The sequence below is a fragment of the Hibiscus syriacus genome, unplaced genomic scaffold (genome assembly GCF_006381635.1).
Source record: "Hibiscus syriacus cultivar Baekdansim isolate YM2019G1 unplaced genomic scaffold, ASM638163v2 tig00005377_pilon, whole genome shotgun sequence".
Classification (NCBI taxonomy): domain Eukaryota; kingdom Viridiplantae; phylum Streptophyta; class Magnoliopsida; order Malvales; family Malvaceae; genus Hibiscus; species Hibiscus syriacus.
Window position 1 is genome coordinate 2,901,931 of NW_024062054.1, and position 72,089 is coordinate 2,974,019.

General features: G+C 33.4%; 1 protein-coding gene and 1 non-coding gene across 2 annotated transcripts; both read right to left on the minus strand.

Moving 5' to 3' along the window:
• Nucleotides 1–16,962: 16,962 nt before the first annotated feature.
• Nucleotides 16,963–35,634, minus strand: LOC120199175. The gene is made up of 4 exons (XM_039200353.1): nt 35,442–35,634; nt 18,240–18,559; nt 17,584–18,107; nt 16,963–17,266 (listed from the first exon to the last, which is right to left on the minus strand). The coding sequence occupies exons 1-4, from the start codon at nt 35,632–35,634 to the stop codon at nt 16,963–16,965; spliced, it is 1,341 nt and encodes a 446-aa protein (XP_039056284.1).
• A 9,553-nt stretch (nt 35,635–45,187) lies between these two features.
• On the minus strand, nt 45,188–45,293 carry LOC120199199. Its single transcript, XR_005523433.1, has one exon. It is a non-coding gene; the product is annotated as a small nucleolar RNA R71 (small nucleolar RNA).
• Between the last annotated feature and the right edge of the window lie 26,796 nt (nt 45,294–72,089).

A 72,089-nucleotide genomic window follows, 5' to 3' on the forward strand; every position in this document is an offset into this window, starting at 1 on the left:
AATTGAAGATAAAGAATAAATACCCTCTTCCGAGGATCGAGGATCTATTTGATTAGCTTAAAGGTGCTTCAGTATTTTTGAAAATTGATTTTCAATCTGGGTATCATCAATAAAGTGATGGCATTCGGACTGACTAATGCTCCTGTAACATTTATGGATTTAATGAATTGGGTGTTTCAGCTATATTTGGATCAAGTTGTGGTCATATTTATTGATGATATTTTGGTTTATTCTAAGACTAAAGAGGAACACAATGCACATCTCCGCAATGTACTTCAAACAATATGGGATAAAAAGTTGTATACTAAGTTGTCGAAATGTGAATTTTGGTTGATGGAAGTTTCTTTTCTTGGCTATGTGATTTTGACAGAGGAAATCAGGGTGGATCCAAAGAAAGTACGAGCAATAGTGGAGCTTCAAAAATTGTTTATGAAGTTTGAAGTTTCTTAGGATTAGCTGGCTATTATCGGAGAATTATGAAAAAATTCTCAATGATTGCTTCTCAACTTACTAAGCTTCTTTAAAAATATGTGCCATTTATTTGGACTGAAAAGTGTCAAACAATATTTGATATGCTTAAGAAGTTTCTGACAGAAACACCAGTTTTAGTGCAACCAAAATCAGGTTAAATCTATGTGATTTACAGTGATGCGTCTCATAATGGTTTAGGTTGTGTATTAATAAACGAAAACAAAGTGGTAGCCTATGCTTCAAGGCAATTAGAGACACACGAGAGGAATTATCCAACTCATGATTTAGAGTTAGCAGTTGTGGTATTTGCTTTAAAAATTTGGTGTAACTGCCTATATGGTGAGCGGTGGTATATTTTTATAGATCATAAAAGTTTGAAATCTTTTAACTCATAAAGAATTGAACATGTGACAAAGGAGATGAATTGATCTTCTAAAAGACTATGATGTGATTATTGATAATCATCATGGAAAGCCTAATGTAGTAGATGATACACTTAGTCGAAAAAGATTTTTTTTCTTTGAGAGTTTGAATGCTTGATTATCTATTAAGAATGATGGTCCTATTATTGCTTTATTAAGGTTGAGGCCTACATTGTTAGATCATATCAAAGATCTTCAAAGTAAATATGAAAAATGTTTAACAAAGATTGAACAAATAAAGAAAGGTAAAGCTAAAGACTTTGAAGTTAAATTAATCAGATGTTTATATTATCAGGTGTCATCTTGTTTGCTGCAACCTATTTCTATTCCTTAGTGGAAATGAGAATGAGTTACTATGGATATCGTGATAGGTTTACCTTTGACACCCAGTAAGAAATACTAGATTTGGGTAATTGTGGATAGATTGACTAGGACAACACACTTTATTATAGTTCAAACATATTACTCAATGGATAAGTATGCTAAGTTATATATTAGGGAGATTGTACAATTACATGGAGTACCTGTCTCGATAGTTTCTGACAGAGACCTGAGATTTACTTCAATGTTTTGAAAGTCTTTGAATACATGTTTCAGAACTCGACTGAATTTTAGAAGTCTGAGCAAACTATTTAAATACTTGAAGATATGTTAAGGGCGTGTGTTATTGATTTTAAAAGATCATGGGAAAAGTATATGCCTTTAGTAGAGTTCACTTATAACAATATTTATCAGTCGAGTATCAAGATGGCTCTTTTTGAAACATTATATGGAAGAAAATGTCAGACACCATTGAATTGGTATGAGTTAAAATATCGAGTTATAATTGGTCCAGATTTGATCAATGAATAGAGGAAAAAGTAAAGACCATTCAAGACAGTCTTAAGATAGTTGTTGATAGACAAAAATCGTATTCAGATTTGAAGAGAAAAGAAATTAAGTATCAAGTCGGTGATAAAGTATTTCTCAAAGTATCATCGTGGAAAAAGGTTATGAGATTAGGGCGTAAAGGAAAGTTGAGTCCAAGATTCATTGGCCTGTATGAGATTATTAAAAGAGTTGGTTTGGTAGCTTATAAGTTAGCATTTCCTCGAAAGATGGAAAAAATCCATAATGTGTTTCATGTATCAATGTTTCGAAAGTATCGATCGGATCCTTTGCATGTAATTACACTAGATGAAATTGAAATTCAGCATGACTTATCATATGATGAAGAACCAGTTAACATTTTAGCATATGGAGTCAAAGAACTGAGGAATAATAAAATCCAACAGGTGAAATTTCTTTGGTAGAATCATAAAGTTGAGGAAGTGACTTGGGAACAAGATGAAGATATGAAAAAACAGTTTCCTGATCTTTTCAGTTCAAGTATGTAAATATGTATGGAAAATTCAATGATGGGTTTTTTAAGGGGGTAAGATTTGTAATACCCCAAATTTTGGTTTATGACTAAAATGTAAGTTTTGAAGTTTAGTAGCCAAAGTATAAACTTTGTAAAAGTTTAGGGACTAAAAATGTAATTGATAAAAGTTATATATTTTGGCCCGTAAATTAATATTTTATCTCGAAATTAGAATTTTCATGGGAATCAGAATTTTGATACGGGATTTGTATTAAAAACTATAAAGTAGTAAAGTCTAGTATAGAATCGAATAATCGAATCGAACTAGATTTTCATGAAAATATAAAGGATGCTAGATAAATGTTGGAAATATTATTTCCCTATTTAATATCAGTGAGATTTAACATGGATCAGTGGAATTGAAGTAAATTTTCATACATGGATAAAATTTGAGAAATTTGGTGACTAAAATGCAATTTTCAAAAATTGCATGGCTAAAGTAGAAGCCAACTTCAAGTTTGTTTATCTTTGACTATTGAATATTTTAATGGAATATATTGCAAAGGCATATGGTAATTATCAAGATTCATTAATAGTAATTTTGAGATTTCTCATCAATTGAATTTTAAATTCAATTAAATTATATTAAAGCCATGTGTTAAAGATGATAATTATAGAATAATCAAGAGAGTTTCTCATCTTCTCCATTTAGGTTGAAACTCCATAGCTAGTAAGGGTACGAATTTTGTTTTTATTTTTAAGCTTATATGATTGATTTTTGGATTAAACTATTAGATAAAGAATTAATCCTCTTGAAATTCTCTATCATTTGGTATACAAATTACATGGAAATCATGTTTGGATGATGATATTGGTGATTAGAGTTTAAGAAGGACATGTTTGATTTTGAAGATTTGATAGAAGATTTTTATGTCATTGATGTTGTAGATTAATTCTAAGGTTAGATGAATGATTAAATTTGAATATAAGTTTACCATAGTTGCATATATAGGTTCGACCATAGGGGAAATATATGGGAAAAATATTAAAAGTTTTCTTATGGTCTAGAATCGATATTAGATGACTTCTATGTGCTTTGTAGATTGAATTGGATCAATTTGGAACCTTGTGTTAGTAAAACGACCATTTGGCAAGTTCTAGAAATTAATTATGGAATGTTGGATTTTAATTTAGAATAATGATTTGGGACCAAAGTGTAATTTTAATGAAATTCCATGATGGAATTCGAAAGCTCATGGATCTAGGGACTTAATTATAAGTTTATTAAATGTGAAAGTATCATTTGGGTATGATACTAGAATGATGGAAATTTATTACTTGGATGCTAAATTGCAAACTTAAGTATTTGTTTGGGATCAATTTGCAATATTAGTAAAGTTAGCGATTTAATTTGAATGATAGTAGGAATCGAGGATGAAACTGCAAGTTTTAAAATGTTGAAGTATTTGATTGAATATATGATATATGTGCTAGAAATTTTAGTATTTGATTTGAAGTAAGTAAATTGGTGAAGGACTATTGTGAATTAAATGGAAAAGTTGATGTGAATTCTAACAATTATTAATAATTAGTGGCTTAAATGCAAAGTTTGTAAAAGTTGAAGGGTTGATGGTGAAAATGAATATTTATGGAATTAAATGACTATTTTGGGAGGCTTGAAGTTATAATGGCAATAAGATTTAGTTTTATCTTGATTTAGTATCGATTTTATTTTATAGAATTGTATATTATTTAGATTATGTTAGTATAACACTAACTTATTGTTTGAATATTTTATATTACTATATGACATTGTCATACCACGATAAACCTAGTGATCTGAGTGACACGAAAGGAAAGGAAAAAGCACGTGTGTAAAGGAGTATCATATAAAACATTCGATAGTGAGACAAAGATGAGTACAATTTTATTTATTTAATTATTCTGATCGAGGAAGACCTGCGATAAGTTAACATCATATTAAGTTTTAAAGTATGATTTTTTATTTTAGTTGTGGATTATTTCTATAATGGTTATATACAGGATTTATGAATGGTTTAGGGTATGAACTACCCAAGTTATGATTTTTACGATGATGAATTAAAAATGATTCTGATTTGGAAATGTTGATTATTAAATGAATATGATATGATCTGAAAGCTCATTGTATGTTGCATTGAGAGTCGTAGGTACACTTGACATACCATTAAGTTGAGTAAACTAAAGTATGATTCTGATATGGTACGTTCGTGTACATTATGTATGGCACCGTTGGAGCAAATGATAAGAGTGCATCTTATGATGATGATGATTGGCATCGTTGGTGCCCAGTGCGCACATTATGTTCAAATTACGTACCATACATTCTCTTAAATATACATTGGGCTTTGAAAATGAAACATGAAAGTTATGAAATGTGTCTAAATGGAAATAAATTTGAAATCATTATTATATCTGATAATGTTTATCATCATTTTGATAAAATCATGAGATAATGATGATTTTGAGGTTTTTGATCAAGAAAATTTCTTGAATAAAGAAGTTTGAAAAATTAAAGATTTTATTTGAGTTACTTCTAAATGATTTAATGTATTTATTATATTTTTAACTGTTTTTCTCAACTTGAGTTATTACAGCCTCACTAAGTTTTACTTAGTGTGTCATGATTTTCATCCATAGGTTTTGATAGAGAAAGGACGTCAAGTGAGGAGCTTCCGAGCATGTTTTTGAAGATCACATATATTATTAGAATCAATAAGACATCTTCGATGCTCTTTTGACTTTTAGTGGCATGTATATATATCTATTAGTTTGCTTTATCGGTTTTTATTTTAAAATGGCCTATAATAGTAAACTAGGACCATTTTATTTTGGTTAGCTTTAATTATATCTGAATTTATGCATGAATAGCATATAAATATCATGTTTTAAAAAGGGTTTTCAAATTAAGTAGTGTTTAAGTAGTTTTATATAGTTTATGAGACAACATTGAACTACCTAATTATTGTCTAAAATTTGAAGGATTTATGCTTAAAGAAATTCTGAAATGTTAATGTAACGTCTTTAACTCGTATTCCTAGACATATACATATTATGGGTGTTACAGGATTTGATTAAAATTGCGTTGAATTGATGTTGGGAGCATGAATTCATGCTTGAATCAAACTATAAATTATGGAACTTTTACCCTATTAGGTTCGACCTTATTGAAGAAAATAAGAGAAAATTTTGGAATTTTTTTAAGTATTAGAATGTTTATACAAGATTTGGAAAGTGTTTTAGAGCAATGTGGAAGTTTGTGAAAGTATAGGGATCGATTTGTATATTTTGGGGAAAATTGAGAATTAAAGTAAAATTGTTTAATAATTGATGTACTATGTTGGAATTGAATGTTAGAATGTTAATTTTGATGTTAGAAGGTTAATTTGGATCTTTTTTGAAGTTGTTAAGTTTTAGGGACCAAAAGGTGAAATGCATAAAAGTTGATCTTGAAATGGAAATTGGCATGGTATTGATATATTAGCTTGAATACATTGTTAGAATGCTTGAAATGAGTGATTAGTATTGGATTTAAAATGAAATGGAAAAAGGACAATTTTGAATAAATTAAAAATTTTGGGATGAATTCTAAAAGGAATTTTATAATCAGTGATTAAGATGTGAAGTTTGCAAATGGTATGTGAATTAGTGGTAAATATGAATAGTAAAGAAATTTAAGATGATATTTTGAAGTATTTAAGTTGACATTGATCGTATGAGATAAAATTATTATCAATGTAGTGTCAAAAGAAATTTTAGGAATTTTATTCCTATTATACACCTATGTTAGCATGATACTAAAAGGTGATCTGAATTGTACATGTTCCAAAAATGTTGTTTGTATGGATCGAGATCAAAGCAAGGATAAAGCTAAAAGAAAGTACTTGAGTGAGTCTTATATCGAAAATTGAAGTTTGCTAGAGAGGCATTTTCATGTGAGTGCATTCTTACATATTTTATATTTATATATGATGTGAGTAAGACTTGCGATAAGTTAATCTCTGATGTTTTAATATGAAAATAATTTGATTCGTATTATGAAATATTTTCATAATAATTTTTGACATGGTTTATGAATAATTTTGGGTATGAATTACCCAATATATTTTTATATGATATTTTACCAAAAGATTTATGGATGATTCTGGGTATGAAGTGTCCAATGCATTTTTATATGATATTTTAATATGTTAGTATACATGGATAATCTTGATAAGTGAATGGTATATGATTATAACATCAAAGTCCATTGCATGTGCATTGAGAGTCATTGATACAATTGACATGCCATGAGGTGAAGTGTTTATCGATCGATCTTGCATTAGTGAATTGGTGCACTCATGTATTAGTGCATTTGTGCACTCCCGTATTAGTAGCACTATGTACTCATGTATTTAGTACATTTGTATACTCTTGGCACTATTTGTGCAATTATGGGGTTCATGATGTTTTAACATTAAGAACTACCATCCCGGTTATTAGTATAGTGATATTGTGTTCTACAATACCTATTCTCCTATTTTGCACTTTCGAGTGCATATTGCGTACACTCGTTTGACTCACGTACCTTGCATTCTCATCTGATGTACATTGGGCTATAAATATGTGAAACTAAAAAGTGCAGGTTGATTGGTTTAATTGAAAGCCAATCTATCGTGATTATTCGATCTGATTAAATCTGGTACGTATGTGAATTGTATTTTACAAGAAAAGAAAAGACTTTAATAAGTCTATTTTACATCTTCTTTATATTATTACATGATACTACTATATTATGTTTTATATGAAAAAGATATATTTATCGATATTTTATTTTATTATTAGTAATGCTTTACTAAGTGAATATTTAGCTAGTGATTGTTTCACACGTAGGTAAAAGAAAGCGAAAGGAGTTGGGCTTTGCATCAATCATCAAGGAATATTTGCAGCTATCAATAATGAGATCATACTGAAATTTACATTTTCTAGATGGCATGTATACGAATAAAAAATTGTATGTAAATTATTAACATGGTTTTTAGTCTTGATGTTGGACAAAGTTATATTTTTATTTGTATAAGATGAAATTTGATTTAGGCAGTTTTTAGATAGTTTTGCTCTTTATACGATACAATATTGAATTAACTAGTTGTTTCTTTAAATCGGATTTGAAATGGATGTTAAAATATTATATTTTTATTTTACACAATTAAGAAAATTAAGTAAAAAAGGGATTAAATTGGATAATTTGTAAATGAATAAAATTTGATCGTTTTCAACTACAAAATATTTCAATGGTTGATGTGACATCTCTAACTCGTTTTTGAGTACATATACGGGATAGGGGTGTTAAAATAACTTCATTAAGAAGGCAATGTTTTGGTCTGTAAGCTTGCGAAATCTAAGGCCACCGTGAATTCTTGCTTGCATAAGGATATCCCATTTCACAAGCGGGATTCCTTGAGACGAGGGCGAGTTACCCCAAATAATCCACGTTATAAGCCATTTAGTGTCATTGCATATCATGGAAGGAAGACGACATGTTTGCATGGAGTAAGTTGGTATTACCAAAAAAACTGAATTAGTAAGGTAAATACAACCACCAAAAGAGGGTACGAGCCAAGAGAGTAGCCAAGAGTGTTAGCTGTTTGGAAGCTAAGGTGATTGCAAATATCAATAGCAACATCGTCACTAGTGTTGGACAAAAATAATATTTTCGACTTTAGTTTATTAACTCGATGACCAGAATAAGAATCCAAGTCGGACAAAAGGGAGTTTATGCTATGATTAGCGCTACAACATTCAACTCAAGTATAAGTATCTTATTCAAGTAGTAAAAGTGGATACAACTAGTGCATCAAATGTCAAACCCATAAAGAGAAATGAATTACAAGTTAGAATTGTTAATCTAAATATGAAAAAGATAAGATTTAAGTGACATAGTGACTATATTATGAACAAAATTAACAAAATCAAAATAGATGTATAAGGGAATGTAATAACAATCTGAGAAGCAATCAGAACATGGACAAAAGATGTTGTAAATTGGTAGCTATCAACAAGAAATTTTTGTGACAAAACAATTTTGTGTCATGTGATAATCAACACATTAAATGTTCTAAAAAATTAAATAACGAACCAAATAGACTTAATCATCATTAATTCCATTGATTAAGTTGTTGACAAAGCATTAACTATCGTATGCATAAATCTCTTAATGCTAACATTTTCTCATAATTATCGATTTACATAATAAGTATCAAGCAAACCTAGAAATTCCTATCTCTAAAAATCACCAAGATTGAACACACATAATAGTTATTTTTATCTCTAAAAACAACATTTAAAAGATCCAAGACCATAAATGTATTGTAGAAGCATGATCATATGAAACCATTTCATCGAACAATTAAAGTTCAAATCCAAATAAAAACTTAAAAATACCCATTCAACATAAGCAAATAGTACTTTTCATCTCTCAAGTAGAGAAACTAAAAACAAGGTTGAGCTCCAATTGGTCACCGCTGCTACGATGAGAATGTTCCACGACTACTGCTACACTCCCTAGCGGTGAACTTAGGTTGCCATGGCATCTTTGAAGAAATTAATTGTGGAGAAAAATTGGAGAATAAGAGAATGTTAAAGGTGTGAATTCATCCCCTTTTATAGGCAAAAAAAAAAAACAAGACTTTGTCCAATGAGAGAATTTCAAATTTTCTTTAATTTTCCAGCCAAAATACAACTGCCATTTCATTTGTCCTCATTCTAAAATCTTTTGTAACCGCTTGATGACTTTCGTTGCATTATTTGCTCAAGGATTCAATACAACAGCTCTACACTACATCTCCTAAAATATAAAGCAATGTTACAACATTGGTGTAGCAATTTGCAAAATAAAATATTAAAATCAGCCCAAATACCAACAATTCACTCTCATAACTCAAATAACGAAAAGCATGTTAAAATGCACATAATATGATCATAACGATGCAAAAGTTCAAGCATAACTCAGGTAAAAAGGTCCTAAATAATAATTCTTTTGGAGAGTTTTTTTGTCACACCACCAAACCTAAGTTTGTTCTTGTCCTGAAGCAACTACATGGATGAAATGTAACTACTCTAAATAATAATGTTGCAGAATAATACCATCAAACCAAATCAGATTTCAATTCCCTTTCTCAACTCTTAGAATTTTCATTGTTGTAACAGTAACAATAGCATTCAATGACCTCAAATTAGAGAATGTAATGTCAATTCATTAAAATTAGAATCCACAGAGTAGTAATGACTAAATGTAACCCTCTAGACCCGACCTAGGAATTACAACTAAATCAGAGTAGTCACGCTGACCCCATAAATAAATTACAATTAAAAATTTGTTTAATAAACCATTTTAAAATATTTACCAGATGTGAGATCAGAATAAACTCATGCCACAATTTAAAGGGGTTTAAAGCAATAAAAATTAACCTCATATAGTATAAAATCAAGATTAGTCCTCCGATAGCCAAACAAGCTATTCTTCTGGATAATATGAAACAACAACAGAGTAAGCTAGAAAGCTCAATGTGTCCTCTAAATGCAAATAATAATTCACATATTTCAGACATGATATAAGAACAACAAAATAATCAAGTAACAACAAATCTAGATGTTTATTATCAACAAATTTACTTCTCGTCATAAACTAACAGAATGAAAAATATTACCTGTTAAAGGAAACATGAGATCTCCAAAGTGGATCTAGAGTAGAAAATGGAAATAACAATGAGAATGTTACCCTCCAAAGAGAAACCTGATTTAACCTCCAAGGAGGAACTAAACAGGAATCAGAAACATAATGGGGATATTACCCTTCATAGAGGATCCCAAACAAAAATTGAACGGGCATATAATCCCATACGAAACAGATTGAGAATAAATCTCATACAAAATTGATCGAGGAATAAATCCCATATAGAGAAGATCGAGGAATAAATCTCATACATAACAGATCGGAACTATGCCCATGAAGAATCAAGACGGGGAATAATTCCTATGCAGAACCAGGACAAGGTTATGCCTCTATAGATGTTCCCATACATATATCTGAAATGATTCAACATGCAAATTAATGGTGATGTCACAGTATTCAGAAGTTAGATATGTCATGTATATATATATAATAAGTTTATGAACATGTTTACAGATAGAAATATAAAACATAACACATTAAATATATCGATCATGTCAAGGGGGAACACCTATAGCAACTAATTGATATTGTCTAAGTCTTATGCTTCCAATGGTCAGTAATACTAGGTCTTGCAAAACAAAAACCTAATGATAATATTTTAAAATAAAGAACTGAAGTAATACTTAATTAATTAGAATCAACAAATAACTCAATTAATAATAACACTCACGCGTATCTTGAATCAAACACCTGAAGTCGAGCTGAGATGAACATAAGGGACTCAATCTTACTAGAGAGTAGTTCAAGGACATATGACCACCTTCAGAATATAATATCATATAGAAAGATTATAAATACCAGCATTTACTCATCATAACTATATTGTAAAGTACTAAAATATGCAAAAACAGGGCTTTCGGGTAAGAATTTGGAAAAACATACTACGAGAATGGACTCAGGACGTATAAAAACATCAAGATAAAGGTATTTATAAAAATTCAATGGTCAAGTCAAAGTCAATGGCCAAAAGGTCGGGTCGAAAAATGGGCTGGGTAATCGGTCCAGCTAGTTCAGACAAAAGGTAACCAGTTCAACCAGTTTTGAACTGCCATAACACCCCTACAAGAGCAAGGCGGCGCGTGAGAGACGATGTCCGATGGCCATTTTTGCACTAAAAATTCCAAAAAATTATTTTGAATCACAGAGAAGTATTTACCAGGGTCGGCTTGCGACATAGCTTGGCAGAGACACGATTCCTAAAAAATTTGAAAACACTCTTGCTTCACCTCAGTTAATAATGATGAAAATGGGAAGATGGTCACATTGTTCAAATGAAATGAAAAGAGAACCCCAATGGTGTCAACGATATCATCAACGGAGGCCGTAACAAATGTGAATTAAGAAAAAATCAAATTTAGAGAGAGAAAAGAGAGAAAAACCAACAGATTAGAGCAAATGCAATTTTTTAACTAGGGCAAGGTTTGGGCACCCCAAATATCCTTTATTCAGAATTCTACGTTTGGTACACTATCTACTAAAGAGTGTGACAATTACTGATATGATCCCTTTTGTGATTCTTGAGTCATATACAAAGTTGCCCAATCGTAATTCTAGTAGGAAACTATTTTAGCTAGGTTTAACTCTAAAATTGCAATTCAACAATGTAAGAAATAGATGTAATTATAAATAAAAATTGATAATGAAAATAAAGGAATTGAAAGGAGTTATGGATGTTAATTGAAGGTTGTGGAAGCGAAGGTATTGTGGTTAAAAGAAATAATGGTAAGGAAGTGAAAGTAATATAGGGTGGCGTGGACTTAGTAGGTTTGCAAGATGATGGATTGTGACTCGCTAGCTATATGGAGCTAGGAACCAGTAATATAAACCAATGGGTTGAAGTGGAAGAGGGTGGAATGTGACTCACTAGCTATTGATAATATAGGAACCAACATTATAAACAAATGGAAATTGATGAAGGCTACAAGACTTCTTGAAACTAATAAAGTTCTACAAAAGAACTAAAAAAAAGCTAACTCTCCAAAAGTATATTATGATCAAAGTTTTTTCCAAAATGATTTCAAATGTGCCTATTTATAGTACTTCTAGGCTTAAATACAAATAGTTTACAAAAGAGACTAAATACTCATAATAATGGTGTTAAATGCTTTTAAATTGCTTATATCTCTTCTTCTTCCTTGGTGGAAAAAAGATAGAGTTCTTGGATGAATGTAGTCAATTTTAGGACTGAATTTGGCCTCAAGATCATCAAAGGGGTGGAGATTATGGTGCTTTCTTGTTTTTCTTGAATATGAAATAAAGTGGAATGAATTTAGTCCTTGAATGCTCATAAACCTCCATGTTGACCATTCTTCCCATTCTATGCTTAATTTTTATAATAAGTGAAATAATTTAAGTTTTTGTTTCTTTCTCCTTGAAGGTTACAAACATTCCCTTAAATTGGATGATAATGGCCTTGAATTACTTGAATATGTGAGTAAATATGGCCTTCATTGCCTTGTCTCTTGGTTGAAGATGAAAAGAATCCTCCTCAGTTCAAGCTTCATCCACACGACATGCACCTAGACACAAAGATGGGATTATTCAAACTTTAAATAAAACAATATGCATGAAACAATTAAGAATTAGTTCGATTAATACACTAGTTTAATGAATGAACTAGTTTGATTAATGAACTAACTTTATTCAATGATCATGCTTACTTGAATAAAGTAGCTTATTAAATGATCTAAATGCATGAATGAACTACTTCCCTAAATGAAGTAAAAGCTTAAATGCAATGCATGCTTGAATGAATAATATGCTTATTAAATGTTATAAAGGTTATACATTATTAATTACTCATGCAAATTCGTGCACAAGTAAAATAAAATGGTTTTCCCTTATTATTGGCCTTCATCCACATGCCCTAAGCTAAATGAAAACAAATTTTCCATGGTTGTTTGAAATTTCTTGGCCCTTACACGTGTAATAGGACCACCAAGAAACTCCTCTGGGTCCTTGCTATTAGTGGTCATATCAATTATAGTTCAAAGATTTCTAAGGCCTCTAAGTATTAGAAACATATACCTATAATGTAAAAAAGGTTTCAATAGATCTTAATTCTAATAACTTTCTAAGACATTCCTATGGCATTTCACAATTAATTATTCATCATCGAGCATCATCAAAATTTCATTTATAAACTTCATTAATCTAACAATATCATTCATGCAATTATATATGAAAATTCTTAAATGCATTAAAGACTATAAATAACACTACAGACAATATACAACAAATACAACATGACACAATATAAACAACACAAATGGATAACACCCCCAAAACATAAGAGGTGTATTGTCCTCCATGCATGCAAAAGAAACACTAAAAATATAAATGAAACTAAATGGGAGAGGGAAAAACAATACTCCCTTAATAGTTTTTCCTTGGGGTCACAAAAGTGGGATGAGTCTTCTTAGCATTGACTTTTTCTTTTACTCTCAACTTTATTTTCTTACTGGCTGGTGATGTGGTAACAGTGGCCACAACAATAAAAGGGGAGGGAGTTGAAGATGTTGTAACATCAACTTTTTCCTAGGGCTTGGGTATTGGTTTGTGCACCATTGTTTCACCCAACGTTCCTTCAGCGTCACCTACTGGTGCAATAATGTCCTCTTCAATTACTCATTTGTTTGTAACTCTCTCAGCAATCTCATTATAATTATGGTAGTAGCAAGATGTCATTCCTTTTTAGTTGTAGTATAGTGAGAACCCTTATCATAATTCAAATCATGAAATTAACAAGATTTTTTGTCATGCTTGATCCTCTTTATTCAAACTTTTCTCTTCATCTTTCTTGCTAGTTTTCTCTTCATTCATATCCACAATTTTAATGTCCTCGTATTCTTTAGCATCATTCTCTTTTCATTAACGATGTCCTCGGTATTGTCATCCTCTTTAGTAATAGTCTTTTCATCAACATCATCTTCATCATTTTCTGATGCTTCCTCAGTGCTGGTTGAACAGTTCTCAGTGTCACTAATTAGTGATTGGGCTAAGTCCTCCAAACTTGACTCGAGAATGTAGGAAACAAAGCAACTAACCTTGTTTTTGAACATACTTCCAAAATGAGACTTTAGCTCGATGAATTTGGGATTGATTCTGCAAGGTATGAGTTAGCATTGAAATAATGTCTTCCTATTTTTCTGCAAGCAATTTCATGGTACCTTGTAGCTCTTGTAAGATAAGACCACTCATTGGTACAGAAGTAGTGGTTGTAGTAAGAGTAGAATTTGTGGTAGTCTCTATTCCTTCATCATCTTGGTCCTTAGACAACTCTTTTGGAAGGATCATTGTCTTGATCGTACGATGTGTAGTGGTGCCCATATCTTTTAATACATGCCCAGAATCAGCCACAACCACTTGTGCTTCCTTGCACAATCTGGTGATTAGTGATTGAAAAAATAGATAACTCATGGTCTTTTGGGCACATGTAAACAAATCCTCATAAATAATTTTTTTTAGTATCAATATGTCTACCAAATAGAATGTAACGCAACTAAAAAATATGATCTTTTATAATGGTAGAATAATGCATGATGAATATTAAATGAGTGAAAAGGAATGTGAATCATACCTTATTGGGAAGATGATCTCACATATTTGGATCATATAGGAGCATGTGGTCGATTTGTTTCAGCCACATCTGAGAAGGCACAAGTCATCAATGATTAACTCTAAGTCAACATAAATGAGACCAACAAAGTACTTTATGTTTTGGCATTCAGCTTCAGTAAAACCTAGTAGCTTGTGTAGAAAAATAAAGAAGAAACAGTGGACTTTGAGATGACATAACGTTTTGCTTTTATTCAATGCTTTGAATGGAACAAACATATGCCTTATATAGGCTTGACAACACAACAAACTAACTGAAAAAAAGGAACCACTACTGCACGTAAATAACAATAAAATCAGAAAAATAAGGAACCAAAACAGTCAATACTAAAAATATGATACTTTGAATCATTCTTCAACACTCCCCCTTGATTCAAAGTTACAAACGGCGAGTTGTTGTCTGAAGTAAGCATGTTTATCTTTAGGAAGAGACTTCGTTAATATATCTGGCATTTACTCATTTGTATTGCAATATTTCAGAATAATTGATCCATCAGACACAATATCATGAATAAAGTGTACCCAAATATCTATATGCTTTGTTCTTCCATGAAAGGATGGATTCTTGGACATGGAGATCGCTGCTTGATCATCACAGTAGATTGCATTCGCTTCCTTATGCTTTATAATGATATTGGCTAGGATCCTTCTTAACCATAGAACTTGACAAGCTGATGAAGTTACAGCTGTATATTTAACTTTCGATGAAGACAGGGATGTTGTAGCTTGTTTTTTAGAACTCCAACAAACAGAACCTGATCCAAAGCCAAAGACATAACCTGACGAGCTTCTTCTATCCTCCAAACATCCAGCCCAATCACTATCTATATAACCACTCAAATTGAACTTTGAAATATTGGCATACCATTGCCTAAAATTAAGAGTTCCAGTAATATGCCGTAAGACTCTTTTTATAGCGCCAAAATGATGCCTTGATGGATAGTGCATGAACCTTGAAAAAACTCCAACAGCAAAATAAATGTTTGTCCGCGTATTAGTCAAGTAAATCAAGCCTCCAACTAGAATTCTAAAGCTCTTTGCATCTGTTGCTTCAATACCATCATTATTCTTCAACGTTTCATTCAAATTCATAGGTGTTGCTTCAATTTTGCACGCAGTCATCTTTAATTTTTTTAAGTAAATCAGCAACATATTTCTTTTGCGACACAAAGATTCCATCTTCAACCTGCTTCACCTCAAGTCCAAGAAAAAATTGAAATGCTCCAAGATCCGTCATTTCAAATTCCTTTTTCATACAAGCTTTGAATTCATTTATAAGGCTTGAGGAACCCATATAAATCATGTCATCAACGTAAAGGCAAATAATGAGAAAATAATGGGTATGTTGTTGTTTAAAATAAAGATTGGGATGATACTTGCTTCTTTCAAAACCATTTTTGAGAAATTATGCATCGATTTTGTTGTACCATGCGCGTAGAGCTTGCTTCGGCCCATAATGAGCTTTTCGTAGCTTGTACACTTTTTCTTCTTTGCATTCGATTGTGAATCCGTCAGGTTGAGCAACATAGACCTCATCTTGTAAATCACCATTTAGAAAAGTCGACTTAACATCGAACTGATACACTGTCTTTTTTAAATGTGTAGCCAACGCCAAAACAATCCTGATGATTTCAAACCGTGCAACCGGAGAGAAAGTATCATCAAAATGTACACCGGGTTATTGTGAATATCCTTTAGCCACTAGACATGCTTTGTGCATTTGAATGTTTCCATCTACGTCGAACATGGTTCTAAAGACCCATTTAACACCAACGACTCTTCTGTCTTTAGGAAGATCTACAAGCTCCTATGTCTCATTATGTTGTATTGATGCAATTTTTTCTTTCATTGCAATTCGCCATTCCTCTTTGTCTGTTTCTTCTTTGAAAGTTGTAGGATCAGCAACAAACAAGGCTTGCGTAGATGCATAAATCTCATCTAAAGTATTGAATTTCTTTGAAGGAGTCTCATCATCGGAGGAAATACTACCATTTGAAGATGCACTTGACGAAGTTGGAGGAGATGACGGATTTGGAGAAGGGGTTTTTAACACTTTAATCTGTGGAGCTGCTTCTTTACTTTTAATTTCAAACTTGACATAACCTACATTTTCTTCCCAAGACCAGCTTGCATCCTCATTGAAAATCATATTTCTACTGATTATTATTTTTCCATCATAATGACTATACAACATGTAAGCTTTGGACTCAGAACAATAACCAATAAAAATGCATTTTGTTGATTTTTCATCAAGTTTGTTGGGTTTATGTGAGTCAACTAAAGTATAAGCAACACAACAAAAAACCTTTAAGTGGCTTACCCAATGTCTTTTTCCGTACCAAGCCTCATATGGTGTTTTATTGAGAACAACCCTTTTTTGGTGACAAATCCAACAAGTAGACTGCAGTTGACACAGCTTCTGCCCATAATTGATTCGGAAGTCCTTTAGCTTTCAACATGTTTCTTGCCATTTCCACAACCGTCCGATTTTTTCGTTCAGCAACACCGTTCTTCTCTGGAGTGTATGGAGTAGTCAGCTCTGTTCTTAGACCATGTTCTTCACAAAAACTATTAAATTCATGTGATACAAATTCACCGCCTCTATCTGTAAGCAGAGCCTTGATGCATCTTCCAGTTTGCTTCTCCACAAGTACCTTGAAACTTTTGAATTTTTCAAATATTTCTCACTTGAATTGTAAGAAGTAAACCCAACTCATTCGGCTACAATCATCTGTAAATAATAAAAAATATCTACTCCCACCAAATGATTGAGTTTTCATGGGACCAACCACATCAGCATGTACAAGTTCAACGCACTTCATTGCCCTTCTAGACTTCCCCACAAGAAATGGCTTTTTACATTGTTTTCCATATATACACCCTTCACATATATCTAAAGACTCAATTTTATAGGGAATCCATCAACCATTTTCTTTTGACATAATAATTTCAAACCTTTGACATTTAAATGTCCATACCTCAAATGCCATAATCTCAACTCACTGGTTTCTTTGACAGCAAGTGCATAGTTTTGAACGTCAGAAATAACAAGTGGGAATAACTTGTTTGGTGTTATGCAAACGTAAACTATAGTTTGGTCTGATTTTTTATATTTGATCACACATGAGGCATTATCGAACATGATAGAATATCCAGTAGCCATGAGTTTCCCTACACTCAACAGATTTTGTGACAGACTTGGAATGTAATAAACATCATAGAGAAGTTTCACATTACTAGAATTGCCTTTGACTGCCACATTGCCCTTCTCTTCCACTTGAATTTGCTTATTGTCTCCAAGTGTTACTTTTTTTTTGAAGGTTTCATCAATCTCGTTGAACAATGACTTCACACCAGTCATATGATTCGAGCACCCACTGTCTAGAAACCAAATGTTGCTATGGCTTGCTGCAATTTCTTGATACTCCATCAACAATTTGATCTCATCTTCTTGCTCTACATAACTTGCTTGTTCCTGTTTTGATCTTCTCCAGGAATTTGCCTTCACATGCCCAAGTTTTTTACAGTAAAAGCATTGGATAAACCTTTGGTTATCTCATTGTTTTATTTTACTTTGGTATCCATCGCTTTGGCCTCGTCCTTTGCCGCAACCTCCTCGTTCACGAGATCCAACTTGACCTCGCCATTTTTGTTCATTTTTCTGGGGAAATGCCTCCCCTCTCACATAAAAAGCCTTGTCCTCGGTCTTCTTTTCCGTTCTGTTCAGCCTATCCTCATGGGACTGCAATGATCCCATCAACTCATGAAATGTGAATGTTTCCAGGTTTTTGGATTCTTCTATGGCAGCCACTACATGATCAAACTTAGGAGTGAGACTCCTTAAAATTTTTGCAACAATTGTTTGATCATTAATATCCTCCCCATAAGACCGCATTTTGTTGACAATTTCAACAACTCTGGATAAAAATCCTGCACCGGCTCTCCACCTTTCATCTGCAAGGTGTCAAAATCCCGACAAAGTGATTGAAGTTTTATCTTCATTACCTCAGAGGAGCCTTAAAATGTTGTTTGCAAGATTCCCACAGCTTCTTTCGCTGTATTTGCTATAGCAATTTAAAAAAAAAATAGTATCATGAACGGCTTGCTGGATTAAAAAAAATAATGCCTTTGAGTCATTCTTCTTATTTTCTATCAATTTCGCCTCTTCATCTGGTTCGGTATAGCCATTTTCAACTAAGTCCCAAAGATCTTGAGACTTGAACAAGGTCTTCATCTTGATGCTCCAAAACTCATAGCTTTCTCCGTTGAAGACTGGAATCGATAGTTGAGATATATTCACGACATTTCCGTTAGTCGCCATTTGTTACAAATCCCAGCTACAAACGAACTTGGCTCTAGATGCAAAAAATGTAGAAAAATAAAAAAGAAACAATGGACTTTTAGATGAAGGAACTTTCTACTTTTATTCAATGCTTAGAATGGAACAAACATAGGCCTTATATAGGATTGACAACACAACAAACTAACAGAAAAAATGAACCACTACTGTAGGTAAATAACAATAAAATCAGAAAAATAAGGAACCACAACAGTCAATACTAAAAATATGATGACTTTGAATCATTCTTCAATAGCTTGTTAATTGCCTTTGTCCACTACTCGACCATTTTCTCCCTCATGTAGACCAAAAGTTACTACTTGCTCGTAAGGTTTCTATAAAACTCCCATACGAACTCCGATACAATATTATCGGGGTAAGAGTAAAACATCTCTCACTTGATTTTGACGATGGTGTCATACACATAAGAAAATACATGGAGGTCTTCCACATAGGAAAAATCAAATATATACTCCAAGCAAAACTCATGGATGAAAAACTCATTTTGATACCTTTGTTCATGTTCTGTCGTGAGAAATCAAAATGGTGTTGTGCTCAGAATAGTTGGAGAATGAACGAGCGATGTTCTCGGTAATAAGATTGGAATACGATGAATAAAATTTATAGGGATTGCCGGTACACCTAATGGGGTAGCAAAAAAATAATTCGACAATCTCACAAATGATCCATGTACGAAAAATCAAATTTGGGAAGAAATGATGTGTGATTTACCTTGGTTCTTAGAATAACGGCAAACCAACAGTGTAGTCATGATCAATTCAAGTCTTAAGGCTCCACGAAACTATCTTGGCTTCTACCCAGTTCATCTTATTGAGAGCAATTTATTTTCTTTCCTCAAAACTATTTTGGAGAAATTTCGTCAAAATGGTATAGCAGCTGCTAGACCATCTTTTTCCTTTTGTACAATAATCACCCTAACCCTTAGGGTTTTTTCTAAATTATTATTATTATTTTTTATATATTATAAGAATTATAATCATAATTATATTCTTTTAATATTTATTTAGTATATTCGAGATAACTAAAATTACACACACATATATATATATATATATATTAACTTTAATTGTATACTTTATTCATGTACAATAAAATTGTAAAAATATCAATTATTTATTATTTGGTCACTTCAACCTTGGGTTATGACCTTGTAGGTTCTTGTAACATTAGTTGTAATTATTAGAAGCATTCTAATAATACAAACAATGAGTGACATCTAGCAATGTATCATTGTCACATAAGTTACAAGAAGTCATGATTCGACATAACCTCTTTGTGACTAACTATTTTATGCATTATATTTTTTTGTCCATTATATCTAGATTAGGCACAAATCTTGAAACAATCACACTTATATAACCCATATAATATTTCTTGATGTCTAGAGTATACTATAATAAATGAACAAGTTGTGAATGAAAAACTTGTGATATCTCGTATCAACTTGTTCAAGCATTTCTAGTATCACTGAATCAAATGGCATGTGATATAGATCTTATTATCTATGAAGGACAAATCCTATCTTGATTACTCTCATCCCACTACATATATCATGATATGTTCAACTTCAGTCTTTATAATGCAGCCGATTACGAAGTACGTTTAACTGTGTCAAAACATACGATAATATATTTTAATATAGTAATGATCTCAAGTCTAAGGATCATACATGTAGTCATCACCATGAAAAATGTTGTGATCGTAACATAATAATCCAAGACATATGCTCATAACATGTCAATCCAATATGTTATTCTCTAACAACACACTCATGTATCGATTTTGACATCCCTATGTCAATGACAACTCATTGTCATTAATCAATTACATGTTAGCCTTGAACATATTATTATTGTCCATGCTTATAATAATACTCGGCCAAATATGTAACACCCCAAAATTTTGGTTAGTGACCAAAACAAAAAATTTGAAAGTTTAGTGACAAAGTATAAATTTTTGAAAAGTTTGGGGACCAAAGAGGTAATTTTATCAAAAATAATTTTATCCCATAAATGAATAGTTCACTCCCAAAAATGAGTTTTTGTGGGAATAAAATTTTTGATCCAAAATTTGTGTTAAAAGCTATAAAGTGTTAAAGTCCGGTAAAAATTTGATAAATTGGATCGAATAGAAATTTTGAGAAAATTTGAAGGATGATAAATTAAGCTTATAAATATTATTTCCACATTTTAAAATGATGGAAAATTATATAGATCACTGGATTTGAGAATTTATTTCCATGTTCATTTTGGATCGTTGGATGAAAAATGGCAATATTGAAATTTTTGGAAAAGTGCATGGGTAAAGTTTTAAAGGGAAGAATAATTTGTTAATCTTTGACTTGGAAGATGATAATTATTATGTATCAAGGTATGGATATAATTATCAAGTTTCATTAAGGTCAACATTGTCATTTCACATTAAATGAATTTTTAATTCAATTAAGTTAAGTTAATGTCAAATGTACATGAAAGTAACTAGAAATATCATGACAATTATTCTTCAAAATCAACCATGGACATGAGCTTCACAAGGTATGGAGAAAAACTTATTTTTCATTTTCAAGCAATTTCTTTAGGATTTTGGATTAAAACGTGAAATATACAAATTTTCTATTAGAAATGCTCTATCATTTTGTACCAATTATGCATGCTAATCTTTCTTTAAATGCCTAGTTCCTAAATTTGGGGGTTGGAGGTGAAGTTAGGGTTTTATGAATTGATGATAGATTTTGATGTTGTAGAGTTGTTTCCAAGCTTGTATGTTGATTGTAACACTTGAAATCAAGCTCTAATAGGTTCGACCAAATCCTAGGGTTTTCAGGAAGAAGCGATTTTGATAAATTATGTTAGGGTTTTGATTGTAGAAGCTTTGAAATGTTGTTTATAGGTTGAATTCATGCTTGAATCAAGTTGAAAACATATGAATCCCTAACCCTAGATTTTTTACCTAAAGAATACAAATAAGGAAAAAAATTCATAGGGTTAGAAATGATATTTGGAAGGTTCTACAAGCTTTAGAATGTTGTTTGTACCAATTTATAATTTTGTGAAAGTTAGGGGACCTATTTGGTAATTATTGAAAAGTAGGGTCAATATTTAATTATTCAATAATTGTTTTACTATGCTGGAAATTGATGTTAGAATGTGAAATTGAGCCATTTTGGAAAGTTGGTAAAAGTTGAGGATCGAATCACAAATATGAAAAAGTTGGGAACTTACGTTAAAATGTTATGTAAAATTTGGATAAATTTGGATAAAAAGGAACTTAATGGTCAATTAGAAGTTCTAATATCAACATTTATATTGTGACATGGAATTTGTATCGAATGAGCATCGGAAGATTTTTATGAATTTATTTTCTAATGTATACCTATGTTAGTAAGATTCTAACATGTGGGTTGAATTGTACATGTTTTGTAAATGGTGTTCATTTAGATTATGATTGAAATCAAGATGAAACAATACTAAAGGAAAGGAAAAGCTTAAGGATTAAATACAAATTTCTAAGGAAGGTTGCATGCTAAGAACAGTTGGTAAGTGTCTATTTAATTTGTACTTATGTTATTGAACAAACATTGGCTTGCGATGAGCTAGTAACAATGTTACTATGGTAAGAAGTGACTCCTAAATATTATGTGATTTGTGATGCATGAATATATGCTCATAGAATTATGGAATAAGATAAGGATACAAATTACTGAAATCTGCTAATTTGTAAACAATAAGTTTAAAAATCACAATAATTTTTTAAAAAATGATTATAGGATGATTTTTATAGCATTGGAATCATATATCAGTCTAGTTTTGTTTAAAACAAATTCCTAATGATTTCTAGGAGTTTACGAAAAGATATGAATTTTAATCGATGATAGGTCAGAAAGCAGGGCGGTAGATTATGCTTAAAACAACTTTTGTGAGTCAACTTTGAAAATTCAATATAAATCGTACAAATTGAACTAGGAGAAGTTCCTTATATTATATTCATATTCAAGTATACTTTCCATTGGTGTAACAGAATAATTTTTAAATGTGTATATTACTAAAGAATAATATTTCTTTGAAGATACTGCAAACTGCAATAATAAGAAATTTTGATAAATTTTAGGATCGAATCAAATTGAAAGCAAAGGATTAAGTTAAAGCTTAGTGAGGCTTATATTTTTACTTGTATATATAAAGTGTCAAAGTGAGTGCAATGCATGCATGAAATAATAATACATGGATGTTTTATACATCATTAGGAAGACTTGCAATGAGTCTACCTTGTTTATATTGACATGATATTTATGTCATTTATCATATACTTGACATGTTTTAAATATGTCAAAAGTTGAATATAAAATGCATTGATCACTAAGTTTATATATGATGTATTTCCATGGATGTTATTTTGGGTATGAATTGTCCAAATGCTAAATTATATTGATATACATTGTCATGGATGGAATAAAAATAGATTATATGCCCATGTAAGTCAATGAGGGACAATGGTATAGTTGGCACCATAGAGTTCAGCAGCATGATGCATATCCGGTTTAACACTAGAGTGTACATAAGACACAATTAGTGTAGGTGGTGGGCACTACCTTATGTGTCATTCGATTTAGCAATAGAGTGTATATAAAAGACACTTAGTTTGTATGGTAGCAAACTGCAATAATAAGAAATTTTGATAAATTTTAGGATCGAATCAAATTGAAAGCAAAGGATTAAGTTAAAGCTTAGTGAGGCTTATATTTTTACTTGTATATATAAAGTGTCAAAGTGAGTGCAATGCATGCATGAAATAATAATACATGGATGTTTTATACATCATTAGGAAGACTTGCAATGAGTCTACCTTGTTTATTGACATGATATTTATCATTTATCATATACTTTAAATATCAAAAGTTGAATAAAATGCATTGATCACTAAGTTTATATATGATGTATTTCCATGGATGTTATTTTGGGTATGAATTGTCCAAATGCTAAATTATATTGATATACATTGTCATGGATGGAATAAAAATAGATTATATGCCCATGTAAGTCAATGAGGGACAATGGTATAGTTGGCATACCATAGAGTTCAGCAGCATGATGCATATCCGGTTTAACACTAGAGTGTACATAAGACACACTTAGTGTAGGTGGTGGGCACTACCTTATGTGTCATTCGATTTAGCAATAGAGTGTATAAAAGACACTTAGTTTGTATGGTAGGCACAACCTTATGTGTCATATTCGATTTAGCACATTGGAGCATATTTGACTCGTGTACCCAGGTTCCTCATAAGTTAATATTTGGGCTATATGGTTTATTGGTTAATAAATAATAAACAGGTGAATAAGCTTCTCAACTTTTGGAATGAATGACATGTATATTGGTAAGAAATTTTATATGTGGTTCATATCATGTTATTATTAGTAGCATGATTGAAATTAGAGGTAAAGTGATCATAATGCATTGCATATTGTTACTCACTTACATTTTTTAGCAGCATTGCCTTGAATATTTATATGATTACCTCACTAAGTGTATACCTAGCATGTGATGATTTTCTCGCGTAGGTAAAAGATAGCGAGAGGAGTAAGGAGCTGAGCTTTGCATCAATCATCAAGGAATATTTACAGGTATTAGTAATGACATCATATGGTGTTCTAAATTTTCTAACTGACATGTATACGATTAAGAAATGTCTGCAAATTATTAATATAGTTAGTATTAAATATAATCAATAGAATGAATAAATATTATAATATTAAAGTATGTTTTAAATATTAATTAATTGGATTTTAAATTGGACAATTTTTAGACAGATTTATTTATTATATGAAATAGAGTAGAAATGTTTGTTACTGCCTGAAACCGAATTTAAATTAGAAGTCGAAATATTATATTTTGATTTTCTATGATTAATGATTTTATAATAAATTTTAAATTCGGAAATTTTAAAAAGAAACCAAATTTTACCCATTTTGTGTTTGTTACAAAAGATCTTTTAATATAATAATCATATTATTATATGAACTTTATTATGTTTCAATATATTAAGACACATAAATATATCTAAATAATAATAATGATGTCTTTATTCAATAAACAAGGTAAAGAAATTATATCAATACAATAATCTCATGATTGGTCTTTGGGCATGCCATGAAGAAAGATGAAGGCTTTCATCTAGCTTTCTAGTGGAGAAGAAAGAATGAAAAAAAGAAGATATGATAAACATTTGGGAAAAGGAGAAAATAAAAGGAGGTCAGCCTTATGTCAAGATATGCCATGCCTATCAGCAATATCCTTCCAAAATTAGTTGTGATTTTCTTAAATTGGGATACTACCCTTTAGGTCCCTCACCTATCATCCTAAGTTTAAAAATCCTCTGTTATCCATAAAGTTAATTTCTTTCCCGATTGAACCTTTATTTGAACTAATGGGCCTCCATGATATAATTAATCTATTAAATATTCTCGGGTCAATGCTCAAATATTGACTCCGAAATTTGGGTCGTTATAGTTTGAGATTTGGCATTTTAATATTGTATTTTTATGAGAATTTTATTTTTTTATTTTAATATGAACTTTAATGAATATTGATGACATTTTTACGTTTATTTACTTTATTTATCATACCCTTATAATACCCATATCCTATAATTTTAGAAATCGTAATTTCTCAACCTCGTACGCATCACCATACCTATCCATGTACTCATCCTTGTATCTTTCCCCCATACCTTTCCATGTATTTTTTCCATGTACTAGTATTAGGGCAACATAGAGTAGTCAAGAGAAGATGGAGCACTGTTAGAAGTGTTTGATGGGGAAATAGTTATAATGGGGGGATATGGGGAGATTGAAGTGGAGAAACATGGGAAGGGATGAGGTATGAAGGCGGCGTCAAAGGGATTGGAAGAGTTTAAGGTGTTGAGGCTGAACTCAAACTGTGGACTAACGACGATAGCGTTATGAATGAATATGGATCGTACATAAGAAGTTGCTATGACATGGTGGCCATAAGGTTAGGGCGAGACGACGATGATCATAGCATCAAGCTTTAAAGAGGCTTTGTCATCAGATTTTAGAATGAGAAAAAGGGGGTTGTTGATATGGTTAAAGATATTACCACCGGCTGTTAATGATGTTGAAAAGAATATAAGGCTTGATTCATGAGGGTGATGTGAAAGGCCCTGGCGTTATTTTCTTTTCACTTTTGTTCAAAAGTTTTTTTATTTCAAATTATGTTCATCGGTTTTTTTACCTATGCTCAACTATCGTTGAATCGATTTTTTACGTAAATATATTATTTTTAAAAATCAATATTAAAATATGACTTATTCCAAATTATTTATTAAAATATTACTTTTTGATTGAAATCTCAAAAAGACACAAATTACTGAGCACACTTTTATGTACGTGGCATCCAAACCCAAGAAAAGCGCGACTTATTGGATGCACTTCTAATTATTTGACATGATCTGGGGAAGACGCGATTGATAAAATAGACCTTCTCTAGTTTTAAGCAACACGAGATCAAGTTGACATTTTCAATGACGAAACTAATGAAAAAGAAAAAGTCTAAAAGAAGGAAAAATAATTGTAAAATGTGTAGTATATGTAAAATACATGTGTTAATATGAGCAAGATTCGGATCGAAAACTATGTATGTATATGAGTTTTGTTTTTAATCATTCAATAAATATTTAAAATATTCTATCTTAACACTGGAAAAACAAATACTTAACTAATGTAAGATTCGCACTACCAAATCTCCCATTAATTATATATTAGTTTTTCATGTGTTTAAATATAACCTTTAAATAATCACTGTAACACCCTTAAACATGATTAGTACAATCTAGAGGATTTGAAATATCAAATTAGACCATTAAGTTGATCGAAATTTAAAATCATTATTTCACACATAAAATATCAAGTCATTTCTACAAAACAAATTAAACTGAGTTGGAATCATAGACATACAAATTTAAACAAATTATACAAAACAAATCCTCCATTTAACTTTTCTAAAATGCATATAAAGCTAAACAAATAACAGAATCTATATACTGAAAATATAGTAACGTTCTATAAATACATATACCCAATAAAGATAAACCATAATATTGTAATCTAATTGATGTGTTGTAATTCCTCACTAATAGTCCAAACACAAATTCACTCAACTAACACATGCATGAAAAATAATTTCAAACGTTAAGTTTTACAAGCTTAATGGTACACATATACTCTATTATACTTCGTTGAGTTTATAAATATAAGCATTCAATTTAAAATGTAAGTAGTGAGGCTTAGTAAAATAATCATCTTAGCTTACAAGCTTCAACAATATATAAGAACAAAGAGTAACATATCTCGAATCACGTCCTATGTTGTATTTTCGTAATGGACTTTCACAACATGTCATATTATCGGCACCATATCCACACAGATTAATCTACTCAACCATGAAGTATATCGTATTAATAAACTAAAAATTTATTGCATAATCATTGGGTATTTGGATAGTATCATACAATTACGGTCGAACATAACAAATACAATGTTGAGTGTTTGTATCATTTTTTACACCACTAAATTCACATAGATATATTATTCTAATAAAATGTAAATAGTGGTATTTCCATTATGTCATAAGTCATAACATCATCACCATAATTCTTAAGACAATCACAAATTGGACACAGACCTTCAGCGTAAGTTTACATGCAACACCCTAAATCTAATCCAAGATAAAAATAAAATAAAAAAATAAAAAGTTAAGATGTAACATTGGGCCATCAAAGCGATCAAACATGTAAAAAAAAATCTCATTTCCAGTAATCAATCATATAATTGAAATTTGATATCAAAATATTTCATAACCATTGTAAAATATTTATAATAAATAGGAACTATGTTGTATATAGTGTAAATCAAAATATAAATCAAAATAATAGTAAAGTTACAAACAAAATACAAATAAGTACACATTCCCTATAAAGTAATCAAATATTCTAGTATGTAGATGCTAGAACCGTTTCAATGACAGTATTTCTTGACACAAACCCTAATATGCTAACCTACAAATGAAAATATCCAAATGTTGAGCTTTACAAGCATAGTGGCACATTTCTACTCTACTATATACTTCATGCAATTCATAAACATAAACATGTTACATAATATGAATAGAGACGAATGAGATAATACATATATCATAATTAATAAGGGTAGCATGTTTATGGAAATTCGTTAATAATCTACACATTAGGACAATCATTCACAATCTAGTCATTGCCTTTAGAACTAGGTCTCATAATCATATCATTGATAAATGAGTTACAAGGTGAACACCTTAATCCTAAGTATTTGAGTACTATATGGAATCACCAAAGTGACTAAACATTTTTAAATCATTTACTCAACATTTCAAATCATTTACACAAAATATGAAAAATATAATAATTTACAAAAGTGATGGGCCTAATTTAAAAAACCTAATACATAAATAAAATATTAAAAGTGATCCATTTTCAAATCATAACATTTGCATGCCCTTAAGTTGTCATCACTATACTCTGACACTCCCCTAAGACTCCTTTGATGATATTATTGTTCCATCGTGCTCCACGTAACCTCTAACCAATGAACGAAAACACATTTTGATCCTTTGATGATATTATTGTTCCATCGTGCTCCACGTAACCTCTAACCAATGAACGAAAACACATTTTGAAAGTTGAGCTCATAAGCTTAATGCCACACAATAACTTAACTATACTACATGCATTCATAACATAAGTATATCAACAAGTATAGTTACAAAAACAATAATGCATAATCATGCCCACAATCATTATATAACAATTAAGGATTAGGTTCAAATTACAAAGCTCAAACATTCATCTATGCCACAATAGAATACCAAGGATATGATTTGGGTCCTATATGTATAATACTTTTATTCACAACACAAAAGTAAACATTATGGTGTAGTTTTGGAGTTACATAGGTATCACATACTAACACTCTTACAATCAATTAACATAGGTACTTCGCATGCAACATGGGTCACATTCACGTTAGGAATGTGCATTCATGGCCCCACCTAATCAGTATCTTGGGTGAAAGTTGGGTCAGCTTAAGAATATGAAAATACACCCGATTAGCCTGCTTCTTTAGATTAATGGATGATTCTATAACACATGAGTGTTAAAGTTTCATCTTACTTACGTGATTTCAATGCCTCGGCATGTCTCTTAGGATCTTAGGAGCGTTTGGATGGGGGAATGTGGGATTCCTATGGGAATGGAATCTACATTCCCCGTTTAGTTAGATGGGAATCTCATTCCCGGTAATATAAGATTACCAATAGTGGATTTTTTTGGGTACATTACCAAGAATGTCATTACCTCCCTTTTCTTAGGTATTGTTGGATTACCGGCGTTTTGGACTAAAATGTCCTTAATTTTTTTTAAAAAAATATCATTTTTCTGTCATTGAATAATAAAACTTCTAAGAAGTTAAATTACAAATTTATCCTTAAACTATTTTAGATTTACAAAAAAAGTCTAAAATTAAAATTTTATATGAAGTTCATGGGTTAAAATAAAATTTTACCCTTTCATTAAACCTTTTTATATTTTCAATTTTGTAAAAAAATTATATGAATTTTATGAATTTAAATTTTTTAAAGAAAATATATAAATATTTTTCAACTTGTTAAAAAAATATATATAATAAGAACAATTTGGTCAAATATACATTCCAATAATCTTTTATTCCTTTAACCAAACACGATAATCTTACATTCCTGCTAAACCAACCAAACACAAAATACAACATTCCCAGTAATCCTATTCCCTGGTAATCTTACATTCCCACTGGTAATCTTACATTTCGTGAACCAAACGCACCCTTAAGATATTTGGATAACCTATCAACCACATTCTTCAAACATAACTAACGGTCGTCACGCATAACTTACTTGGTTGTCCTTGTCGTTTCTTAAGTTTCAAACAAATGCATAAGTCTTATGGAATCTTACCTCATAAGGTTCTTATGATTATTAGACATATCACATTATCATCATATTATTATTGTCGACTTTTCATTATCAATTTCTTATTTTAGGACTAAATGTCATATCACACATAATTGATCATCCCTTTATTGGTCCTTCACATTATTCTTCGTGTATAATCAATCTTCTTTTTATTAATCAATTAAAATATTCTAGGCTCCTCTCTCGATTCTCACATCATTATTTAGTCGCTTTGCTAAAGAAGCTTTCACTCGAGAGCTACATATTTAATCGCACATTATTAACCATTCACATTGTTACTCATCATTTATTAGCATGTTCTCATCCTTAAGTTATCACCCTCAAGGTAAATGATCAATCTCAACCTTTATTTAACTCTTCACTCTTCAGTCTATTCAATATCTCAAAGTCTGCTAGTCAATCATCACTAATGGTATCAATACCTTTACATGGTATTGATATCAGCACATTGATAACTCTAAAAAAGAGTTGTCATTTATGTTCTTTTACATAGGTTTAACTTGAACTTTAGCACTATTAGGAGCATATTAGGATCATTTGTATTTTTTTTGCATCATTTGCATCATGGGAGTTAGTTGAGAAACTTTGGGCTAATTTTGATAATTATTGACGAAAACTGGGACATTGATGTTGTGACAATGCTCTATGTTGTGAGACAATGTTGTATTGAATTGTTGAGTAGATTCTGCAACAATTGATGAATTAGCGGGCAGTTTTAGAAATTCTAGAATGGGACAACTGGTTGGATAGTTTTGATTTAGCAAAATATCACCTGAAACGTGAGCGTTTTAATTGGTTGAAGGTTTGAATTTCCAGCCTACAAATAGAAGAGGAATTTACAACATTTGGATGACTCTTTTCTTGCAACACCCTAAATTTCAGTTAGTGACCAAAACGCTTTAAAAAAAATTAGTGGCTAAAGTATAAATTTGGGAAAATTTTAGGGCCCGAGTGGTAACTTTCCCCAAAAATATGGTAATTTCCCAAAAATAAATTTTATTCCATAAATGAATAGTTCACCTCTGAGAATCACATTCTAATTGGAATTAGTTGGTTGATATGGAATTTGTGTTAAAAGCTATAAAGTGTTAAAGTCCGATAAAAATTCAGTAAATCAGATCGAATATAAATTTTGAGAAAATTTGATGGATATTAAATTAACATTAGAAATATTATTTCCACATTTTAAAATGATGTAAAAATAATATAGATCATTGGATTTGAGAATTTATTACCATGTTCAATTTCGACTGTTAGATGAAAATGGAAAGATTGAAATTTTGGGATTAATGGTACCAAATGATAGAGCTCATCGAATATAACAATTTTCTATTTCAGACTTTAATCCAAAAATAAAAGGAAATTGATATAAAATGAGAAATAAAATTTCTCTTACCTTATGCTAGGGTACATGGCCATGGAGGGAAGATGAGCAAAGTTTTCATGAAATTTCTAGTTAATTTCATGTTAATTTGTCATTTATTAAGCTTAAGTGAATTTAAAATTCATTTAATGAGAAATGATAATTTCACCCTTAATGAAACTTGACAATTACATCCATACCAAGCCACGTGTTAATTATCATCTTTCCAAAGTCAAAGATGAACAAATTATCTTACCATTTACAACTTTCCCATGCACTTTTCCAAAAAATTTAGGGTTTATAAACATGTTAGGGTTTTATGAAATGATGTTTGATTTTGAGGTTATTGATGTTGTAGAATCATTTTCAAGCTTGATTGATGATTAAAACCACTTAGAAATGTTTCTTTTAAATTCGGCCTAAACCCTAAGTTAGGGGAAATTATGATTTGATGAATTTAAGTTAGGGTTCAGATTGAAGAGGCTCTGAAATGATGAATAGAGGTTGATTTCATGCTTGAATCAAGTAAAAACCATAGAACCCTAACCCCTATATGATTCGATCCTAAGGAAGGAATTTGTAATTTTGTAAAAATTAGAGGACCTATATGTTAATTACAAAAAATTAAGGGGTTTATGTGAAAATGTTCAATGCAGGATGTATTTTGCTGGAATTTAATGTTAAAGTGTTTAATTTGATGTTAGAATGTGTAATTTGACTATTTTGGAAAGTTGACAAAGTTTGAGCACCAAATTACAAATATGGGAAAATTAGTGACTTAAGTGGTAATAGAGATATTGTTTACGTATTGGGTTGGAATTAAAAGTTGGAAGTTATGGTTATGTTAATTAAAGCTTGAATTGAAGTAAATGGCAAGGAACCATTTTGAGTAAAATGGAAAAGTTGAGAGGAATTCTAAATGAATTCATAATTAGTGGTTAAAATGTAAAGTTCGAAATTGTGTTGTACCTTAGTGATGAATTTGGATAAAAAAAGGGGACTTGAATGGTCAGCTTGAATTGATAAGGTTAACATTTATGTCGTGACATGAAATTTATATCGAATGAGCGTAAAAATGTTTTTAGGAATTTATTTTCTATTGTGTGCCTATGTTAGTGAAATTATAACATGTGGTTTGAAATGTATATGTGTATTATAATGATGTTCATATAGATTATGATTGAATTCAAGATCAAGCAACATAAAAATTAGGGATGAATGTGAATTTCTAAAGAAGGTTTGCAAGCTAAGGACATCATGTGAGTGCATATTTAAATTGTATTTAACGTATCAAGCAAACATTGGCTTGCGATGAGCCAGTGACGGAGTTCCTATGGTAAGAAGTGACTCCTAATGTTGTGTGACTTTATGATTCATGCATATATGTGCATTTGGTGAGCTAATATAATTAGTGAATAAGTTGAAAAATGCAAATTGGTGAAATCTGTCTAGATTTGTGATCTGAATAGTCAGTTTATAAAATCACCATAAATTCTAAAGAAGTTATTAAAGGATAATTTTTATACATTTGGATTATTATATCAGTATAATTTTGTTTGAAATAAACATCTACTGATTTATATGAGTATACAAAAAATATATGAATTTTTAAGCCATGATAGGGAAGAAAAAGGGCAGTAAATTATGCTTGAAAACAACTTCTGTAAGTCAATTTTGAAAATTCACTATAAATTGTACGAGTTGAACTAAAAGAAGTTCCTTATATGTTTAGATTAATATTTGAGTATAGTTTCCATAGGTGTAAACGAAATAATTTTTAAGTGTTTATATTAATACAAAAAGTATTTCTTTCAGGGTAACGCAAACTGCCAGTATATGAATTTGTCATAAATTATGCTTTTTATTCTACTCTTATGTTATATGTTTTCTTATATGTTCGAAATGAGGCAAATTTATTATCTTGGATTGATAATTATTATATTTATCATTTGATGAAATATAATGTCCATATGTCAAAAAGGAAAGTGATAAGTGTTGTTCCATGATATACTTATGTTATGTGAAAATGGGATATTAAGGGTATGAACTACCATATGGACATTTATATGATATTTGATATGTTAGTGGTCGTGTTGTGAGTACTATAAATTAAATGTAAATAATGTGCAAGTATACACAATCGCTCAAGTAAATATACCATTAAAAATAAAGTTCAAACAACCATTAAATCAACCACCACCAAATAAGTTAGTTCATGGTGGGGTTCAAAATATCCAAACACAAAGTCATGAAAATATTTGTTCCAACAACCCACAAATAAATATAAAATAGCAGCAAAAAGGGAAGTTTAGAAGAAGCCTTCGACGCGCCACCGGAGGTCTCCTCTTGGCCACCGTGAACCACCTAGCTCGCTAGCTCCTTTCAGCTTCTAGCTCGCCACTCCTTGGAGCTTTATCAATGGAGGAATATCCCAAGGAAGAAGAAGGGAAAAGGGAAAATAAAAATCTGATTTTTGCTACCGTATGTGTCCTCCTCTCCTCCTTTTTTTCCACGAGGTGTCATATATAATAAAACAAATATCTAGGGGTAATGATGAGGTTGTTGGGTGCAAAATACCCCTCATACCCCTAGAATCACATGTTGAGTGTGAACCTAATCCTCCAAGTGGCAGTGGTCCTTTGGCAGCTCTGGCAGGCGATTACAGCAGTCCTTCACGTGCAGAGACAGCTGTCCAGTGCCAGCTGTCCTTATGCAGAAATATTTTTTTCTTTTTCTACGCCGGAATGCCAAGGAATTTCAATCTTCTTTAGCAACGTGTGATGCCGCGTTATTACTTCCCAAAGAATCCTTTTTTTCTTGCTATTCCCTGCACACCACAAACAAACTGCACCTTTCCCTCAAATAGCACCATTAAGAAATAAAATAGCACAACCACCACAAATGCACTATATGCAACTACATGATCCTAAAATGCCTAAAATGACATTTTAAACAAACAATAACTTAAGTGAAAAAGGCCTTAAAAGTAGCCTTTTTATGAAGTTAACACACCCCAAACTTAAGCTATTGCTTGTCCTCAAGTAATGGATAGCAGTTACATAAGCAGAATGTCATGGCAATTTTCTACAGTAGGGCGTAGGACAAATTGAATTTTAACCCTAAAAAAATAAGCTTCAACATGCTAGACTTATCAAGAATTCAAGTACTTTTCCCTAGGTCAAGATCCCTTGTGGTAGTGTGTGTGCGTGATTGTATCCAATCTATACTTAGCAAACTTAGACTATTTCTAATTAAGCCTCCTAGTTTTTTGCCAAGGCATTTACTTATTCATCAAGCACATTTTTACTCCCTTTTCTTTTATTTTTTTTTAATGCTGTTACGAAGGGAGTCAGCTCATCACACCTACTCTCCCACACTCTAGATGAAAGGGAGCATACCTTTCACCCTGAGCTAGTTAAGTAGATTCATCCGTGACTACTTTCATTCACTCATATGCATAAGGCTGCCATTTATTAAAGAAAGTTCCAGGCAATGCCATGGCAAAGAGGAGTGTCCCTCTACAGCTATGCCTAAGCATTTATTCACAGTTTCATTTTTAAGGGAGTTTGTTTTTTATTTTTCTTTTAAGCACAAAACTATATTTCAATGCCAAAACTAACTAGTGTTTTTTCATAAAAATTTTCTGAATTTTCTAAGTATAGATAACATACAAATCGTGTAAAAGTTTTTCACAAAAAATCAAGCCCTAGAGTGAGTTCTATCATTCTCAACAGTCATTTACATTCAGATTCTAGCCTAACATTATCATCATCGGGTATCCTCAAAACATTTCATCTAACTGTCCTACCATTTTCTGATGTCATGGCATAAACCTATGTTAATGCTATCATGCATATGACCTACCAAGAACCATACCTCCCCCAAACTTAAGGGAAGCATTATCCTCAATGCTGAAAGAGAACAAAATGAAATAAAAATTAAATGCCAAGCAATGAAATGAAACTAAATGAAAATGGATGCAAGAGAGGTACCTCAATGTTTACATGGTGGTGTTGCCTTGGAGGTCCTAGCAGCTCCTCGTCGGGTGCACTTACGTATTGGTGCTGGGCTGGACTTGGAAGAACTGGAGTAATGACACGCAATGCGTCCAGCCGTGGTCTTGGTGCATTGACCACTACGTGGTGTAGGAGAATGATTGGGTGCTGGGACAGGGCTGGGTGTTTCTTCGACAGGGACAGTGACCGGATACTCAGAAGTTTCGGAACGGTGCGGGAGGATCGGCTGCATCTTGTTCGGGCTTTGCAGATGCCTCAACATTAAATGCCGGCAGAATTTCGTATGGGAAGCCAGGGAAATTCCATTGACCGTGGGGAATAATTTCTTGGAACATTGATTCCACCTCAGTATCTCTATGCTTCACGTATCCAAAGAATTTACGGATGTCACCGTGTAAAGCATGCAGGTGTGTCTGAGTCTGCATCACAGCTTCCTCGAGAGTAAGTAACCATGCCTCGGCATTTGATTGTGTAGTACCTGCAGATTGCTCGTGAACAGATTCTTTAGATTTAGGATTTTCAAGTCCTAATAGCAATGGAAGTCTGGCTCTAGTGATGCCCGATAAACCAGGTAAAATTTCATCAAAAGCATTTTCCTCAACTTTTTTCTTACGACATAAAGCGGTAATTAAGTTAGGAAACACCAAAGCACTTACCTTTTTACCCAAACAGTCGTTAACTTGCTGAACAATAATATGACCCACATCGATCGGACGGGATTCCATTATAGAATATAAAAGTAATAAGCGTGAAAGTGATACCGTCGTGTTGTGAGAAGTCGGCATGAGTTTATGCTTAAGGAAGTGATTCCATAACTTGGCGCGCGACTGAAGACGTTCTCGGTTGACTGAGTATCGACTCGTTTGACGCCCATTCCACTCAGTGTTTTCAAAACAAAGGTCCTCCAAGACCCCATCGTATGTGTTGCTATCAGCCTCTTCTTCGAACTTGGCATGGTTATCCACAACATCCTGCAAATGAAAATAATGATTAATAGCAGAAGGTTTAAAACGGATCTGCTGACCTCGAACGATGATGGAGTGTTAGTTGGTCTTGGAAATATTCACGTAGAACTCCTTAACCACCGAGGCATTCACCGAACCAGGATGACGGGTAAATTTCTTCCACTTGAGCGGTGTCACGATGTCCAGAACATCGGGTCCAAAACCACCATCAGTTTCCTCGGTAAAAATAAATCCTAACTCAAAAAAGAGTTTTCAGTTCTTGAAGTTTTGGAACCGAGCCTTGGCCTCGTCATCTTCGAACTGTTGCCAAGCGGTAGTGTCGGTTAGAGCCGGTCTTGAACGCACCATTTTCGTGTGTATATGAAGCAAGAAAAATGATAAAGGAAGAAACTTTTGAAAGCTTTAAAAACTTGGATGTATTTTGTCTATGGAGAGAATAAAAAAAGAAGAAGATGAATGAAGGAAAGAGAAAAAGTAAAAGTTAAAATGAAAGAGAAAAAATTAATAAAGAAAGAAAAGAAAAAGTTAAAAATTTAATAGGGAAAATGTGTGAGAGGATGGTTAAGAGAGGAGTGAGTGGGTGGGGGTTTGTGCGTGCATGGAGAAGGAAAAAAAACTATCAAAAGGTAATGATGGTGATAGGACAGTCTGTGGAAAGAGAAAAACAAATGTCAGAAATTAAATTAAATAAAAAAAACAAATTAAAATAATATCTCTCCAATTAATGCATTGTCCTTTCCTCCCTTTGGTAACCGCTCCTTGGGCGGTTTGCACCACTGTGGTCCCTACAAATCATATCAAAAATTAATTACAAAATAAAAATAAAAATAAAGAAAATCTTAAATTTTAAATTTTTATTTATGCACAGACACAAATTCAATGTCGTGGCATCGAATTTTGGTTCTCCTCTGGCACGCTTCAGTATCGTGCAGACGTAACACATCCTTGTTGTGTGGTGGTGGAACTCTATTGTAGGCTTTCAGACGCTGGCCATTGACCTTGAAGATCGTCCCATTGTCTATTCTCTTGATGTCAACAGCTCCATGGGGATAGACATAATGCACCTCAAATGGTCCTGACCATCGAGATTTGAGTTTCCCAGGAAAGAGTTTGAGTCTGGAGTTGTAAAGCAAGACTTGTTGCCCCTCATGAAAATGCCATAGCATCAGTTTCTGGTCATGCCACTTAAAGGGTGACATCTCCAAAGGAGTCTTAAATGCCGAGCATTCTCATATGCTTGTTCCCTAAACTCTTCCATTTCGTTAAGTTCAAGTAATCTCTGCTCCCCAGCTAGTTGAGCATCGAAATTCAATCGCTTGATGGCCCAATAAGCTTTGTGTTCAAGCTCAACCGGGAGATGACAAGCTTTACCATACACCAACTTAAAGGGTGACATCCCCAAAGGAGTCTTGAATGCAGTTCTGTACGCCCAAAGTGCTTCATCCAACTTTGGTGACCAATCCTTACGCCTTGGGTTCACCAGTTGCTTCATAACAGGGTTGAGTCTTCTTTGTGGTTCTATTGAATTGCCGTGGCAATCTTCAAGCAGAATCTTGTACATGCAGATCGTGGGACTTATGCCTTTCAAATCGGTCATAGTCCAACCAATTGCTTTTTTATGCTGCATCAACACACTTAACAAACTTTGCTCCTGATTAGCGGTAAGGTTAGCGGAAATAATCATCAGTAAAGTCTCATTGCTACCTAAGTATACATATTTAAGATGCCCTAGCAAAGTCTTAAGCTCTAGAGTGGGTGCATGCATTAATGAAGGCTTAGGAGGAATAAATTAATCAAAATTTAGAGGTTCAAAATTCATACATGATCTAGCTTATAGTAAGCTAGATTGTTCCTCCAACATTGGAAAGTTGTCGGACTCCACTAAGCTTTCATCATCCACCCAATATTCATTTTCTGCTAGCTGAATAAAATTGTTCTGGAAAAGATGTTCAGTCTCTTCTTCAATCACTGAGTTTAATTCAGAAATGTCTTGGCATTCTTCAGTGTCATCAACATATTTGAGCGTTCGAAAAAATATTGACAGTCACACACTGATCAACCACTCTCATGGTGAGTTCACCTTTTTCAGAGTCTATCAAGATACATCCAGTGGCTAGGAAAGGTCTTCCCAGAATGATTGGTGCCTTGGCATCAACTTCGCTGTCCAGAATTAAGAAGTCGACTGGAAACACAAACTTATCCACCCTTACTATGACATCCTCAACTCTCCCTTCAGGTTTCACATGGGATCTGTTGGCAAGTTGTAAAATAACTGAGGTGGGTCTTGCATCTCCTATGCCAAGCTTCAAGAATATCGATTTTGGAATTAAGTTGACACTTGAACCAAGATCACACAGAGCCTTTCCAACGAAATTATCTCCAATTGAACAAGGAATAATGAAGCTTCCCGGATCATTTCTCTTTAGCGACAACTTACTCAAAGAATAACAAAATTATGTTGTCGTGGCAACAGTCTCTACTTTCCTCTTCTTGGTACATATTTCCTTTAGAAATTTGGCATACATCGGCATCTGTTCAACAGCTTCAAAGAGAGGTATGTTGATATGGAGCTAATCAAGAATGTCCATGAACTTCTTGAACTGAACTTCATCATTATGCTTCTTCAATCTTTGCGGGAAGGGTGAGGGAGGTCTAGCTTCCTTAGCTACAGGAATAGAATTTGCTTTTGCCTTGGCATCAGAATCTGGTATCTTAGCATAATCCTCCTCCTTGTCCTTCTCAGTAACTCTATCATCATGTAATTCAACTTCAGTAGTAGGATTAGAATCATCATGTTGTGGCCCACTATCCTTGTCTTGTCGATTGATTTGTGTTCCACTCCTAAGAGTTAACACATTGCAGTGCTCTAGTGACTTCAGTATCACTTGAAAAACATCCTTGCTAACGGTGTTGCAATGCCGTAGCAATCTGACCAACTTGACCTTCCAAAGCTCTCAGAGACGAGCTATGGCTTTGAATTAAGGCGCCTTGACTATGAAGTAAAGCTCCTTGATTCTTAATTGAAGTAGAATGGTCTTGCAGCATTGTCTTCGTAGTGGATATGAACTCTTGAATTGTAGCTTCCAATGAACTCATGCTTGCTGAAGATGAAGCTCCTTTGTTGGAATTATGCCATGGCATAGCACTTTGGTAACCTTGAGGCTCATTGTGATTCTGCTGCCGAGTAGGTTGATTAACATTGTGGGCTCCTTGATTTCCCCATGAAAAATTGGGATGCTGACGCCATCCAGCATTATAAGAGTTAGAATAGGGATTGTTGTTACCTCGATTGTAATTACCTACAAAGTTGATGGACTCATGGTTGGTTGGGCATTCGCTCTCGTGATGATTGCCTTGGCATAACAGACATGCCAGGCTAGTTGCTTTCATTTCCTTCACATCAGTGGAACGTTGTAAGTTCTTCAATATATTAGTGATGGTTGAGAGTTGAGCGGACACCGAATCCTTAGTATCTAACTCAAATGCTCCAGGTGTTCTCCTTCCACTCCAAAGCCTTGAGGAAGGAAACTGATAATCATTATTAGCAATTATGTCCAATATAGCAAATGCCTCAGTAGGTGATTTATCCAGCAATGTCCTATTTGCCGAGGCATACAGTAACATCCTCGTGGGTGCATTGACTCCATTATAGAACATGACTACTTGAGTCCAATCATGAAAACCATGATTTGAACACTTCCGAAGAAAACTCTTGTAACGATCCCAACAGTCATATATGGATTCGTCGTCGCCCTGGCAAAAAGAAGATATTTCATTCCTTAGTTGCGTATTCTTATTTGGTGGGTTGTACCTCAATAAAAAAACTCTTACAAAGATCAACCCATGATTCCATAGAACCGGCTGGTACACCACTCAACCAATCCCTTGCTCGGTCACAAAATGAATATGAAAAAAGCTTTAATTTAAGAAAATCCTCATGCACTCCTTCTTGGCGAAAAGAATCACAAACTTCCACAAAATTGCGAATGTGTTGCCGGGCATCTTCAGTTGGCATACCCCCAAACTGCCCAATAGAATTCAACATGTTGAACTTGACTGGTTTTAGCTTGAAATGTGCAGCTTGAATTTCAGGAGCCACAATCCCAGGATTCAGATCATCTAGCGTCGGATTTAAGTGATCGCAAATAGTGTGCGGCATAACAGCAGGATCAGTATTGTCTAATACCACGGCATTATGATTTCCATCATCCTGACCAATGCTTTGGTTTCCAATTTGATACATATTTCTTTTAACACGTCTTCTTCTTCTAAAGAGTCTTTCAATCTCAGGTTCTATTGGTTCCAAAGGCTCTTCAGAATTTCTTCTAGGCATACACTAGATAAACCTACAAATAAAGCAAAAATATCAAGTAAACTATACACAAATAAAAATGCAAAACAAAATAAAATGATCTGGCAGAACTAAATAACTTCAGGCTGTCAATCCCCAACAACGGCGCCAAAAACGTGGTCGCGTGTTGAGAGTACTATAAATTAAACGCAAATAATATGCGAGTATACATAATCTCTCAAGTAATATAATGATGAGTGAGTATCGTCTCCACAGGGATTGGGTGAAATTACAAAAGTCTAACCAAAGCAATGCACTATTCTATCTAAGTATAGTTAGTCTTGATATATACAAATGTCACGGCAATGTAAATGTGTATGCTGGTGGATATGTAGTGATGGTCTGATGGTGTAGCAAATGGAAATGCAATGGCAATGATGGATGTCTGATGTTGAGTATGGTTAAATGTCAAGGAAATGAAAAATGGTAAAAACAGTAAATAAAATGAAAACAAAATGAAAAGAAAATAATCCTCACGTGACAAGCTTCCAAGAGAATGAATGGTAGGGATTGATCTACGGATGCTAAACTTATTTCTCAAGTATATTTAAGCTAATTGGTCTTTACTTACTCGACAGGGCTTTCCTAAAGTGTTCTAAAAAACCTAACAGAATAGGATGCCAAGGCATCTGCTCTCACTCAACGATGTTGGACAGCCTACCCTATTGATAAAGACACCCTTTTTAGTCGTTGAAATCCTATCCTAGTCTCTTCCGAGATCTAAGGGATTAGATTATAATACTCCTAGGCCGGTTCAAAGCCCCTTGAAAAATACTATAATCCATTGCTTATGAGGATTTTATCTTGCGTTTCTTCCGAATACTTACAAGTATTTTTAGTCTAGGATTCTTCCGAATACCTAACCTTCATCTAAGAAATGGACATTTCCATGCCTCTTACAAGCCTAGATGGTGAAGCATTCATAAGCAAGCAAATAAAGAACCAAAATAAACTTAAATATACCATTAAAAATAAAGTCCAAACAACCATTAAATCAACCACCACCAAATAAGTTAGTTCATGGTGGGGTTCAAAATATCCAAACACAAATTCATGAAAATATTTGTTCCAACAACCCACAAATAAATATAAAATAGCAGCAAAAAGAGAAGTTGAGAAGAAGCCTTCGACGCGCCACCGGAGGTCTCCTCTCGGCCACCGTGAACCACCTAGCTCGCTAGCTCCTTTCGGCTCCTAGCTCACCACTCATTGGAGCTTTATCAATGGAGGAATATCCCAAGGAAGAAGAAGGGAAAAGGAAAAATAAAAATCTGATTTTTTCTACCTTATGTGTCCTCCTCTCCTCATTCTTTTCCATGAGGTGTCATATATAATAAAAAAAATATCTAGGGGTAATGATGAGGTTGTTGGGTGCAAAATACCCCTCATACCCCTAGAATCACATGTTGGGTGTGAACCTTATCCTCCAAGTGGCAGTGGTCCTTTGCAAGCTCTGGCAGGCGGTTACAGCAGTCCTTCACGTGCAGAGACAACTGTCTAGTGCCAGCTGTCCTTATGTAGAAATATTTTTTTTCTTTTTCTACGTCAGAAATGCCAAGGCATTTCAATCTGATGTCGCGGCACTACTTCCCAAAGAATACTTTTTTCTTGCTATTCCCTACACACCACAAACAGACTGCACCTTTCCCTCAAACAGCACCATTAAGAAATAAAATAGCACAACCACTACAAATGCACTATATACAACTACATGATCCTAAAATGAGCTTTTAAACAAACAATAACTTAAGTGAAAAATGCCTTAAAAGTAGCCTTTTTATGAAGTTAACAGTTAGTATCTACGGATACTCCTGATAAATGAATGGTATATGATTCTGATATAAAATCTCATTGTATGTGCATTGAGATTCTTTGTTACAATTAACATGTCATGAAGTGGAGTGGTTATCAATCGATCTTGTTTAGTACCTTTGTGTACTCCAGTATTAGTGCATTTTTTGCACTCCTGTTTTAGTGCCTTGTTGCACTCCAACAATAGTGCATTGGTGCACTCCTATATTATTACCTATGTGTACTCCTGTATAAATGCATATGTGCACTATTGTGTTAGTATCTTTGAGTACTCCTGTGTTAGTACATTCGTGTACTCCTCGTACTATATGTGCAATTATGGTGTTCATGACATGTGAACTACCATCCCGATTATTAGTATAGTGATATTGTGTTATACAATACCTATGCTCATGTATATCACGTAAAGTGAATATGATATATGTGGCAGTTTGACTACATATTGTGGACACTCGACTGACTCATATACCATGCATTCTCATTTGATATACACTAGGCTATGATTAAAATATGTGAAAAGTCCATGTTATACGACTTGATTATGAATAAGTACATACTATGAACTGAATAAATATGACATGTACAAATTATGTGTTTTCAATGAAAGCACATGTCATTTTGAATACTTGGTTTGACATAATATGCCTTATAAATGAAATGTTGATGTTATACATTATGATGAAAGAAATAACTTTAATAAGTCTAATTTACAAGTTCATATATGTTATATGATACTTTGGTTATTGTGATATTTCATTTGTTGATATGCCTTATTTTGTTTTATATGGTTATGAAATTGCCTCACTAAGTGTATACTTAGCGTGTGATGATTTTCACACATAGATATAATAAAGAAAATGGAGTAAGGGGTTGAGCTTGGCATCAATCATCTAAGACTACTTGTTGGTATCAGTAATGGCATCCTATTGTAGTTTTAATTTATATTTGGCATGCATACGCGTAGAAAGAGTTTGTAATATTTTTAAATATTACTTTTCAATTTTACATGATTAAATTATTTATGTTAAATGGCATGATTTCTAAAGAAAATTTTTTTTACCATTTTTTGAATGTAGATTGTTCTTAAATGTTTTGTGACATCTCTGACTCATGTTTGGGGATGGATATGGGAAAGGGGTATTACATTTCTTATCCAAAATTATTCCCCACAAAAATCTATCTTCAGTGAGCCATGGCTGCCTAACCCCATCGCGGGGAAGTGTAATAGTAATTTGAGGGAGCATTGTCGTGTGGCAGTGGTGATCAAGAAGATTCTACTCTATCTTTTTTTCTTCGATTGAGATAGAGAAGTGTCAATTTAGAGTTGAATGTTTATCTTAATTTTTAATGTTACTTGGTTTTGAACACTATGTGTTTGTTTAATTGCTTTTTATTATGTTATATGCTTAGACTTAATTTTCATGTGATGCCGAACTTATGAGATAATTTTATAAATAAAATTATCTTTATGTATGGATCCTCTCTGATTTTTAGAAATAAAAGTTATGGATGTTTCATACAACTTTTGATCATCATTGGTATTTGTGAAAAGCAAATTTAGTTTGATGAGATGTGTGTTGCCAATTTTCATGCATTGTTAATTATTTAGTTACTTTGATCAATGAGGATTGATTCCAGTTAATTAAATATTGTTAATCACATAAGTATACTATTTTAAGAATAAATATAATAGAAACTACCATATAGCATATGTATCCATTTAATCCTTGATGTGATGTACTTCTGAATGTTGTAGTACTCCCTGACATCCACCATTCTGATTTACCTATTTTCTATTTACCTTTTATTTCAACATTTCAACCATATAACTCTTGACACTTGCCATGCAACTCCTTTGAAACATGTTTTTCTCTATTTGGGTTCGACATCCAAAACTTATATAGCTTCCACTTTACTACTTGAACAAGATAATGTATACTTGCACTTTGATTTAGCATTATCATAGCATCAAGTTTTTGGCGTCGTTATTGGGGAGCAAGGGTAGTTCATTATAGTTTTTTCTTCTTATCTTCACTTATTTCTTTCATTTTTAATTTGTAGGTATATTTTTTCACTTCAGATTGTTAGTGCATGTACCACCAAAACGATCTTTATTTGGAACCTTTTGATCCTGAAATTGAATGAACATTTCATCAACATCAAAGAAAATCAAATCATAATTGAGAAAATATGAATAGTGATGGTAAGCATGCTTTACCACCACATCCATAAGGTGAGGAAGAATAATTGGCTGTAAATGGGCTCAACCAGTAACAATTTTATAATATCAATAATAGAAATCGACCAATACGAGAGCATGTGGGGTTGATCTTAGGCGATTTGAATCTTGACATCGTGAGGCCTTCCATCCATGCTGCCTACTTTGAGCTGAAGACGGTGATGTTTCAAATGTTGTAGTCAATGGGGTAGTATAACGATTCATTTACTTAAGATCTAGAGCACACCTTAGAGCATTCATAGAGGTGTGGCTCTTTCGTACTGTAAGGAGTACCCTAGGAAGCCTTGAAGTTGAAGTTGTTTCCATACCCTATTCGTGACAAAGCTAAATCAGGGCTCAAATCGTAGTCGCCTTATGCTTCAACATCATGGAATAAATTGGCACAAAATTATATTTCAAGCTTGCCAACATGAATTACAAGTTGAGGAATGATCTCACATTATTCAATCAATTGAGGGATGAGAACCTTATGAAGCTTGGGAGCATTTCAAGGATTTGCTGTATAAATGCATGATTCATGGTTTCCCATATTGGACGCAAATGGAGATTTTTTTATAATGGATTAAATATCCAAACAGATATGGTTGTTGATTCTTTTGTCAATGGAGCATTGTTGGTTAAAACCTATAATAAAGCTTATGACACTTTGGAGATGATATCCAACAACAATTACCAATACCCCAATACAAGGAACATGTTTGGCAGACGCAATGCCGCAACCATGGATAATGACGCTTTCAAATCAATGGCTTCTCAAATAACAAAACTGACTGAGAGGTAAAGAAACAATATAAATCGGCAGGTATGTATAAAGTAAAAGTTTCATCTCTTATCTCTTGTGGTGATGATCATAACTTTGAATAATCCCCGTAAAACCCCGAATATGTATACTTTTTAAGAAATTACAATAGGAATGACAATGGAAATGCCTATGGGAACACCTATAATGCCAACTTTCGAAACCATCTTAATTTATCTTAGAATAGTCAAAAGGTTACAAACCTTAATATGACGTTTCAATCAAATTATGGAAATATGCAACAACATTACCAACCACAACAACAATACAATCAGCAACAGATGATTTATTCCTTGTATTATTGGTGATCAATTTTTAAGGTGCTAGAATTAATCTTATGTCATTGTCAATTTTTAGGAAATTTGGAAGTGGATAAGTACGACCAACCCTCGTCACTTTACAACTTGTCGACCGCTCCACTGTACATCCAGTGGCATCGTTGGAACATAATAGTCTGAGTAAACAATTTAATTTTTCCACCAATTTTATCATATTGGATTGCGAAGCCAACAATGATGTCCCAATTATACTTGGTCGACCCTTCTTTTCCAATGGTAGAGCATTGATCAGTGTTGAAAAGGAAGAACATACTATGCACTTAAATGGTGAACACATTACATTCAATGTTTTGAACAATGTTTCATACATAGATTACAATGTTGATTATTATTCAATTGATGTTGTTGATGTTTTTTGTAAAGTAATATTGGGATAAATGCCACATCAAATATGTTGCTACAAGTAATTATATGACAGTAGAGAAGCTAGTCGAGAATGAAGAGGTTGAAGGAAATTATGTCCAACGCTTTGAATCATTAGATCTTTCCAACTGGCCTAGTCAAACTTCTAGACCCTTAATTGAATAGCCACCAACACTTGAATCAAAACTCCTGCCCAAGCAGTTGAAGTATGTATTTCTAGGGGAAGTAGAGACTTTTCCTGTTTTTATTGCAGCAAAGCTCAAAGCATCATAAGAAGAAAAATTGCTTGTTGGTCTAAAGTAACAAAAGCGAGCAATTTCTTGGAGCATTACTGATATTAAAGGCATCAACCCAATCATTTGTATGCATAAAATCTTGATAGAGGATCCCAACATTAGTACCATTGAGAAGCAAAGAAAATGGTTAGAAATGAGATCATCAAGTGGCTAGATGTTAGATTCATTTACCCTATTTCTAATAGCAATTGGCTAACCCATGTTTAATGTGTTCCAAAGAAGGGCATCATCATTGTGTTATCTAATGAGAAGAATGAATTAGTTTCTACACATAACTACAGACTGGCACCTTTGTATGGACTATAGAACGTTGAACAAAACTACAAGAAATGATCATTTCCCTTTGTTGTTTATTGATCAAATATTGTATAGGTTAGCTAGAAATGCCTTTTACTATTTATTTAATGGGTATAGTGCATATAATCAAATAACAATAGCACTTGAAGACCAAGAAAATACTACTTTCACTTGTCCTTGTGGAATATTTTTTTCGATGAATGCATTTTTGTCTATGCAATGCTCTGGTAACATTCTAGCATTGCATGATGGCTATTTTATTCGAGATGATTGAGAACTTTCTTGGGGTATCTATGGATGAATTTTCAGTTTTTGATTAAAGTGTATATCAATGCCTTACCAATTTGTCCACTGATGTGAATAGACTAATTTGGTGTTGAATTAACATAAATGCTAATTTGGCCATCACATTTCTCATCGCGGCATTGAAGAAGACAAAGCTAAAGTAGAAGTGATTGAGAAGTTTTCACCCCACCAATGTGAAAGTAGTGAGGAGTTTCATAGGACATGCTAGATTTTATCGAAGATTTATCAAGCATTTTCCCAAAATTGCCATGCCATTATGTTAATTGGTAGAGCAAACTTGGAAATCCGTTGGTGATGATGAAGTGATAAAGTCTTTTGAAATGATCAAGTCAGAGTTGGTCAATTCTTCTATTGTAGTGGCACTAGATTGGAGTCTTTCATTCGAACTAATGTGTGATGCTAGTGACCATATTATTGGTGCAGTGATGGGCGAAGAAAAGAAAAAAAAATTCAGGGTGTACATTATGTTAGTAGAACATTGAATGATGCTTAAGTCAATTATATAAAAAAATGAGAAAGAATTACTCGTTGTTGTGTTTAATTTTTTTTATAAGTTTAGGTCTTATTTAGTAGGAACCAGGAAAATTGTCTACACATATCACGCAGCATTGAAGCATATCTTTACCAAAAAAGACACCAAGCCAAGGCTTATACGATGGGTGTTGTTGCTTAAGTAATTTGATCTTATAGTAAGAGATAAGAAAGGCTCCGAGAATCAAGTGTTTGATCATTTATTTTGCTTGGAAACTGGTAGTGAAGATGGCAAAATAGTAGTGATTTCTGATCATTTTCCCAATGAAGAACTTCTTGGTATTGAGGAATTGCCTTGGTACATGGACTTTGTCAATTATTTAGTAAGTGGTATGCTGCCACCTGGCCCCAATTACGAAGAAAGAAAGAAATTCTTACAAGTTATTTGAGCATATCAATGGGAAGAGCCATAGCTGTTCAAGCAATACAATAGCCAAATTCTACGATGATGTGTCCTCGAATATGAGAAACAAAGCATTTTGCATCATTATCACAATGCACCTTATGGGGGTCATTTTGGAGGCATGCGTACGACAGAAAAAGTTCTTCAATGTGGTTATTATTGGCCATCATTGTTCAAGGATGCAAATGAATTTGTCAAGCATTGTGATTTTTGTTAAAGAACTAGCAATATTTCTAACCACAATGAAATGTCAATAAGCCTATATTAGAGATAGAATTATTTGATGGTTAGGGGTTGGACTTCATGGACCTTGTTCATTATCTTGTGGTAATCTTTTTATCCTGGTAGTTGTTGACTATGTGTCCAAGTGGGTTGAAGTTGTAGAATTACCTTCAAGTGACGCTAAGCCAGTTTTAAGATTTCTCCACAAGAATATATTTACTCTTTGTGGAACACCTAGGGAATTCATTAGTGATAAGGGTTCACAATTTATAGGCTAGCAAGTTGACAATGCTTTTGCAACGTTATGGAGTGAAGCATCACATTGCTACATCATACAATACTCAAACCAATGATCAAGTCAAGGTCTCCAATCGTGAAATTAAGAAAATTTTGGAGAAGGCTGTAAATCCTTTAAGGAAAGATTGGTCTTTGTGCCTTGATGAAGTATTATCGGTATATAGGACAACATATAAAACCCTATTAGTTATGTCTTTGTATCACCATATAGATGGTAAAGCTTACCATCTACTCGCGGAGTTGGAGTATAAAACAATGTGGGCTTTGAACAAGTTAAACTTCAACCTTGATGCTACTGGTGAAAAACTAAAGCTGGATCTTAGTGAATTGGAAGAGCTTCTTTATTACGCCAAATTTTGGTTAGTGACCAAAATGTAAATTTTGAAAGATTTATGGCAAATTATTAATTTTAGAAAAGTTTAGGGACAAAAAATATAATTTTAAAAGTTATATATTTTGGCATGTCAATGAATAGCTTATTCCAAAATTGACGTTTTCTTGAGTATCAAACTTTTGATTCAGGATTCATATTAAAAGCTATAAAGAAGTAAAGTGTGACAGGAATTCAGATATTCGTATTAAATCAGAATTTCTCAAAAATTTGAAGGATGATGGAAAAGGGTTATAAATATTATTTCCATAATTTATAATAGTAAAATTTAATATGGATCAATAGAATTAAGGTTGATTTTTCATGTTAATCTGAAATAGTAAAATTTGGTGACTAAATTATAATTTTCAATAATTGCTAAGGATAGAGGTGGAAAGTAATTTTTTGTTGGTTAATATTTGACTTTTGAAAATTAAAATGGAATATATTTCAATGCCAAGTTGAAATTATCATGTTTCATTAAGGATAAAATGATAATTTCACATTAATTGAATTTTAAATTTAATTATATTAGATTAAAGCCATGTGTATTAAGTTATAATTGTAGAAAATTCATGAGAAAAATCAGTATCTTCTTCTCTAACCAGATGTGAACTCCATAGCTAGGTAAGAGAGATTTTTTTATTTGATTTTTAAGCTTAATCGATTGATTTTTTGGATTAAGTTAGTAGATAGGGAATTAATCTAATTGAAATTCTCTATCATTTGGTATACTTGGTGTAATACTCTGAATTCCAGGTTAATAGTTTAAGTCAACTTGAGACCCACAAGTGGAGCCCAATAAATCTCCTACATTAGTTTAGACCTTTTCAAAAGGGTATTGGGCTTAAATTTAGCACAATAGTATAGGAGAATTGATGATTTTAAATAGGAGATAAAAGAAAGGGGCCAAATTAGAAATTTACCCATAGTAAATTTTAAATGATAAAAACTTCTTAGCCTTAGTGTTTTCGCATGAATCTAAACCTACCAAAATATGTTCCTTTCTCCTCTTCATTTCTCTATTCATTTTCTTCCCAAGAGAAAGCTTGAAGGTGGAAGCTTTTCAAATTCCAAACCTAGTTAGAAGTAATCAAGGTAAGAGTCTTAATCACTATCCTCAAGCTTCATTTAAAGCCTCAAAATCTCGAGTTTTGGGTAATATTTCTGATTGCTTGTTAATGTATATGCTAAGGTAAGCAAATCTGTGCAAATGTACACAATCAATGCAAGTAGTACAGTAGTAAGTTGAGTATCGTCTCCACATGGATTGGTGGGAATTTTTGATGTTTTGTTGCAGCTAGAACTAGGTGTCACAAGCTAGTCCTACGGTTCTTGTTAAAAAGGAAAAAAGGTATTAAATGGTATAAACAAATGGAAAAGTATTACCGAGGTAAAAAATATTGTTGAGTGTTGCATGCAGAAAAGTTTGGTTGAGGCAGTAAAAATACGCAAAAGTAAACAAATAAAAGTTGTCTAAGCAAATAAAAATGTTTAGTTTGATATATTCAGAAAAAACTGCATACAATCATACTTCTTACGGAGCACTTAGGTTACTTTTTCTATGGTAAGAAGTTATTTTACACTAAGAATTATTTGGTGCACTATGCTTAGGCTGCTCAACAGGATTACTAGAGTATTTAAGGACAGATGCTATGGCAATCCTACTTGGCGTAGGCTAAAACCCTTGGTTTATTTAACTGTTGTTGTGGAAATACCCCTCAGCATAAACTGTAGTCTTTGCTTATCTTACTCAAGTATTTACCACTTTTAGTCGATTAAAACCCTCCCATTATCTCTAAGGCATGTTAGAATCTCACCATCCCGGATTAGTTCTGTTGTTCACGTAGATCTACCCTAACTCTCTCGATATTAAACATATATTCCTAGAAAAATGGCAATCTCTCGAAAGCTCTTGCAATGTCCGTGAACAAAACAACACTTACCGTAAATAAACTACATTATTAATTAACAAACAAATAACGTTTCAACAAAACAATAACCAACACCAAGTAAAACAATTCATGGTGCGGTGAATATCATCTAAAAATCATTCTTTTAAGTACAACCCTTAACATGATATGAAAATGAACAAAGGAAGGAAAACTCCCAAAATAAAAAAATTATCAAGACATTCAGACCACCACACATGCTCCATCGTCTAGCCTCTCTTGAGGGCCTAATCGCTACTCCGATAAAGCCTGACTATGGAGGGCACCATGGATGGTCAAATTGGAACGGTAGAAAAGTAGGGTGCTATAGCCGCTTGCTCCAAGACTATGGTATATTCTCTCATTGATTGCGTCACCTTTTGAAAAGATATGATGGGGTATTTCTAATAGGAATTTCTAGGGTTTATTACCCATGGAAATTCCCTAAATACCCTCGTTGACATACCCATTTTATAAATGACATAGCAGTTGGCAGTGTTAATTGCCTTGATGAGGGCATGATTGCACGTAAGGATGAAGCTAGGCAAGTGACGTCAGCAATTTTGTTGAGCCACATCAGACTTGCAAGATAAATATTACCTTGGCAAGAAAATTTGTTCCTCATTATCGTCTTCTTATGTTCCTCTAGCCCTGGAGAATTGCTTTGTCTCGGAAAATAAATTCCACCTTCGTCATTTTTTGCATCAACACAACAAGCCAACAACCTTCCTCTAAAGCAGCATCAGTTGAACCAAAGAAAGTTTGCCTCGGCAAAACTTATCCACCATATGCAAATGTAAACTATATTCAACTAAAATGCTATGAAAAATGGATTTTAGGAAAATAATAACCTAAGTAAAATGACACAAAACACTATCTTTTATGGAGTTATCACACCCAAACTTAAGTTATTGCTTATCCTCAAGCAATTGATAATAAACGGTAAAAACATTAAGTGTCACAGAAAAGTAAAAATTAGGAATTCATTTGTTTAAAAATTTCATCCCTCAGTAAAAAGTTTAGCCTCAACATGCTAGATTGTATGAGAAGTTAAGCACCTTTCCCTATTGCAAGACTCTTTGTCAGTGTGTGTGTGTGATTGTATATATTCTATGATTTAACATATTTAGAAAACTCCTAAGTAAGTTCTTCTGTTTTTCCAAGGCATCAAATAATTCACACTACAAGAAAATATACCTTTAATGGCACACGAACGATGACACACTCTAATTTATGACTTGCAAAACATGTGTGTCATAAAAAATGTCATGTTTTTTAAAATCTAAACGATTTATGACTTACAATAATGTGTGTCATATTTAATAGTCATAATCCAAAAAATTTGCAAAAACACGGAGTACACTATTTAATTGTGTGTCATCTTTAGGAGTCGTATTCTAATTTCCCCCATTACTTTCATCCTTTCCCGCTTCTTCCCCGCCTAATGTTTTCCACTCCTTTCATTCTCTCATTTTCTCTCCTAATTTTTATCCCGATTCTCTTCTTCTTGTTAGGCCCGAGTTTGAATCCCAGCCTCTGCCGCCCATTTCCGCCTCCGATGAACTCGATGATCTCCGTCTCTTCCACCGCGCCACCGTCTCTCCCTCCACCTCATCCCACCTCTCCTCATCCTCCTCCCCTAAAATCGCTTTCCTATTCTTAACCAACACTGACCTCCATTTCCTCCCCTTTGGAATCGTTTCTTTGGACATGCTAAAACTTCTCTTTTCAACGAGTACGTCCACACCGACCCCATCGTCAACGTGACTCAGCCTCCACCCGGCACCGTTTTCAGCGACCGTTTCATCCCAAACGCACTTTCCAGGCATCATTTTCCCTAGCTTTGTTTCATATGTCCTAGCTAACTCATATTTTTGGTTCGGTTTCTTAGTGCTTCTTGTTTTGTTTGCTTTACTTTATAATAAAGGGAAAAAAATGTTATTTAGGGATGCCCAGTAATTAAGAGGAATCCTGGATGAGTCAAAATTTACAAACTAATTTATGGAATGAAAATCAAATCTTTAGTTTATGATATTATGAGGTTTATGTAGCTGCTGTAATTTTCAGCTTCTTTTTGCTAGAGGACAGGTGGGTTGACTTAGATAGTTGCCTGGTTGTTCATTTGTGGAAACCTTTCTGTTTAGTAACTACTAGTTGTTTTCCATGAAAAAAATGACCCCACTTTCAAATAAAATCAGGTTCATAGCATGAAATTCTTCTTCTTTTAAACTTTTCTGTCGTGTTATTTTATGAAACTAATTTTTTTGTGTTCCAAATTATTCCTGCTGGTGTTTCTGATTATATTTGCACTGGAAAATACTGTCAGGTTGATGCTAAGATGGGTTTTGATACTTACCATCAGCAATGGGTTCTGGAAACTTGTTAAAGACAATAATAAATATAGTTAAAGATGACGGTTCAAATCAAGTAAATGTCAGCTTCAAAAAGCTTAATCATAAACTAAGCAATGCGACTCTCTGTTTTTTCTAGTGATAAATGATTAGTTTTCAATTTGAATCCTTTGGGTTTATATTATGCATGATCTAAACATTTTGAAAGATTGTTTCTCCCACTAGAATGGTCTTTTTTTAAGTTTTTACAACTGGAAGTGTCATTGCCCATTATTCATTACCCCCTTCCTTGATATCATTTGCTATCTGCAATTTATCATTCATTTGTTTCCTTTATTAAGGTGACCTTTTAATTGGTCTCATTTGTTTGGCATAGGGATCTTCAGCTTGCACAAAATACAATGGCTTCAAATGGATAGAAATGTGTGAACATGGTTGGTGTGGTATTTGGTTGCAGTGCATGTAGTGAACATATTATTTAATGTTTGAGAATGATTTTAGTTAATAGTTTAAAATGAACTTTTCATCTTTGAAGTAGTACGTACTGGATTGCTTTGCACCGATCAGTTAATAGTTTTCCTTATGTAGAATTTAAGTTTGATGTATTATGTAACTTGGTTGTCGGTCATTTCTGCAATTACCATATAATATTTCTTTTCTACATCATTTTCTAGAGGAAATTCTTGAAGCTTATCTTGCAGTTTTAAGAATGTGTATTGTTGTTACTGCAATTTGGAATAAGGAAGTTAATACCTAGAAATTGTTAAAGGTCATTAATCATTTTGATCAATAGGTTTATTCTCTGTGTGCTCAAATCAAATCTCTTCAAATTAAGCTCATGAAATTGATCGTATTAGCAAAGTCTTGGTGCTAAATAAAAATATTATGCGCTTTTCATTAGTTTCATATGTATTCAGATATGGTTTTATATCATGCTTTGTTATCATGAATATTTAGCCACTTTTAATGTTATTGGTGCACCTATCATTATTTCCACGTGCCTTATTGTTAATCACTTATTTTTATATATCTTTTGAACATGAGAAGTGCAGCATCTGAACTTTTATTTGCGTTTTGATGTATAATAATTATATTAAGTATGTTTTATTATACTATAATTGCAATTTCTGAGTCTTTAATCCTTTTGTAGTACACTCTTGCAATTGATATGTGGAGTATAGGATGCGTATTTGCTGAGATACTTACAGGAAAACCACTTTTTCCTGGAAAAAATATGGTGCACCAATTGGATCTCATTACCGATATGCTTGGCACTCCCCCTCCTGAATCTATATCAATGGTTACTTATCTTGTTTCTTATATTTCACTTGATTTATTTTCACTTCAACCTGACGCTGATTTCAAGCTTTGTTACTAAGATTCTAATTGAGAGATTCTAAGTTCATGTCTTTACCTTTTCTTCTAAAGTATTTTCCATTTATTGCAAGTTATTTCGAATAGGAAGTATCTTGATTTATGTTTTTGCATTCTTGTCAGCAATTTCACCCCTCCGCCTTATTTCTTGGATAAACTAAAAATGTCACACGGTCTTGAGAGGAAGGGCCAAGTTCTTTCTCGGGTACACTTGGCTTTCAAAAAGATAGTTGATTATGTCCCTCTTGCTCCCTTGAGATTATTGATCGTAGTTCTACAAGGAATGCCAACAATTTATCACAAGGACCTAGTAAGTTGAATTTTCTCAGCAGGGAATTTAGATGTCCTTTTATCATCAAATTTTTATGTTCTGGTCGGAGTATATACCGTCTCTAAAAGTCAATGTTGTTATGCTTTGTGCATATTCATTCAATTCTAGTCCTCAAATGGATGACAATATAAGACACCGTTGATTTAGTTTTAGTGAAGCTCTTCAATGCAATTTCCTGAACAATTACATCATGCTTCTGTTGCTTTTGGGCCTGCAACTGCCTGTTTTTATTATTGAAACTTTTAAAGAACATTGAATCTGAAGCTTATCCACTTTTTCTGTAGGCGGTTGTGATATTTGTGGAGAACATGTTAAAATTAGAGAGTGGTAAAATTAGAGAACTCATTGGAAGCACAATGCTTATGGCTGTGGTGGACTGGCTGATAGAACTAGATGTAAGTGAATTAAATTTTCCTTGGAATAAAAAATTGTTGGCTTTATGTACCGGTGCGTTTATTGGTGTTTCATATAGGTGGAGATCGGATGGGATACCATTTTGCAAGATTATTTCACCAAAGGCATAATTGAGATGGAGCTTGAAGATGTGGATGACATTGAGGAAAATGATGAGCCTGATGTTGGAGAGGTATAGTTAACATGTTTTTGGTTTTTAATTTGTACCTTTGCACCTTAATATTGTTCTAAAACCCTAGTAACCAGTTTATGATGTAAAAATGATGGAGCTAATTTTACAGTTTCGGTTAAGCTGTAAGAGTCTGGTTGGAAACAGCATTGTTGAACTGCTAGATAACTTACTGGTTTTAACTTTTAAACATCTTGAATCTTGTGAAAGGGAAGGCCACTTAGCTAAGGTATTTTGTGAAGTTAATCTTTCCATCTCCTCTTCCTTTTGCATCCCTCTACCTGATCCATCCTTAAGTTTGTTTAATTGTTGTATAGGTATTTGAAACACTTCTCCAGTCATTTCAGATAACAGTTCTGAGTGCCTTCAAGTCAAAATTTGCTCAGGTAATATTTAGTTTCTTGAGATTCTTGTTCCTAATTCTTGGTGAACATCTGAGTACTATTTGTTTTTTTGTTTTTTTTTTTAATTTTCTTAATACAAGCAACAAGATCTGCATGACTTGCAAGTAATTCAGCTTTTTCTTTACCCTAGTGTTTACAGTTTTTTATATTCTATGCTAGCGCATTAGATCCTGAAAACTGTGGTATGAGATTTGCCACAATGCTGGTATAATTATTTGTCTAATACTAACAGCCCCAACCAACCATGTAAATTTTATTATTTGAAAGCTTTAATGAATATTAGACGTCTTTTGTAGGCATATATTCCTTGAGTTCATGCTTCTTTGCCACAATTTGCACTTTTGGAGGAGCATTTCCACTTCTAAGACATCATGCTTCATAAAATTTTAGGAATCATGTTAGTTCCATAATTTCTCCCCCAAACTTAGTCTGTATAGTTCATGTGTCATATTTCAATATGCCTGAATATCATATTTATAGAGAGCGAGTTCTTGCTCCCAAGGATGAATGTAGGATGCTATTATTGGAAATTCATCTATGATAACATCTTGTATATTGATATTAATAAGAATTGTCATGCTCTTTTTATTTCTTCTAAAAAACTCATAGTTGGATGCTATTCTAGACTTCTAGATATCACGTTCTGGTTTGAATGTTCTTTTATTTTGACGATTCACGTTTCTGTATGGAGGTTATCGTTTGAGTACTAGACAATCGCCTTGACCCCTTGGGATTTTATGCAATTGTTATCGTAGCGAGTTATAGTTGATGAATTGTTACTTTCACTTTCTTGTTAGATGCGAAATGGAGAAAAATGGGATTTTATGATGAATAAGACATATTGAAGCATTGTGAGCTTGATGAATTTAGGAAGCAAAAGATAATTCATTTTGGCATGAGGATTCAAAGTGCCAAAGGTTAAAAACTTAGAGCTCTATTGGGGAAGAACATAAGGTTGATTCAGTTGTTTATGCCATGTATTTTTTTATTGAAAGCATAGACATCGTTGATTTTCGCATCATATAGTGGATAATGTTATTATTCGTGGTGATATTGTTATGAACAAAGTTGGTACTTTTTATAATGCTATTGATTTGATGACTTTGCATAATGTTATTATGCGTCAAAGAATGCAGATGTAAAATTTGTCATTTTAGTACTCTTTAATAGTTAATTATATACTTCACTTTAAATAAGTATATATTATATACTTATTTCATATTTTTTACTTAGGTTGGCGATGGGAAGGAAGAATACACGGATGATGACATTGATGATATTCGCGAAGAATGTGTATCTTATGTGGCAAACTTTATTATGATGTGATATTTTGTATCGACATATGATTAATACAATATTTCTGATAACTTAATGTGAATATATTGTATGCAAATTGAATGCTTATATATAATATGATACATATATTTAGTATTATGACGCATTAAATGTGATTTAGTTTGATTATTTGTCAGACTACAATATATATATATATAATTTACGAAATACAATCACAACACACAAATGTGTTTCGTCTTTTTCAATGACGTGTTCTTCAATGACACGCAATGTAAGTCATACATGCATGTCATAAATTTATGACACACAAATGTATGTCAAGTAGATTTAAGATGGGGGCTTCAATGACATTCAATGTAAGTCATACATGCGATTCATATATTTATGACACACAAATATGTGTCATCTTTATTTATGATCGGGGCTTCAATGACGCTCAATGAACGTCATAAATGCACGTCATAAATGTGTGTCATAAATGCGCGTCATAGATTTATGAAAAACAATTGCGTGTCATAAAAACTTCATGTCGGTGGCTTCAATGACAGGCATTTGTGTGTCATATTCACCTATAGATGACGTGCAATGCACGTCATTAAAGGGGTTTTTTCTAGTAGTGTCACTAAGAACAGTTTCACTCCTATTTATTCATACTTTGTGTTCATATATATATATATATATATATTAGCATAATCCCAAGGGGAGTCAGCTCATCACACCTATCATCCTATACTCTATGTGAAAGGGAGTATACTTTCACCCCCAAGCTAGTCAGGTAGAGTTTTCCCGTAACTACTTTCATTCACTCATATACTAAGGCAACCATTTATTGAAAAAAGTTTTTTAGGTTATGCCAACATGTAGAGGAGTGTCCCTTTACAGTTATGTCGAGGTATTTACTTCAATTCAACAAAATTCAAAACATTAAGGAGTTCGTCACAATCTTTTAATGCCACGACGAACAAAAAGTTCTTCCCTAAAAAAATTTATGGCCTAGGCAATAAAAATTTTCTTCATCATCGGGCATCCTCAACTTATTCCAATAATTATCCTAATGAAACTCATGCCACGACAAAAAATGTTTCAGCCAATTATCATCATATATAATTAACCTAATTATGGAATACAAAACCTCCCCCAAACTTGAGGGGTGCATTATCCTCAATGCATGATTATAAATGCTAGGAAAATTACTTGATCATACGAATGCAAATTTAAATACAAGAATGGTGCCTCATTATGGTGGAGAGGCTCGGCTAGATACGCGAGTTCTACGTCGTTTGAGATGAGTGGTTTTTCAGATCCAGTATTGTCTGAAGGAAGCTCGGATGGAGATTGATTAGTGTTACAGCCTGCTGTACACTTGAGGTGATCCCTTGTTCTCAGGGTACTTGTTGGTGATAGCATCTCCTCAGTGCGCGAGGGTTCAGCAAGGACTCTTGAGGTTGACTTGCTTCAGGGTTAATAACTGGTTCATCATTGAGATCCAGCTGTTGTTTAGATGCTTATTCAAGAGTAGACTGGTCAAGGACTGGGACATCAAAATATGTGGCTGGGGCCAAATTATCGTCATCAACTAATTCCAGTGGGATTTCTCGAGTGTGCCCAGAAGAAGAGGAGGAGGAGCGGAGATAGTCATCAATTTCACTGTGGCCTTCTTCGTGGATGGGTAGATGTACATGGCAAGAGGATTGACATCCACTAGGGACTCAGGTGGAACATGTTGTGCCGAGGAAAAATGTATTGCCACCTGTAAGGACTAATTGGTGCAGGATTTCATTCAAAAAAGGTAACAAGTCTTCGTTGGTAACTAGAAGCAGTTCCTTGAAGAAAACTTTCATCTGGGCATCTCGTGCCTTGATATACATGAAGAAAGTCGGCATGTGACCCTCTAAACATTCTATTCATTCTCATGTCTCTCGAGTGGATGTGACCATGGTTGCCATTCTTGTCGTGGCAACTGATTTTTCTCCTCTCTCCAGGCCCTCGTGTGGAGCATTGTCATCAAAACTCATAAGCTCGGACACCTTCTTTTTGGTGATGCCTTCCTTCGACTTGATAAACTCTTCGAAAGGATCATCAGGTACCTTTTTATTCCTGCACAAAATGATGATTAAATAGGGAAAAAGTATATTACCTCAGGTCCACTTTGCACACTCATGGATCTGCTCAAAATTATCTCGTCAACATCGATCACGCGCCCGTAGATGATTGATTGGAGTAGCATTAAGCACCTCACCAATAATGTCGTGTTGTGTGAGGTATGCATCAGCTTGCCTTTCAAAAAGTGATTCCACAGTTTGGTGACTGGCTTAAGGGCTCGGTGATCCACACGTTTCCAGTTGGGCTCATTCCCTACAAACTTCGCCCAGCAAAAACACAAATCCTCTACTATACCATCGTTTGTCTCTGAATCTGCCTCGACAATAAATGTTTTATGATAATTTTCCACCTTATCGAGCTTAAAGTATTGGTTTAAGGCCAAGGGAGTGAACCGGATGGATTTCTCTCTAACGTACACAATATGATGGTATGGGTCTCCTAGGTGGGCATAAAACTCTCAGGCCATGGCTAGCGCCATCGCCTTTGAGTGTCGGGCGAATTTCTCCCACTTATGTTTTTGGACGATGTCTATTACTTTCGGCTCAAACGGTTCTTTGCCATCCTTAGGGAAGATAAATTCGTCCTCCAAGTAAACTTATCGTTTCTGTAGGGCCTTGAACTTTGCCTTGACCTTGACAGTTTGGAAGTGCTTGAAGCGTGTATTTGCGGTGGAAGATGTAGATGCTCCAGTATTCTTCTTTGAGCGAGCCATGAGTAACAGATTTTATTAGAGAAAGCTAATGATTTTTACAGTAGCTATGGAGGGTTTTAGGTGGTTGAAAACTCAAATAAAATAAAAGAAAAATGGATAAGAAAGTAAAAAGAAATGGTGAGAGGTAAAAGATAAAGACAGGCGGTTTTGAAGAAAAAAGTGGGTAGTGGGTGGTTTCTTGACGATAAATCGGTAAACAATTCAAAGGAAAATAATATGGTATTAAATGACAAGATATTTAAGTTGACAAAAATTAATAAAATAATGGGAAATATATTTGTTTCCCTCTCAAAAGTGCTGCCAAAACTAATATTTTAGGGTTTAACTTCCTTCCATGTATGAGCATGAACCTTATGCTTCCACGTTTACTTTAGCTACTAAAAGAGAAAAAATAAGAGATTAAAATATAAATAAACAACTCGTGTAAAATAAAAACATATTATTTATGTACAAGTGCAAATTATTGTTGTCTAAGCAATAAAAAATTTTCAGGAAAGAAGGGCAAACTCTTGGGCATCGTTGAGTAACGACATCGATTTATCATAAATAATGGGTGCTCCATTGTACGTCTTGAGTCATTGGCCATTCAGTTTGAAGGTAGACTCATTATCCATGTTCTTTATTTATACTACGTTATGGCTATGCACTTGATGTACTATGAACGGTCCTGACCATCTAGACTTCAGCTTGCCTGGGAAAAACTTGAGTCTTGAATTACATAGTAATACTTGTTGTCCAGAAAAAACTACCTAGGCAACATTTTTGTGCATGCCATATTTTTTTCTTTTATTTGTAAAGGCGGGCATTTTCATATGTCGAATCTCTAAATTTGTCCATTTCATTTAGCTATAACAATCTTCTCTCTCCAGCAAGCTGTGCATCCATATTTAGTTTCTTGATGGCCCAAAAAGTTTTATGTTCTAATTGAACGGGAAAATGGCATACCTTTCCATATGCTAACTTGAATGGTAACATTCTGAGAGGTGTTTTGAATGTTGTGTGGTAGGCCCATAATGTTTCATCGAGTTTCGGTGAACAATCTTTGCACCTTGGGTTGACCACCTTTTCAGGAATATGCTTAATCTCATGATTGGAGACCATAGCTTGCCCATTAGTCTGGGGATGGTATGTCGTGGCAATTCTATGGTGTACCCCGTATCTCTTCAACGCCTTGGCAATTAATTTGTTGTCAAAGTGAGTTCATTCATCACTCATAATTGCTCGTGGTGCTCCAAAACGCGTGAATATATTTTTGTGTAAGAATTTCAACACGATCTTGGAGTCATTACGAGGTGTGGCCATAACTTCAACCTATTTGGAAATATAGTCTACTACTAATAGTATGTACAGATCACCAAAGGATGATGGGAAGAGTCCTATAAAGTGGATCCCCCAAACATTGAAGGTTCAACTTCCACAATGTTTTTCCATGGCATCTTATTTCTCTTCGATATATTCCAGTGTGTTGGCAATGATCACATGACTTGTAGAAGTCGTGTGCATCCTTGAATAAGGTGGTCCAATAGAAGCCGGATTGGAGGACATTTACAACAGTCCTCATCCTTCCAAAGTGCCCTCCACATTGGGATATATGGTAATCAAATAGGATCTCCTTGTGTTCTTTTTCAGGGACACACCGTCATATGATTTGGTCTCTAAAGTACTTGAATAGGAATGGTTCATCCAAGTAATAGTGACATACATCATGTCTGAATTTTTTCTGCTCTGACTAGATAAATCTAGAGGCATAATACCACTAACAATAAAGTTAACTATGTCAAAGTACCACAGCACTACTGCAACAAGTAAAATTTTCTCATAAGGGAAATCCTCTTGAATATCCTTCATGTCATGACAAATATTTTTGTTCTCTAACCTTGACAAGTGATCCACTACTTGGTTTTCAGTACCCTTTCTATCTTTTACCTCCAAATCAATTTCTTGTAGCAACAATATCCATCTAATAAGCCTAGTTTTTGCATATTTTTATTAACTAAGTACTTAATAGAAGAGTGATCAGTATGTACTATGACCTTAGTCTTTATAAGATATGACCTAAATTTATCAAAAGCGAATACCACGGCAATCAATTCTTTTTCCACAATGGTATAACTAAGTTGAGCATCATTAAGGGTACGGCTAGCATAATAGATGACATGAAAGATTCTACCTTTTCTTTGCCCTAGCACTGGCCCTATAGTATAGTCACTGGCATCACACATTAGCTTGAAAGTGGCATCTCAGTCAGGTGGAACAACAATTGGTGCCGAGGAAAGTTTTTTATTTTGATCAGTGAACGCACTGAGGCATTCGTCATTGAACACTAATGGTTTATTTTGTTGAAATGAAAGACAAAAAGGCTTTGGAATCTTCAAAAAAATCCTTGATGAACCACCTGTATAATCCTGCATGCCCTAAGAAACTTCTTATGCCTTTCACAGTGGTGGTTGGAGGCAGATTCTCAATCACTTCCACCTTGTCTTTATCAACCTTGATGCCTTGGCGAGAAATTTTATGTCCCAACACAATTCCCTTTGTCACCATAAATTGACATTTCTCCCAGTTTAGCACAAGGTTGGACTCCTCACATTATTTCATCACTTTAGATAAATTATCAAGGCATCGGGAAATGACCATTTCCCGATACAAAAAATTCATCCATAAATATTTCCATGAAGTCCTCCACCATACCTGAAATTGGCCATCATACACCTCTGAAAAGTTGTCGAAGCATTACATAGTCCGAACGGTATTATTATAAATGCATAGGTGCCATATGTGTAGGTGAAGGTGGTCTTCTCTTGATCCTCAGGTGCTATGGTGATTTGATTATACCCAGAATATTCGTCAAGGAAGCAGTAAAATGCCTTGCCTGCTAACTGATCAAGCATTTGATCGATGAAAGAAATGGGGAAGTGGTATTTCTTTATTTCCTTGTTGAGATTTCTGTAATCCATGTAAATCTTCTAGCCCCTGATGGTTATTGTAGACATATGCTAATCATTTTCATTTTTTACCAAGGTCAACTCCACCTTTCTTCAATACGCATTGAACTAGACTAACCCAAGAGCTATCGGATATTGGATAGAATACCCCAACATCAAGCCTTTTGATGATTTCCTTCATTACCACTTTTTTATTATCGGATAAAGTCTCCTTTATGGTTTCACTGAGTTGTTATGGCAATCATCTAGCCGGATCTTGTGCATGTATATTATAGGGTTGATTCCCTTTAAGTCTACCATAGTCCAACCTAGAGTTTTCCTGTGTTGTGACAAAATATTCAACAAGCTACCTTCTTGCTCGGGGTTAGACTAGTAGAAATTATAACTCGTAAAGTATTATCATTACCTAGATATGCATATTTCAAATGTGATGGCAACACTTTAAGATCTATGGTAGGTGCATGGTGCAGCGAAGGTTTTGGAGGAACAAATTCATTGAAATCAAGGGGTTCAAATCTTATACCTGGTCTAGCTTGAAGTAAACTTGATTGTTGTAATACCCCAAATTTTGGTTAGTGACCAAAATGTAACTTTTGAAAGTTTGATGGTCAAAGTATAAAACTTGGAGGAAATTTTAGGAAATTAAGTGGTAAAGTTCTTGAAAAGAATTTTATTTCATAAATAGATAGTTTACTCTTGAGAGTGGGGTTTTATGGAATTATATTTTGAATTTGGAAGTTGGTAAAGAAAAATTAGACATGGTTAAAACCGATAAGGAATCGGTAATTTCAAATTGAATTAGAATCTTACAAAAATTTGAAGGATGTTATTAAATAGTTGGAAATATTATTTTAATATTTTGGATTAGAGAAATTTGGTTTGGAATGGTACAATTTTTTAGATTTTATCAAAATAGTGGAATTTAGTGACTAAAATGCAAGTTTTGAAATTTCATGGGAAAATTCAGAAATTAAAGTCAAAATAATTCATCTTTGACTTTCAATTATGATAAGGATGAGTTATCATGGTTTTATGGTAAATAGGAAGATTCATTAAAGGTGATTTGGTCATATCCCGATTAAATGAATATAATATTCATTTATAGTGGAATATAGAGTAAAATAAGATGAATGCACCCAAATTTGCTATCTTCTTCTCCAAATCAGCCATGGGTTCTCTCTCAAGGTAAGAGAAAAATTTCAACTCAATTTCTAAGCAATTTACTTAGGATTTTGAGTAAATTGTAAATAGAAAATTGTTATACATGAAAAACTCTATCTTTTGGTAGCAATATTGCATGGTAATCTTGTTCAAAGATCCCAAATTTAAGGGTTTGTGTTCATATAAAGGATCATGAAATTGATGATGGATTTAGATGTTTGTGAGGTAGTAGATTCATATTCAAGCATGTGTGATGATTAGATTAATCTTTTTAGAACTTGTTCTATGAGTTTTGGTCATGGATTGTTTGAGTGAGAAAAATATAGAAAAATTATACATGGGTTGAAAATGATGAAGGAAGTATGCTACAAGTTTTAGAAAATTTGAGGACTATTTCATAAGTTTTGAAAAGTTGGAGATCAATTCAAAAATTTTGGAAAAAAGATGGGTTATTGTGTAAGCGTTATATAATTGATGTACTATGCTGGAAATTGTTGATTGGGAATTAAATGTGTGTTATATGTGAAAAATGACTATTTTGGGAAGTTTAAAAAGTTTGGTGATTTAAGTACAAATGGTGAAGGACCATTTTGAGTAAATTGAAAAAGTTGGTTTCAATACTAAAAAGAATTAATAGATGTTAAAGTATTTTGTTGTGAATAGTTTGAAGTATGATTATGGAATTTATTTTGGAAATATATTTATGTTAGTACAATACTAATGTATATAGGTATGAATCTATATTTTGTACAGATTTTGATTTACTCGGTGTTCAAAATGATTCGAGTATAAAAGAAAAGGGTTATTGTGGACAATAGTGAGGCTTATATTTTGGAAAATTATAAAGTGTCAAGGTGAGTGCAATACATGCATGAAATTATACATGGATGTTTTATACATCATAAGGAAGACCTGCGATAAGTCAACCTTGTTTATATCAGCATGATATTATATGATATTTTTATAAATTGACATGATAATGAAATGTCACGGTATGAGATCAAAATGCATTGATTATGAAAAATGTGATATTTTACCATGAATGTTTTCGGGTATGAACTGCCCAATGTTAAATATTGATAATATACTTTGCCATGGATGAATTGAATAAAATAGACTATATGCCCAAGTAAGTCATTGAGGGACAGGGTATAGTTAGCATGTCATAGTGTATAGCAACTGCAGGTTTATATTAGCATTATAGTGTGTAAGGACACTAAGTGCAGGTTTATGTCCGGATTAGCACTATAGCGTAAGCTTAGTGTAGTTGGTGGGCACGACCTTATGTGTATTGTTCGGATTAGCACTATGGCGTAAGCTTAGTGCAGGTTTAGCACTACGGTAAAGTATTTTACTCGTATACCCAGGGTCCTCAGGGTTGTATATTGGGTTATTGTCTATGGTTATGGTTTATTGGTTAATAAATGGTAAGTTTTGCAAATAAGCTTACGAGTTATTGGAATGAATGGCAAGTATTTTGGAAAGAATATTTTTATATTCAGTTATGATATTTTGATCATGGTAAAATAATGAATATGTTATTAGCATGGTTTTATGCCATTGGATTTGAAATCTAAATTCATGCATGAATTGTATTGCACTATTTTTTGTTTTAATTGCCTCACTAAGTATATACTTAGTGTGTGATGATTTTCACGCCTAGGTAAAAAACCCGTAGAGGAATAGAGAGTTCAAGGCAACATCGAGCATCAAGAAGTATATTTCTTTATCAGTAAGACATCCTAATATGTAATGTGGACTTGATTAGTGGCATGTAATTATTATGTTTTATTTGCTTGTTGAACAAAATTGGAAACAAAAATGGAATTATATGAACTTATATGTATTTTCGCAGTTACTGTAGCAATGAACAGTAACCACGTTTTAGCAAATTTTCCAGAATGTAAAAGGGGAACCGATTCCCCCCAACAGGGAACCTATTTCCCCCACTGTTCACTATTCATAAAAAATCTTTTGAATTAAATTGGTTAAAATAAAACATGATTTATATGATGCAATATTTTTATAATATCATTTACCATTTTAATAAAATAATTTTTAATCGTTTTGAATAAGAAAATGGTTTTAAAATTCGGGTGACATCTATAATCTATATAGGTATAATTATACAGGTTATGGGTGTTACAACTGTTCCTTCTCCAATGAATTGTCCTCATACTCTGCATTCGCTCTATCTTCATTATGTATTTCATTAGCTTCAATCAAAAAACTTTTGTCAAGGCAAATATCTTTGTATGCCTTGTTTAGAAAATTTTCTCTTAGGCAAAAATTATTGTGTCCCTCTAGTTGTAACACATCGTCGTGGCAAAAAACTTTACACTATTCCTTCTGAAAAAATTTGTCTTGTCAAAGATTGTTATACTCATCAAATGTAAAAATTTGCCTTGGCCAGAATTTTCTATTTCAACTTCCTCCCTTGAATCAACATCTTCAATGTAATGGCATTCTTCATAATCATCAACTTATTTAAGTGTGTTGAAGATATTAATCATGACGTTTTGATTAGCCACCCTCATCGTGCACTCTCCCTTCTCACAATCTATTAGAATATGCCCAGCAGCTAAAAAGGGGCACCCAAGAATAATAGGTTCATTCTCATCGGCCTCATAGTCTAAACTGAGGAAATATGCTCGAAAGATAAACTTGTCCACTTTAACAATCACATATTCAATTCTACCGTAGGGACGAATGTGTGATCGATCAGTTAGTTGTAGAATCACGGTGGTTGATCTAGCATTACCTATTCCAAGTTTAAAAATATGGACTTGGGCATCAGATTTACACTTGACCTCAAGTCATAGAGAGCTCTTCCCACATATTTATCACCGATGGAACATGATATAATGAAGCAATCAGGATTTTTCTGTTTCGGTGGAAGTTTACTCATTACTGAATAATATTTTATAGTCATATCAGTAGTTTATATTCTTTCCACCTTTCTCTTTTTTGTGACAATGTCCTTAAAGAATTTGGCATAGGAAGGCACTTGCTCAATGGCTTCAAGTAATGGAACATTGATATGCAACAGGTTGAGGGTGTTGATCGATGCATATATTTCGAGCAATCATCCTCTATAGACTAGAGAGGTGTGTGGAACTTCGAGATGTAGAACCCTCAGTTACACCATGTTGTATACCATAGAGTAAAGAGTGAGTATACAAGTATACTCACTAAAGAAATAAACTTGATAGCTTTAGCATTTCATTGATACACTTTTAATATGTTCTAGTTATTAGTGTGGCAGTGAGCTAGTTAGCTCAGAGCTTGGAACTTGTTTCCTTACGTAGATTAGATGGAATGGTCGAGGAGATTTAGAGTGATCGAGGTCCAGACCTGGAGCATATTAGAGTACGTCTTAAGTTTTTGAAGGGCATGTATATATAAATACTATTGTAAAGCAATGTATTTATACAAAATGGTATGTATCATTTTGAATGTAAATGTTTATTTTGGGAGCTCATTGGTATAAAGTTAAGTTATATTTTTATGGATGTTTTTTATGAAAATGGTTAATTAAAATAGTCATTTTAAAGCGAGAGAAACAATAAAAAATAGTTAGTCAGCCACTCTGGTGGTTTCGTATAGCACCCTAATTGGTCAACTATGTGTTTTACTGGTCTAGGATGTTACATTTAGTGATATCAAAGCAAGGTTTAGGCATTCTTAGGACCCGTGGGTCAGTTTCGATAAAGAGTTTATGAGTATCCATGCCCTTAAAGAGTTATGTCATACTTCTACATCTAAAATAGTAGTAGTAATTCATCATTTTTTGTCTTAATATCATATTCTTGGTATGGATGAGAGCCCAAGCCATAATAGAAAGGGTAGGCAAGAGAGTTGAGCTTCCTTAGCTGGTGATTCTAGTGATAAGTTCATCCAAGAATCAGAGTATGGAGACACTCTAGATGTATCGGACCACCGATTTCTTCGGCATAAGAGATGATGATCCTGTAGTAGCTAACCAACGGTTAAGAGAAACCCTTAGAACCCTTCATCAGATGCACTAATAGTTAAGAGTGTGCCATCTCCCCGCTAAAAAGTGATGCCATAGACTGGTGAGAGACCGTTGAGATGTCCTTAAAGCCTGAGCGACCCACTTGGGATTGGTTTTTGGATGATTTCTACCAAAACTATGTCATAGAGACTCATATGGATGCATTGAGGGACTAGTTCACTCAGTTAACTCAAGATGACAAATAAGTTTCCGAGTATGAGGTAGAGTTCCTCCAGATGAGTAGATATGCACCAGATTTTATACCATATGAGTATCATTATTGTAAGAAGTTCAAAGAGGGTCTACATTTAGACATCCTAACTCACCTAGTTATCGAACCGCCGTGGGTTTTCGCTGAGTTAGTTTGTCAGGCGAAGCCTATAGAGAGAGTTTTAGGAATAAAAATAGTTAAAGATGATGCAATTCTTATCAAGGTAAAAATGTTACTAAGTTAGTAGAATCATCCCAGCCATCCAAAAGATCGAGAGATTCTCAAGAGTCTTGGAGATCCCCAACAGGCCAGACTAGCAAATCAATACAATGTGCAAGTAGCAGTAGGGATAGGATCAGTCATCGTATGAGGCCATTGTCTATCGCATCAGTGGCCAGTTTTGGGGGATCCTCGAGAGCATATTTCTTATTCCAGTTGTTCCCTCTATGGTAGGAGGTACTCATGAGTTTACAAATAGGGAACGAGAGGATGCTACCATTGTGGATCCTATCTAGAAAGGTAGAGGTTTTATAAAGGAATAGAGCACATTTCACTCATTACCTCTGAGATTGCCCAGAAGCTCATAATTTAGCTCCAGTGTTGACCTAGCAATCAGCTCCATCAGTTCAGAGAGGTAGAGGTTTTATAGATGAGGAAGTTCTTCTGGTCAGGCGGTAGGGGTGCAGTTTAGTCTGGAGATAGCGTTCAGCCTAGAGCTACCTTCCGATAGTCTATGATTCGAGCTCAAGAGATGACGATGTAGCTGATGTCATCTCAGGTACCTTTGCCTTTTTTCCTCTTCCAACTATCTCCCTATTCGACCTATAATATATCCCTCTATGGTTAGATGTTCTAGTGGTTTACATCTATCGTAGATACCCTCTCAAAGTTTCGAGGATGAAATTTCTTGTATGAGGGGAGATTATAATACCCCAAATTTTGGGTTAGTAGTTCGAGTCAACCCGAGACCCATAAGTCGAGCCCAATAAATCTCCTAGATTAGTTTAGACTTTTTTAAAAGGGTATTGGGCTTAAGTCTAGCACAAGAGTATATGAGAAGTTATTTTAAATAGGAGTTAAAGGATAGAGACCAAATTAACAATTTACCCATAGCCATTTTAAAGGATAAAAACCCCTTAACATTAGTGTTTCCACGTGAATCTTAACCCACTAAAATATCTTCCTTTATCCTCTTCATTTCTCTCTTCTTTTCCTTCCTAGGAGAAAGCTTAAAGGTGGAAGCTTTTCAAATTTCAAGCCTAGTTAAAAGCAATCAAGGTAAGAGTCATATTCTCCATCCCTCAAGCTTCATTTCAAGCCCCCAAATCTCAAGTTTTGGGTAAGATTTCAAAAATAGGTTTTTATGAGATTTTAGGCATTCAAGGAATCCAAGCTTGTTTTTAGTAAATTTATCTTACTTTGGTTTAGCTAAGGAAGTGGGATAAAGTTCCAAGGCTATAGGTAAAGAAAAGGTGACTCCTAGTTGATTTGAAAAGGTTTGAACAGCCAAGAAAATCAGGTAATACACTCATAGTTTCTCCATAACTGTTATGGATCATTAGAAATGAGTTATAGCTAGAAAGTTGAGTTTAAAGTATGCTAAGTAAGTTTTCATCGTAGATTCTTATTACATTTATTTTAGCATGTTTAAAACCTTATTTATGACCCCCTATGAATCACATAATACTTAATAACAAGTGAAAAAACTTGAAGTAGTAAAATTAGGGAGTTTAAGGGACTAATTTGTTCTTAAATAGGGCATATTTAAGGGTGGGTGTTGATATTATAAGAAGAGTATTGATATTATTCATGTTTTGGCATAAAATTAAAGTTTTAAATAGTAGTATTGATACCCCATAAAGGAGTATCAATATTGAGGGTTTGGTATTGAGACTGAGGGGCTTGGTATCAAAACTGGGATTCTATAATGGTTGTATAGTATCGGTACTCTAGGGAGTATCGATGCTCCTATATGAGTATCGATACTCCCTTTTTTCTTTCAAGGCATTGAAGATAGGGCATCGATACCCTGGGTAAGGTATTGATACTGAGGATGGTGTAACGATACTGAAAGGTCAATATCGATACCAAGTTTAAGTTTTGATTTAAAAATTAAGAGGAATCATAGAAGCAAGTGAGGTTTCCCAAGAGCTTATAATTACTCCCGAATAAGACTACAAGTGAGAACAATAATAATGTTTAATTCAAACGTAGAAATGAGATACATAGAATGAAATAAGACTAGTTTTATTTGAATGCTCGAGAAACGATTAGGACACCCGAGTTCCTTTAGAAAAGCTAGCAGTGTCGAAAGTATAGATTCAGTCAGGATATCCTTAGGTAGTGCACAATACACTTTAATCTGACTAACTAGGGCCAAGCCTCGACACTCGCAAAGGGTGGGTTAGTCAAGGGTGTTTAATGTAAAGATTTCGAGCGATCATCCTTGGTAGACTGAAGGGGTGTGTGGATCTCCGAGATGCAGAATCCTCAGCTGTACCATGATGTCTGCCATAGAGTAGAGAGAGAGTATAATAGTATACTCACTAAAGTAGTATACTTGATAGCTTAAGCATTTCATTGATACACTTTTAGTATGTTCTAGTTGTTAGTGTTGCACTGAGCTAGTTAGCTCACCGTTTGGAACTTATTTCCTCACACAGATTAAGTGGAGCGATCTAGGACATTTAGATTGACTAAGGTTTAGACCATGAGCATATCAGAGTTGAATCGTAAATGTATTTAAATAAAATGGTATGTATTATTTTGTATGTAAATCTTTATTTTGATAGCTCCCCGATATAAAGTTAAGTTATATTTTTATGGATGTTTTCTTATGAAATTTTCTAATTAAAATAGTCATTTTAAACTGAGAGAAATAAGAAATAAAGGTTGGTCAGCAACTACAGTGGTTTCGTGTAGCACCCTAATTAGTCAACTGTGTCGTATTGGTCTACGGTGTTACACTTGGTTCATGGAAAACATGCTTGGATGATGAAATTCATAATTAGTGTTCATGAAGAACATGGTTAATTTTGATGAATTAAAGGATGGTTTTTATGTTATTGGTGTTGTAGATTAATTTCTAAGCATGTGTGATTATTAAAATCATCTAAAAGTGTCTATATATATTTTGTCCAAGCTAGGATGTATGAGGAATTGATTTAATTTGGATTGAATTCGATTTAGGATGAATAGAATTGCATGAATTTGATCATAGGAGCTTGAATTCATGCTTGAAATTGAATGAAAACCTAGACCTAGTGTAGAAGTAAAGTTCGACCATGGGGGAAATAAACGGGAAAATTATTCAAAAAATTCCTATGGTCTATAATTGATATTAAAATGATTTTACAATTTTTGGAGATTGATTTGGAACAATTTGGAACCATGTGAAAGTAAAAGGACCATTTTACAAGTTTTAGAAATTATGGGACATTAATGTGTAAATATTCAATTATGAGTGTTCAATGCTAGAAATTAATATTTGGATGTTGAATTTTAAGTTAGAATGTTGAATTGGGGCCAAATTGCAAAATTTGGTAAAGTTTGGTGGTTAATTTGAATAGGCTAGAAAGTTTGGGAATAGTGAAGGACCATTTTCAACTAATTGGGAAAGTTAGTATGAATTCTAAAAGAATTCATAAATGGTGAGTAAATTATAATATTGGTGAAATTAAG

Excerpts from the sequence above, each read along its gene's own strand:
- LOC120199175 (XM_039200353.1), bottom strand. The coding sequence starts at position 35,634 with ATGCAGCCGATCCTCCCGCACCGTTCCGAAACTTCTGAGTATCCGGTC. Across the intron at positions 18,108-18,239 it reads AACAAAAATGGCGAGGTCAA|GCAAATTCCTGGAGAAGATC; the intron begins GTTGGATCTCGT and ends GGGCATGTGAAG. Across the intron at positions 17,267-17,583 it reads TTGAGATTATGGCATTTGAG|TTTCAAGGTACTTGTGGAGA; the intron begins GTATGGACATTT and ends AAAATTCAAAAG.